We start from the raw sequence: 72,089 nt of genomic DNA, 5'->3' as shown, positions 1-72,089 counted from the left end.
CTTAGAGACTGGACCCTACAACTTATGCAAACAGCTTCTTTTATCTGAGGTTAGAAGGAAACTATGAAAACGGCACTTCTCGGAAAGAAGAGGCCGTTAGTAACAGAAGGAGCTGAGGCGTCAGCTTAGTTACCTCTAGTCTGTGACCAGGGGAGAGGAGGGAGTTGAATGAATTTCATTTCGTGGGCCCGCCACTTGGTCCTTTCTCTCCGGTAAAAAGAAAGCTATCTAAAAGTTTTTAAATATTTATATAAAATTTCTCTTGATATAAAAGTAGGGAAAACAAAAAACAAATTATTATCCAGTATGAATCTAGGCCAAAATAAATTAGAATTATGTATACATGTTTTTAAATTGCTTTGAAAGTAATATTGTATTAAAGTATGTTGAGAATTAAAAACAATTAGATGACATACAAAAACATCGGGAGACTTAGGACCAGGAATGAGGACAAGTTTAATGGAGCAAAGTATCTAACCCAATTTTCATAAGTAATACATCTTTACTTTCCATCCTAGCCTTTAAAAGGTTTTTAACTATCCTTGGTGTGCCACACTCAGTAACACGAAATTTAGAACTTCAGTGGAACGATGTTATCCATTAAGTAGCAAAGTGATCCAATTCTACGATAGTAATTCAGAAATGATATCTTCGAAGATATCAAGGAAGCAACATTTATTTGGACAATAATTTACATAATAGTAACTTAGCTATTAATGTAATGATAATAAAGTGAAAACAAAAATATTAAACATATAACATAAAAATATAGAATGGCGTAATCTCAAAATAATGGTTTTCCAATACAGTTTTGAAGTACCTGTCCGACCCTCCATGCTCAAGGCCAGTTTGTCATTACTTTCATAATAGATTTTTTTTTCTATATAGGTTAATAAGCAGTTGAGGTAATAGCAGTGGTTTCGTTGTGGGTAGTATCTTTCTATCCTTATGGATTTGGACAGTTGATAAGTAGTCCTGGTTAATGAGTATCTATAGAAAAAAAAGGAAAATCTACTGAAAGGCCCAACGCAAGGATACTATGTAGGTTTTTCACTATTATGGTGTATATCAGGAAGAATTGCAGGCTGAAAACAATAATTTTAAACAAAACAATCTTGAAATTCACACTTTAAATGTAGTATAACAATTACAGTTATCATCTGGGTACTAGTTTCCAAAAAAGCTCCTCGGCGAAAACTTCAAGACTCACTGATACGGAATGCTACAAGTTGCAACCTTCTCAGTAGAAGGAGCCGTTCTTATAGAAATATGTTTAATCAAGTCAATGATCAATACAAAAAAAAAAGTTTTGTTTCACCTAAAAACTATATATCACCTCTAAAATCCTGAATGATCTATGCTTAACCTCTAATAATTGGAACAGGACTCAGTCGTTGTAATTGTTTTTAATGTTAAACGCTTTTTTATTGTAATTGTAAATAAAAAATTACAATCAAAATATAAAAAATATATGCCAACACAATTTTTGTTTAATGTTCCATTAACCATCTCATTTCGATCTGTATATTCATTAAACATTGCAGTGATTAATCCTTTTCATGGCTCAAACTCCCGCTCACTTAATTTCGGAATATGATAATGATCAAGTGTAATAATTTAATTTTTTTTGTTTAAATAAACTCAGTATGTATTAAAAATATCACCCACGAATCAATAGTAAATATTTAATTTTACTAATAAGTTAACATAAAGGACCACACAAGATTATTACAAAATTTATCATGATGATAGCTCCTTAAGGTAAGGGGTTTTAGATTGTTGATGTGAGGTGTGTTCTATTTCGTTTGTATGTATGCAGATTGGAGAGTAGCCTTCGTTTTAGAGACTCAAGGGTTTGTGCAGAAATCTTCAAATTGATAATTTATAAGTAAATTGAGATGGTGGTGGATGGACGTGGGACGTCAACCGTGCTTTGCAAAACAATTAAAATGATAATAAATTTCAAAATTCCAAAAAATAAACAAACGGCATTATATTCTAAATTGTAATAGTTGGTAAAAGTAAAAAACTTGAAGATGAAATTGTTAATAGGTTATTGGTAGTAATCTTAATTCATAATGATTATCAAGTATCTCACTCTTCTAGTTTCTTGGCATTTCTGTCTTATCTATCATTTCTCCTCATCTTATCATAACAGCTTTGTACTTGCGAGTATCTATTGACATTTAGCATCGCCACTATCCACATCATTTCACTTTTCTGTTCGTTTCACTAGTATCTGAGTTTGGGGGGCATAATCATGTACAATATAATACGATTGAAGTATAAGATTTTTCATAATGGGCATTGTAAGAATTATTTGTGTGTGAGCATTACACCTCAGGATAATGTATCTGTGCGCAAGAAGTGCCTTTCGGAGAACTCGAATTAGAAAATAATAGAGAATTTTGGCTGTTCGACAGATACTCCTCAGTAGTATATTCCTCAAACATTGATGAAAAAAATGTAAGAGAGAAAAATATTGAGGAATTATTCTTATTTTGTTTCATAAAATAAATTATTGATTTTAAAAATAATATTTATATTGCTAACAAATAAAATAAATATTTAATAGAGAAGAAAATAAAATTGAATCATTACTTGAATTAAAGTGGAGTAGAAGTAAGTATGGAACACAATCGAACATTTTTTAGGTTTAGGATTTTATCATATCAGTGACTAAAAAACTTGAAAACATACTATTAAAAAAAAATTGAACAGTATTCCTCAAACCCATAGTGAAAAATCTGTAATATTTTGCCACAGGTCAAATAGTTTGGCCTGTGTTAAGGAGTCCACGGGCTGTGAGGGGTGGAAACACATGTGAAGGCACATGTTGCCACGCCTCCCAAGACCGAGTAGTTCCAGTATGAATTGGAAGCATTGAGCACAGATGTTCCAGAAGAAAGGCAGAGCATTTCAATCTTAGCAGATTATAAATATTTTATTTATACATAGAAATTCAATCATTAGAGACCCTGTTAAGATTTAATGTATAAAAAAATCTTAGGCATACTGTTGCTAGATTCAATGATTTTTTTTCTCTATAATTTTTTCAGAACTAAAGGAAGAAGCATATCCAAAAAATTAAGAGAACTTGGAGTTAATCCATTCAATAACTAATTAATTAATTTTTAATGAATATATAATCTTTGCTACAAACTGTTCTAATATTTTAAGTAAGACTTCGTAATTTTCAGGTGAAATATTTCCTCCAAAAATGATTTATTGACTAAAATAATGATTTTATTAAACAGTTATAGCGTTTCTTGTTTTTCCTCATAAACATTCCAGCCTTAAAATCAATAAATAATTTTTAAAAGATATATTTCACCTAAAGAGTAATGAACAAACATTTCATAATATATTTGGGTCATTAATCAGAGATTAATTCTACTAGGAAGGTCTTCTATTGGTCTAAGTAATAGGACAGTTCAAATTTTGAAAGATGGAATTTCAGAATTTTATCTGTACTCCATTTGTCTCAATTTTGAAATCTTAACTTTCATTTTTGCTTTTACTGTCAATCCAATTTTAAATGTAAGGGGGCCTTAATTAATGGATAGGAATGAGTAATTTCAAAACACTGTATATATATATATATATATATATATATATGCCTGTATTCATTTTTTATTACTTAAGTTAATAAATGTTTAAATAATACAACAGGAGGGAGAGGTAACCCCCAGTTCGCCTAACGGCGGACCAAATTCTATTTTACGAGTTTTACACCTGCTAATTTAATTGTATTAGTCATTGCTCAAATGGTATTACTCTAATTTACATGTATTCTGTAGTTAAGATTGTATTATTTTTTTTTTTTAAATATTGAGAGAGCGGGAAAAAAAAATTGAAGTAATTATCCCTGCATTTTAATTTAATCATTATTCCACCTTATATATATAATAAAATTCTACACGGTGATCACTATAAACTTTTTTACTTGAAGAAGTTTATCGGGGGGTGCGGTCAGCAAAGAACAGCATAAATAAACAAAACAATATTTATTTATTTTATGCCGACGTTTCGACCTGAGTTTCAGGTCTTCATCAGGGATAGTGGCGTGTAAAGGTGACGGGAAGCAACTCATAAATAAACTTTTTTTTATGTAAGAGAGATATTAATTTTAAATAGTAAGTAACATTAGTTTTTAATGTTATAACTAAATACTGTTCGCTAATTTTATTAATTTCGAAACCATTTATGACATAGTTTAACAGATAGTCCAAATCTTTAATGTTATAATTGATTAGTGTTTGTTGATTTTATTTATTTCAAAACCATTCACGACATAGTCTAACAGATAGTAGAAATGTCTTTTATCTCAAGTTGGCAGTGCAAGAGTGAATCTAGTAGCTCGATCGACTATGGCACTACTAACTGCTATGTAACTACTAACTGAAATGCAAGGACTCACTTTTAAAAATGGTCTAAAACAGATTGATAGGTTACTTTTATTATACTATTTAAATCTTATAAAGAGTTTATTTCAAAAGCGTTGATATCATTGAGTCACTAACATTATATATAGATGAGTTAGTGAAAGTAAAACATGGAAACTATCACTTTTAATTAGAAATTTTTAGTTTATTTTACACCTCAATATTTTATAAAACCTGAAATTGGTTTAATGCAGAAATTCAGTGTAACTAAGGTTAGTAGTTGATAAAGGAGTAGAGAGAAGTATCTCAATCCTCGCCAAGACAAGCAGACATCTATCAATTAGCTGGCTCATCACTTTGGTTGCACATTCTGCAGCCAGCGAGAATTCGATAAGCAGGGAACCGAAGTCTTGTCGCGTTCGGTAGTGACTGACCAATAATATTGGTTTTGTTTGTTTAAATTTATTTATTTGAAATAAATGGCTCTCGCAGCCATTTAAATTGGTCTATTTGTATTTTATAAAACTACAATGTTCGCTTAATACTTAATCAATCATTTTCAACATTATAGTTGTAAAAAAAAGTGATCAAATGCCCAAATTAACAACATTGTATAAATTAAATACTTAAATGTCAATCAAAATGATTGAGGAAAAAAACATTTGGACCATATTAAAGACATTTTATCTTCATCCCACATTCTCATTATTAAAATCGATTTTCATTAATACAACTCGCCGAGGTATTTTTTACAATTTATTAAAAATTCTTTCATAACTATTTATTTTACTAGGTCTTTTCTTTTTCCTCGGAGTTTTATGTATAAAATAAATTATTTACTTCTTTTCGGTTGGCTCTTCAGAACTTAGATCTTTGGCCTTCCGAACCATTCTCTCTACCATATCTACGCCTGCCTATTTTGGGCTACTGCTTTCCAGCTCTTTTGCATCTTTGTTGATTTTGTTTATCTATATCGTTTTTCTCCTCTCACGTGGTCTCTTGCCAACTATAGTGGCATTCGTTGTTGTGTCGAGGCGTCCGTATGATGGATTTCTTTGAGCTACATGGCCTACCCATCTTAACCTCCTTGCCTTCATATTACGAGATATGACTGACCGATCTCTTAAAGCAGTTCACCGTTAGTTCTCCTCTTCCATGCGTTAAGGCTTTGATCCCAAATCCCTCCTGACATTGTACTCAGGACTTTCCTTTCAAATCTCTCGATTCTGCTTTTAGGGTACCTGAAGAATTATTGACGGAGAGAAGAAGGCTCTGTTCGCTTTTGTTACACGCTGGTCTATTTCAGTCCGTTGATGGATATTGATGTTATTGAGGAGCCGAAGTATTTGTAACGGTCTACTTTCGGGAACAATTTACCATCCACGTAGGCCATGTCGTTACAGTAGATTTTTTGGCTTACAATCATATACTTCTATATCTTCATAACTTGCAAGCCGATTTCCTCATTACAATTATATAAAACAATGTTTTTTTTTCCTATTAAAATAAACCCCACTTAAAAACCAGGCAAACACAAGAAAGTTGTTAATAATAAATTAAACACGCACACACACACACATCCGAGGTTGGCTGTCTTCGGTAGGCCTACAACTTGCAGATCACAAGACCGAGGTTCTCCTAGTAACTAGCAGGAAGCAAACTGAGTCCATCACTGTCACTGTTGTTCCCTCCATTATGTTATATGCAGCCCGGATTTGGAAAGAAGCGATGGTTACCAAATCATACAGGAGAAATTGGTTTCAGTGTACCGCAGGGTTTCCTTAAGGACGGTTAGTGCTTTTCAAACTGTTTCCTACGAAGCGGTGTGCGTGGTAGCCCGAATGCCGCCTGTGGAACTCCTTGTTGAAAAAAGAAGCAGGCACTATGGACGACGCTTACACGCTTCCAGAGAGGAAGAGCGAAAAATAACCATCGACAAGTGGCAGCAACGGCAAGTTGTATGGCCGCCAGCATGGTGAGGTGGATTTGTGGAATTAGGGCCTCTGTAGAACGTCATGTACGTCGCAATCTTCAAATTGACAGTGCTGGAGGGAGGCACAGTTGTGGTATTCGCAGATGACGTTGCAGTTGTAGTGGCGGAAAAGTACTTGGAAGAAGTCATCTTCATCGCTAGCCAGGCGTTGCTACGGTCCGAGGTTGGCTGTCCTCAGTAGGCCTAAAACTTGCAGATCACAAGACCGGGGTTCTCCTAGTAAATAGCAAGAAGCAAAGTGAGTCCATCACTGTTACGGTGAGTAGGCACGAAATCCGTTCCTAGTCTTGCTTAAAATACCTAGGGGTCATGGTCGATGCACGTCTCCGCTTTAATGTTCACACGGAGTATATAAACGCCAAATTTGCTAAAGTAGCATCTATTTGTCACACGGACCATCAACGTTGGCACATACCCATAAACTTAAATTCGCATTAATAGACCTAATACTAGGAAAACTGAAAATAAGAAGTAAATAAATACTTCTGTTGTTAGTGCAGAACTGCAATAGCACATGCGACAGCTCTGCGTAGTCCTTTGGAAATTATTTTGCTTCTATTAATTTATAAAATTGGTTACCTATATACAATTAGTACAATACAAGGTGGCCTTGAGGTTTTATAGGCGAATACATAATAAATAATAAGTTTCTTGAAATAACAATTGTAAGATTCAATTTACAGAAAATATAAAATAAGTTAGAAACAAAAAAGAATCTTTACGCCTGGCGAAGCATGATGGATGGGATATAAAGCCCCGTGAAAACCATTATATCTGTTATAACGATGGCTAGAAAAATAAAACGAGGGAGGCGGGACTGGACACAGAAGGCAGGATAATAGCCTCGAGGAGCCAATCAGCGAAGACATCCTTTATGTCCAAGGATTATATAAAGAATGTAAAATGTTCCCTTCATGTCGTTGAACTGATATCGTTCCTATCTCGGTGACCCCTCAGCTTCTGATAGTAGGCCTAGTTTAAATTTAACTGTACGATAGGAATCAAAACTGCTACTAATTCATTCATAAATATTTTTCACGATTATTTAATTAAGAATGCAGGTCTATTTACAGAATAGGTAGTAAAAAAAAATTAAACTACATAATAAAACCGGAGCTATACGTGTCTCTAACCACCCACTCATTGACTTATTGATCTTTATATCTCAAACAACAATGCCTATGAACATATTATTATTGAAGTCTTTCCGGATCATTATATGTGCAATAGAAATGAGTTTCATAAAATTTCTACTTTAAGTGGACTTATTAAAAAAATATTTCTAAAATTTTCATTTACTCTGGATGAGAGAATATTTTCAAGGGTTTCATTTTCCTTGTTGAATTCATGATGATTCAAAGTATATTTTAAGGTCAAGTATAAAAGAAACAGTAATTGAAAACAAAATAAATATAATAGGATAACACGGGTAAATATGAAAAAAAATTAATATACATAGAACAAATGAAGTTATAAAAGAAAAAAAAAATTTAAATCTGAAGCAGTTTGGCAGGAGCTCATGTGAGTGAGCTGATTTATAAAGCGCTGTGAATTTTTTTTTTTTTAATTTTCCATTAGGCTAGTAAAATAAGATTTTTATTATGAAATGAAAATTGGAAAGCACGTTGTTTTGATTACTTGTCCGCAATCAGAAATATGTAAAGTTCCCGAAATTATCGTGTGCGAACCGAATTTTTTGTAGTAACAAGTTATCACTAAAAATCTATCTGAACCAAAATTTTCATATTTTAAGAACTAAAGAACATTAAGTTATGCGTAATGTAATAAAGTAGCCTGAGCTATTTAGAGAGATCAAGTTCCCAAAAAGGGAAAATTTCAGGGAATTTCAAACCACCGGTAAGTTTGAAAATTATATATTTTGCCTTCCCCCCTCTCCTAAAAGTCGCTAAAGTTGGGGCAGCAACGCCCCAAGGCACTCCTAGTAACTTGAGAATATCTCAGCAATTACCATCAGTAATAATGACTATTAAAACCATTAATATTATAATTGTACAAGGCCGAATCAAAATAAGATTACACTTATCGATGGAGATAATAGTCCTCTTCTCATGAGCGTGTTATTAGCTGGTCCCCAGGGCGGTCAGCCCTATAAGGGAACGTTTTGCCCTCCCTCCAGGGCGATTCTTATTAAAGGGTCCCGTCGTAACCACTCATGAGTCTATGAATACTTCTTATTCAGTTGCATTTCTGTAGTTCTACTGTGCCACCAGCTTTCATTCATGAAGGGTAAATAGGATATTGAAAAGAACTATTGTTTTTAAAACCATTCCCATTAAGTACGTGTTCTGTATTCAGAATAGGAGTGGGAAATGAGTAACTACAGTACCGTATTCCAATATCTAATAAATATTGTAATTGTCGAGTTAAATAATGGGACAAGTATTCACAAATTTTCCCATTGACACAGAATAAAGTATATGCTTAAACTAACAACACTTTAAAAATAACTGCAAATTAAAACTGGCCTGAAGTATGTCTTCTACATATTGGGGCTCAATGTCTGTTCTGCACCAACTATTTATTACATTTTGCACCTCGAAATTAGAAATTTTTTAGTTGTTTTTTTTTACATAAATTGATAATTTTTCTTACTGTGCGACGTATAAAACAAGTCAATATTTTTAAAAAAATCATGACTTACGCAGATTTTATTCAGCCACTTCTCTTAATTATTTGTCTACACCTAAGTGCTGTAAACTTACTGTCATTTCATTTAATAAATAAAAATTCAACATAAATTGATGATATTGCCCCTTGCGCGACATCTAAAACAAAAAATTGTCAGCCGATTCTCTTAATGATTTACAAACACCAAAGGGGTGAATATTTGTTGTCTTTTCAATGAATAATCGAAAGTTTTTTTGCTAACAGCCTTTTCAATTTCATTACATAATTTTTTTTTTTTTTTTTTAAATCAGATAGATTTATTTATTGATAGATATTACAATCTGCCACACAGTTGTGGGCAATAGGTAATATTGATGAATGATCTCATACATACTAAAATTAAAAAAAAAATAAAAAAAAAAAAGTAAAAAAAAAAAACTGAAATAAAATAAAATAAAAAAAAAACTCTCTTAAAATATATACAAACAAAAGAAGACAAGTGAACATAATCAGACTATCTGTATGAAAAATAAATAAATAAAATAACATAATGATAAAATAATATATACAATATTTATAGAATCGACCTGAGGATCCCTGAGCCTACTCTATATACCCTACGTGTGAGGGGTAGAGCAGAGCTCAAGAGATCCCAACGCATCCCTCTCGCCGCATCACTGGTAATGAGCCAATGGAGGCTGAGCAAGTGCGCTAAAGTCGCAAACACTCAACTTGAGTGGAGAATCTGACCATTGCCAGAACTCCAATTGTCCATTTTTTATTTTAATAAGTCCCTTGGCCACTGCCGTTTCAACCTTCTAGGTGGGCTGTAGGTTTACATAAATTAATGATCTTACCCGTGCTACCATAAATTTTAGCATGATGTGATATAATTTAACTATGCTACCGTTTATTTTTAGGATTTGATTTTAAACATCATTGACCTCAATAAGCGTGTTGAAACATGGAACTGAAATGATTGGCTTGATCCGTCTAATAGTTATCTAGATAAATATTGGAAAGACTATACAACAGAAAAGAGGTAAATTGATGACAAAACTGAATTTCTATAAACCGTTTTTGAGGTAATTTTGAATATTTTTACAAGGAAGCGTAAAGTGGTTAAATAACGAAGATTGGATCTCAGATATTTGCTAGACAGGCTTGTTTTTTCTAAGAATTAAAAAGCTGAAGCTCACAGAATTAGATTTATTTTTCTGCACGATGGGACAGAACTGTGTTTTATTTAGACCGATAAAAATCAACAAATCGTAAAAATCATGTTCTCAAAAATATATTCGAATTTTGAACTTAAGCTAAAGGACCTACTTCATTTTAAAATTTATTAAAGAGTCAAAATATCTTAGGTTATAATTTTCATTAAAATGCCTCTACTCATTAACAATGAAGAAATGTGTTCACTTGATATTCACTATCTGACACTCCCAAGTGTATTTTTCAATTATAAGAAAATGAAAATAACGACTTAAGTTTGCAGGCCACCATTTCGTTTAATGAACTAATGGACTATGTTAATGTTATTAATCAACTACCCATTTATAAAGGCTGAGTGTGCACGGCTGCCATTTTTTATTTCTTTTATTCTAAGCAATCTGAACGATTGAAGGCTTTTTAGAGGCTGATTGAGTGTACTAGACCATTTTGTTAGCATAACCTTAATACAACTTTCCGCAAATTGATTGAAGGGTCAGGTATCCACCTTCAGAAAAACAAAATAGCGGCCGGCCACACGCAGGCACTACCTACCCTTGAATCTTTCTGGTTGCAGAGAAAAAAGAAAACAAAAATGGTGGTCGTACACATTCAGCCTCCATAAGGTAGGTAGCTGAACCTTCATTAGAATGGCGAAGTAAACAAATAGACGGAATGTAAAGAAAAACGGTAGACCAAAAAATGTCGTGCACCCTACTAATTTCCAACTTTCCTTCAAATTTAACAATTTCGACAAATCATTTTTGAAAAATAGATAGGTGAAAGAAAATATGTTTTTGCAAAAGTAAACAAATAGAATCATCACGCAGCAAATCGCGCAATTTCTGAAAATCATTTCAGAATAGAATTGACGGTACTAGATGTCAAACTGCTTTCATTCCAAGCAATACCCTTAACAACTAGACCTGAACAAAAGACACTGGAAGCATTCCATTAGCATTAGAAAAAGACCGACAATCTAAGAAATAGTTCTTCATGATTGCTACAGCTAAAAATGATACTTCTTAAGTTGTACGCCCTTCATTCTTGACATGCGACATACTTTAATAAGACAGTAAATAGTAGGATAATGTCAATAAAAAATATCAGAGAGGTTCAGATAAGAGGATCCTAAGATATCGTGTTCCTGGTCAAATATTTTTATATGTGACGTAACAATACTTAATATCATTATAAATGTAACAGTAAGGAAGATTTATGTAAAGAGTGAATGAATAATTTATTTGGGATATCCTCTAAGTGGTTAGCAATATTTAAGAAGTAAGAGCACACATTGGGGTGAGAGGGCAAAAAAACATTTAAAGCGGGTGAATTACCAAAGCTTTGTTTTTTGTGAAATCCTGAATTATTTCCAATTTTTACTTTCATTTACTTATCTATGAAATATATAGTAAGTGAATGTATTGCGATCGTAAATTTTTTTAATTCGATTTTTCGACGGGAATGCACGTTTTGAGATCCCCTGAATCTAAACAACCTAGTCCCGCAAAATGGTTTATGAACAGCCTATATCAAATACAAAACGCCTGATATTACATATTTATACAAGGGGTGTGAAATAAACTTTTTCGCTAAAATCGACCAATTGGGAGTGTCTCTTTAGAGAATCGAGTTTTCACATTATTTCGATTTTCTTCAAAACTGCTGTAACGATTTTGATTAAAACCGTTTAAAATTTTTCCCTCGGTGAATCAATAAGCAATTAGGTGGTCTTTAAAATCATACATATTTCATCCTCACTGAAATAGACTAACAGGACTTAAATGTCGAATTAAAAAAAAATCGTTCACTAAAGTACCTTTAATTTTGTGTATTCGAAAAAAATAAACAGTTTTCAATGTTAGCAATGTGATGTGATGATGTGAAATTAAGCATTCTCAAAATACCAGTGTTTTCAAACAAAATAGTTACAAATTGCAAAAATACATTTCTTATTTATTGAAATATCTAAAATAGAATATTTAATGTGGGTATAAGAAATGAAATTTTATTTCTTCTTTGAAGGCGAAATTCATTTGTGACACAGGCCTGAGTTTCACATCGCATTAAATATTTTGTTTTATATATTTTTGATAAACAAGAATTGTATTTTATTAATAGGTAATGTTGTTGGCTGAAAGCACTAATACTTAGAGAAAAGAGAATATCGCATTATTTTTTACCAAGCCGGAGGCAGATCTCATTTCAATCTGAAACAGACCTAATGAATTATGTGGACTTGAAGCTAGTTAAATAAGGAAGTTTTTCATAAAGTGGAAAAACTATACTTCAGTAGAAGACTAGTAAAATAAAATTTCAAATAATTCAGGATTTCATGTAATCAAACATTGTTGTTATTCAAACGTGTGTAACGAAGGTAAGTCTCGAATTTTTTAAAGAGCATTATGTCTATTGTAATTAGTGTTTTAATCATTGCTTCCGATTAAAAAAAAATCTGGGACATCCTGTACCAAGACTAATATTTATGTCTGTAACATTTTTAAAAATTATTACAAGTACATCCAGAAATAAAATCTAGAAAGGCTAAATTGTTGAAATATAAAGTGAACTAAATGCTAGTAGATACCTATTATCTTATAAATGTTTATTACTGTCAGAAATTTGATAGAAATAGTAACGGGCCATTTCTAGATGTTTAAAATATAATAAAAATAAAATTATAAACATTTTACTGCACAACCATCTTTTATCAATCAAATCTCGTGTCCTTATTCAATTACACTCTATCTTTTTTAAAATGAAAATAGATTGACTTACACCACTGTAACTTTTTACCATCCCGTTTGTGGTAGATATAGTATAAACCTCATACAATGCTCACTGGATATGTGTAAAAAAATACAAAATCTAAAGATCATTTCTAAAGTTTTTTGAATAAATAAAACATAGTGTAGAAATGTTTTTAACAATGAAAGCTTAATTAACTACCCATAATTTTATTTATCTACTTCGATTAATTTCTGAATAAACTATTTGTGATCTATAGATCTAATGTACGCTCATTATTTTTATAGATAATAACTTGTAACTTTGAGCCTGTCTTAATATAATTTTTCAAATATTATTTATGCTTGTTTTATAAGTTGTTTAAACTAACATGTTTACTGGAAGAAGCAAAGTAGTTTTAAAAATAATAAATTTATGTTAGATCTTATAGACTTAACTTATTGATAGTAATAGAAAATATTAAAGAAGTAGGTTTGAATATTTTTTTTTTATAATTAAAACTAAGTATTATGGCCGACTTACCTGCCCTAGATCTATAGTAAAGTTGACTTGACTGTATGTCATGCCCCTCGACAGCGGAGGCGACATCCAATAGGACTCGGTACCGTCCACTGCTGCACTTGCAGGGTGGCTCTTTGAAGGCTCACTTGCATCGCAGACATCACAAACCTGGAATATTTATAAGATTAGTAATGTTTATTCATAAACTAATTACCTTTATTTTTAGGTTACATACATTTTAATTCAAGGTTTATTCAGATTTAAGTTTATTGCCATGTTCTTGGGTGATAGATCATTTTAGTAATTTCCATTCTACACATATACAAACGAATTTCTAGTTTTTTTTTTCTGAACAAAGAAAATGCAATGTCTATTAATAAATCTTTTTTATACGTCCTTTATTAAGTCATGATTATTCATTCTGTCTATAAACCTGGAATGTTGGTTTGTGATTCACAGTTATTAAATTAGTATCACCAAATGAAGTCAAATTCAAAATAAAAGAGGGACGACACAACAAATCAGTAAAATTTTGAAACAATCTGGCTCGACTGATCTATCAAGTGATCAAGTGACAATTTATATGTCCCCGATTTGTTTATTCAATTACAAATACAAGGCTTAAGACAATGGCCCCCCACAGGTGTCAGGAATACATTACTTTAGCTTTTGAAAAAAAATTATTCATTTATTATGGAGAGTAGTTAACAGTTTGGAATTTGCTCAAGTTTTTCCCTTATTTTGTTTTTCGCGTATTAGAAATAAAATGAATGTTTTTTTTTTTTTTTTTGTTTATTGTATCTATTAGCAAACTAATTCCTAAGTCAAAAACGTTCGGACAAGAATTCTATTCCCTTCCGCTCTGTTACGACGTGGTGTATTATAAAGAGTTCGGGATTTCGATGCATTGAAAATACCAATAACATACTGTCAAAACCTAAAAATGAGCAGCAAAAATAATTTAAATGTACAATGTGATAACCTAATAATGCAATTATTTTAAATTAAAAAAATGTAATGTAATTAATTATTTTAATTTGCTATTTAATTGATTTGGAGTGACAATGACAAGATTGATTTTAATCCTCGAACTTTGTCGAACAAACTTAACGATTCGCGACCACAAAAGTTAGTAGGACAATAAATAGGACATTACTGATAGTTGATACCGGACTTAGGACATCTTTGGTTCTTTAGCTTCAAATTCCACCAAACCTCAGCAGAAATTTAATGGAAAAGACATTCAAATAACACTGATTTTATTTTGCGAAAAAGTAAACTTTTTAAGGAATTTTCATAACTTTGTAAGTTTTGATTAATTTTGCACAAAATCACATGTTTGACCCTTTCCAGCTAAATTTTGATGTTACCAATATTTATTGATATTATTATTTTTTTACTTATTTAATTTATAGTTTAAAATTTAGGTGAACCAATATGAAATGAATGTGAACCAATATGAATATGAAAAGTTAAATTCAACCTAAAAAAGCAACTTAAGTGGCGAATGTTAAAAAAGTATTAACCAATAGTAACTATGAAAAATTCTCACTAGAATAAGCTTGTTATACATAACTTTGGAGTTATTGTATTTAAGTTAGATTTTCATTCCACCTCTAGCTCATTATTCTTCCGCCGGATTTAGTTATTATTAGTGGGAATTTCAATTTTTTTCAATATTATATTATAATACCTAAGTATAATACTTTAAATAAAAACATCAGTTGATTTAATTAATATGTATACATCTATACAGTTTTAATCAGACTTTTTAAAAACTTTTTTACATCGACTTATTACTTGTTAGTTTTTTTTGGCTAATAGTATATTTATGCATTAATGCAAGATTGAAACACTAAGCTAGAAAACATACTATTATAAATTTTAGGAGAATTTAAAAAAAATAATTTTGCTGGGAAGAATACTTTTAAATACTGTTTTTTGCATATTCCCGTACATATTGTTTCTAATACTTAAATTTGAGATAGTTTTAAAAGCTTAATTACAGTCTTAATAGTAGGAATATAAAATCAATGAATACAATTGGCTACCTCCTAGCTCTTCAATTATGGACACAATTATAAGTTTTTAATCAGAGTAGTTTTTTATGTACCTTTCCATTAATATAGAGAGTATTTAGCGATTTATTCTGATTCGAAGTAAGTTATATAAACCGTCCACGTATTAATATTATAAATTAAACAATAATATTGATGATCATAGCAGGATTTGGGTGTTTTACATTTCGAGTTTTTACTGCAAAATTTTGCATATTTTTGGTTTTTATTGCACAAAAATATGGCCTCTACTGATAACTCACATTTGTCTTCGGCATATAATGGAGACTAAAAGGATGGGTTGGAATTTCAGCTTTATAAACCTTTTAGAGGTTGGTATCCTAGTTATACTAAAAGTATTTTAACTAATTATAATTAACATAACTAGTATGATATAGTTATAGTATCATAACTATATCATAGAATCTTCATTTTATGTTACTAGCTTGAGGAAAAATGGGAAGTATAGTATGAATAGCCAGAATAATTATTTACCTTTAATATCAGTAAGATAGGAATTTATGGAGTTTGCAAAGCAGTACCGGGTGCAGAAAAGTCATCGTACGATGATATTGCAGAATATTGGAGTAACAAGGGAACAAAAACAGGTTTAAATATTTTCCTTTGTGTATTTAGTTTTTATTATTAATTTTATAAATGGAATAAAAAAATATTTTTAAATCAATAATATTTGTGGAAGTATTGATAATATTAAAATTATGTAATAAACTAAATATGGATTTGGAATAAATGCAAATATCAGGTCGTTGGAAGTAATAAACTGTACAAAGCTCAGAATCTGCAGCTGTCAGCGATTTTAGATGGGAATCACATACTTTTCCTGTCAGATGCTGCACGGAACATAATTATCAATGCTATAATTCTTAGTTAGATGTTGATTTGTGATTGTTAACGGTAGTTGATTTGTAAGATGTAACAAGTTGTTGGTTAGATCATTTTATAAACTAAAGTAATCATCAAATCTAAATTCTACTGATAAAAGTAATAATTAAAAAAGAAAAGTGATTGAACTTCATATGAAGGTATCTTGGAATATGTTCCAAAAAAAAAATCCTAACGTCATTCATGTATTGACCAAGCTACCTGTGAGTAGAACGGGTCGAGCCTAACACCAAGCACCCACAAAGCCAAGGGTACATGTGCAGAAATTGACCCCCTCGTGACGTAGCTTGGTTCTTGGTACTGCTGAATAGACTAAGCAGGAAGGGACTACGTAGTCCAAAAGAGGTCCAAACATATGGTTGGGGCTGAATAGGGCTGGTCATGGTCAAGGTTTAGGGATTCGGTTCAATTTAGAATGAACTGGAGACCTTGTGGTAACAGTAAAAAAAAAAAAATCAATTAAAAAAACATTAAAAGAGTAATAGAACACAATTTGGAAATTAATAGTTGTCTACTACAGACTTCTATTATCGCGCTTATACCATGTTATTAAATTTTGTATAAGCTCTTAAATGTAAAAGTGGTATAAGTTAAACCTGGAGTTTTGAGATAAGCAAAACTTACAGGGAAGTTCTTTGAAGTTTTTAGTAAGAAATTACACAAATTTTTTTTTTTTGTAAGCTAATCAGTCACAACCTCATCCAACCGTTTAAAAGCATTTGTTAAAAGGACAGTGCACTCAGTAATAAATTAAATATTTTTTTTAATGAAAATTATTAATCCTGATAATAATAGAATTAATTACCCCACTTTTACTCTCAACGGCTCATATGTGGTGCATCTAGGACTTTTTCTAATACAGTAAGGGTATCAACCGGTGGAAGGCTAGAGAAACGCGCGCGCATATATGCATGTGAACGACTTACCTCAAAAACTAAATATCGTACGGAAATTAAATTACAAACTTAGGACATGCACATTTCATGGATGTTTCAGCAACGTTTTCATTAAAATCGACCAACCGGAAGTGCCATTTTAGAGAATCGACTTTACACTTTATTATGATTTTCTTAGAATTTGGATAATAACTTTTAGGAAATTTTTAAGAAAGTGATAGGATGGGTACTTAAAAACTTTGACCTGCAAACCACCTTCATTAAGACGGTTGGTTGGTTAATAAGGAAATAAGGAACGAGCACATTGGAGAGAGACTGCAATGTAGTTTCAGGCCAGGACGACGAACTCAAGAAATCTGTTGGAGAATCCTGGTACAGAGACAAAGGCATGTACTTTGCCTTTCTCGACTTTAAAGCGACATTTTACACTTTTCCAAAAAAGGAATATGAGAGGAAATCAAAAGATACAAAACATCTAAAAAACCTGCTGGATTTTATAAGTCTATATACAAAGTTCCAAAAGGAATCGTTAAACTGAATTGGTTAAGAGTTTGGCTATTTTAACATAGAAAGAGGGGTCTAATCAGGTGACAATTTAAGACCCTTACTGCATATGGATGAATTAGAAACAAAATGAACTTTCAGAACGTTTCTGGGGCGAAGTACATACTTCCTCCCATTGGTAATTCAGTTTATTCCCTATAGCTCTCATCGCAAACTGTGCAGGACAGTTAAACCAAGCAATGATTGAATTGGATGAAGGGGTCCGTAGAAAAGATATGTTGATTAGCATCGGTAAGGAATTTATATATATTGCAGCGATGTAGGGATAAATGTAAACAAGGACTTAATCTACCTCGGTACAGTTACAGACAGGATTGGTGAAGTGGGTTCAGATATAGCAAAAAAGATAAGTAAGATAATTCATAATTCAGTCCATCAGCAGATTAGATATCACCGGTGCCATTGGGGAGCGAGAAGTAAGCGGAAAAGTGAAGCTTCAAATCTGATCTCTTGCATGGTACTTAAAGTTGGGTAGTAAACGGCTGAGTGAGAGGAAGACAGAATCAATGCAGTCAAATTTCTACCATGAATTGTGGACAAAACAACAATAGGTCGAATCCGGAAAGTAAGGAATTCGAAGAACAGAAAAAGAACTCATGATCACAGCAATGGAAGAATTCCTCAAGTCCTGTCAATTAAAGTGATTTGGAAATATATTCTGTGTGATGGTAGATGATCATCTATGATCTATGGTTCAGATGATCATCTGAACGCCCGAGAAAGTCAATCCTGGAGTATGTCAAACGGAAAACATCTGTTCGCACTGCACAATTATAACTTATCATCCTCCATACGTCCACAAATTATGAGTAGATTGGTAAACTATGCTGAAGTTATCGCTAAGTTTACGATCTTGGAAAAAAAAATATAAATATGAAAACAAGGGAAGGCGTACTGATTTTGTCTAATGATAAATGGGTTCTGTAAAGTTGGACTTGGCTGATTTTGAGGAATCGACGAAAATGGGTAAAAACGTATCTTATAAATCTGCTAACGATACCTTAGTTATGAATTTTTTTTTTAAATATTTATTTATTGCTATTTACAACTGTACATTAGAATACATTTAGTAAATCTGATCTAAGTTAAATTGGAGTGTTACAGGCGTGTAGAGAAACTACCCATTGGTAAACTCTAATGATATTTTACATTAGCTGGTCTCGTGGCCATCTTCTTTTCAGGCGCCTCGGAGGATTGTCAGGAATGGAAGAGGACGCAAGGTTAGAAACTAGGGGGTTTGAGTGGTTAGGGAGTTTATAATGGAAGGAGTAATATCTGGTTCGGGCTAGATCGGTTACATAGGGAAAATTAAAGCCTTTATGTATGATTTTATCTGTATGTATTTATAAAGTAAGGAGCATTGAGGATTATACGCAAGTTATGAATTAGCATATAAATACCTAAAGAAGGTTGGGTCTTTAGCTCTTTAGATCGCCACGTCGGATTTCATCGAAAAAAACAAAAACATTTTTACATTTCTAAAACTAAAAAATGAAAAATAAATAAAAAGGTTTTCAATTGATCTAGGTTTAAAAAGGAAATATTTTCAGAATAATACATACAAACGGATACACAAATATAGCCGCTTAAACTATGATTAGCTGTGGGTCCAAAAAAATTTCATTCTAGAGACATCTTGAAAGAATTCTGGTAGTCTGAAAAATACTACATTTGCTCGAATATCAATCGAGTCAACTTTCCCCACATTTCAAAAATAATTTTCAGAATTTCAGGGGAACTTTGGGGGATAAAAAATGTGCTTAAATTGATTTAAAAAATATTATGATGAAGCAATGAAAATATAATTGTATTTTTTTTCTACTTTAACTCATCTAATTCTATAATAATAATATATTCTGAATGGTTGGGGGTTGGATCCCCTAGCGCTCTGTTCGAAATGTTGTGGGTTCCATTTCCACTAGAGGCAGTTGATATTTAATTCTCGGCAGTCCAACCTTCCACCTTGGTTAGAACGCGGCAGCAACTTGAAGGTAGCCACCGGGTTTTTTAAAAAGGACTGCTAAGCCCACTTCCTGGACTAGTTCCTCCCAACAGATACCAATACCAATAACAAATTTTCAATTCTAAGTACCATTTACGTCAACTATCCTTTTTTTTATTCTACATAACCCTAGTTTTTCTACTACTCTTATTTTATCTCAATTTAAATAAACACATCAGCTCGATCCCGTTTTAACAAGTTTTTTTATTATACTCTTCCTCCCCAGTATGTGAAAATTTTCCTTTATTATTAATACCAACAGTACTTAGTCTAGTATCACATAGCAGCTGACCAATATAGCACCATCAACGGCCAAGAGGCTCCATGAGTTTCAGAGCGGTATACTGAGACGAATAGTGAGACATACTTCACTTCAAAGAGCAAAGAGGGGCCACATACATACGACATTCGAAATACCGACGGTGACAGAATTTGTATCAAGGAAAAACACCAAATTTTTTAAAGCCTTCAGTACTGTACGAACCCATTATTTAAGACACTGACACCGACAGAACGGCCACAAAGGTGACAGACACCCACAAACAGACTCAGATTCGACTGAGTACAAGTATATAAATTATTTGAAACAACGTTCCTGGTGAGCCCCATCACTAATAGACAGACACAAAATACAGATTCCCCCTTCCCAAATAATCAAATCTCCTCAGCTCCCTCTTAAGATGAATTACCAGAATGCAGAAAAAAAAAAAAAAAAAAAAAAAAAAAAAAAAAAAAAAAAAAAAAAAGCAGAAAAAGAGGCTACCTTCAATCCATTTCATCCCACGCACCAATGGGGCTTAAAAGAAAAAAAATATATAGCATCACAAATATGAAATTAAAATGAACTATAAAATGACTTGAAAGCTCGGAGTTTGTAGGAAATCAATTTTTTCTTTATCGAAACCGAATATCAGTTGATCCTATATTTGGGACTCCTAGTTTCTCAGGAACAATTTAATATAAAAAAAGAAGTCCACCTCTATATTCGAAGAAATTCGGTATCCTAAACAATGATTGTGATTGATGGTCTCAAGAATAAGTCGTTTTTTTTTTTTTAAGTATACAAATTTTATGTTTTTTTTTTACATACGAGGTATCACAGCTTGAGATATGTCTTATGTCTCTGTCACGACATTTTATATGGTTGCATTACCTTGATAAAATTCAAGTGGTTACCAATTCATTAAAATATTATATTAATCATAATAAATATGCTGTAGACAATAAACAGATGATGATATTGATTGGCTAACAGTGCATATTAATTTTGGTGAATGTTCCAGGGTGGGCTTAGTGCAGGAATGCAAAACCGGAAGTGAAAAAAGAAAAAGAAGACAACACTTCAGATTTTTTTTTTCCTATTCTGGATATGTGAATACAGAGATCTGCCGAACACGCACTTCTCAAGCATTATAGAAGAACAAATACATAACATAATTATGTTCCGAACAATTATTTATTGTACTGTACATATTTACATTGCATTTATACTATAATATTTAATTTATAAAATTTATGATGAGATACATCTGTATAAAGAGAAAAAAAAACGCTTTAAAATGAGTTTTATAACAATCCAAAAAAAAATTGTTTAAAAGAAAATTAAGTGATTTTAGCTCAAAAAATAATTTATCAATAGTAAGGATATGAGCGATATCTACAGGGGCGGATTAAGCGGTAAGTGGACTAAAAGGCAGATTAGATCTAAGTTAAAGTTATGGAAATTAAAAATAAACAAAAAGAAGTTTTCTATGGTATTTATAATGCCAAAAAAAAAAAAAAAAAACCTAACTGGCTACGTGACATAACTAATTAAGTATGCAAAATCATCTATTGAACTCCATTTATCACGTGAAAAAGAGGAGATTGTTTGTATAAAACGGTATTTAAATTTAAGATATAAAAAGTTATATTTGACATGGGCAATTAGCCTGGAAATAAGATTAAAAACAAGACATCAATATTTAAGGTTGTCTCCTTGAAAATGGCCTGAGGGCCGAAACGTTGTAGAGTTTTTTAAGAATAAAAGTTGAGGGTAATATGGATCAAAATTGTGTATGTTAATAATAAAATAAACCACTCTCAAACAATCATATAATAAATAATGAATCTAATATATCTGAATTAAAAATTAGCTGCTACCTCAAATCTGGAACCATAGTTCAAACAAGGAATTTCCAAATAAACCATTGAGGCTTTCGACCGAAGGTGTGCACCAGCTAAAACTTTTACTGAATATTTTTTTAATTTATAATTTTAATAGTACCTGTAATGATTTCTGTTCTTTTATAAATAAGTAAAAATTTGATATTTTTTGTTTCATTGATCGTATTTCAACGATTGTGCATCGGGGAAAAGTCAGGGAGAAAAAACAACGCTTAGAGACTAGTTTTATGACAAACCATACAAGATTTTTTAAAACAAAATTAAATGATTTTAATTGAACAATAATAAATTATCAATAGTACGGATATTAACGGTATCAACAGGGGCGGATTAGGCGGTAAGCGGACTAAAAGGTAGCTTAGAGAGAGACCCAGAGGTTTTGGTAAGTTTTGGAAATGAAGAAGAGATTTAAAAAAAATCGAAATAATCCATCAAATCTGAAAATAAAATGTTAAATTGATGGTCTCTAAGCTCTCTTTAACTGTTTAATTCAGTAAAGACTTAATAGTGAACAATTATTGTTTTAAAAATTAATTATAGTACTTTATAAAAAAAGTGATTACAGAATTTAAAATATTTACTATGGCATTATGTCCAGCCTCTGTGCCATCTATAGATTGTTTATACGAGAAGAAGATGGTTGGGGGTGCGGTCAAAATAAAACACTAATAAGTCGAAGCCAATTATTTAACCGTGCCAACGTTTCGGCCAGAATTTCTAGCCTTCATCAGGGCCGTAATCTTTCCGCCAAGTGGTAAGATTTTCCTCTCACTCTCTGTATATAGAGAAATTACTTTAATTAGATTAATCTATTTATTTACTTTATTATTTATTTACTCTCTCACTCTCACTAACTTACCTGACTTGGCGATAAGATTTCAAGCTAACAGCCCTGCTGAGGGCTAGAAATTCTGGCCGAAACGTTGACACGATTAAATAAGTTACTTCGACTTATTTGTGTTTTAATTTTACCACACCCCCCAACCATCTTCTCCTCGTATAAGTTATTCACGGTCAACTATCTCTCATGATTATAGATAGTTTAAGTGAACCTGAACTCCAATTTTGGAATAAAAATATCAGAAGCATAGTCAATGTTTCACAGCTAACTCCTTCAATAGAGGCTGGAACTAATGTCTGTAACTGTACCTTAGAGAACATTACTGAGGAAAATGGATAAATAGGAAACGCCCGAATGACAGTGAAATGGAAAACCATTACTACCAGTAAATCACAGTAATCAATGGAGAGACAGCTATTGAGTTATTAGAAAATTTCATCAATAACTAGTAAAGCCCCGGCAATGCTTTCCTATTGCTATATTTGAGGATGTATTTACATCAATTGAAAAATACTGAAACTTTTATATATGAATTAATATACAAATGAAGAGATAAGACAGTAACTATAGTATTATCAAGATTTAACTTCAATACTGTTCCACCAAACTTGTCAGTGGTTTAGGGCTCTATAAACTGCACCAAAGGATGCATTAATTAAACAAATTAAAACCGGAGATATAAAATTAAATGTTTGAACAGTTTTTCTTTATTTGAAACTAGTATTTCGCTCTTATAAGGGCATTCAATTTTGTAAGCGTAGGTTAAAAGAGGAAACATTCAGCTTTCCAACGGTTGTATTATAATAGGAATTAGATAAAATGCAGAGGGATAATAAACGATTATATGAACAATAGTTACCGTAATAAAAAAATAAATCCTCCAAATAAATAAAGGTAAAAAATTAGAAATTTTTTATTTGTTTGAAAAATGGTATTTGAGGGTTTTAGGCGACACTAAAAACGAATATGATATACTTTTTTTGTAAAAAAAATTTTTGTTGACCTTCTAAACTGAAATATTCATTTTTTTATTTTGGTAAATAAAAAATTATTTAATAGAATCAGTAATATTATTTTTCTTATTCTTCAGAAAGAGGTAAATCGATTGGCAAACAACAACCATGAAAAAAAAAAAAATCAGGTCACAGTAGAATCTTCCCGGGAAAATCCTGAATATTAAGCAAAAACCCTACACAGTTGGATGAACGGTACGAACAAACAAATATTGATTTTTATATTGATATTATATTAGATTACAATATGAAGAAGTTGAAACAGAAGCAACTAATATTTTAGAGCTATTACTTAATATAGAAAATGACTAACACCGTAGAAAACAGAAGAGAAAATTGGAAGATTGCTGATTGACCGTCTGTAACAATAAATGGAATATGGTCCAGGTGCGGTCAAATTAAACTCGAATAGTAAATTAAGTACTGTTTTTATTATAGCCAACGTTTCGCCCCACGTTGTAGGGCTTCGTAAAGGCTATAAAAGATACTAAACTTAACATAAGTTCAACAAAAAAATAAGTGGAAAATAACAAGGGTATACAATGAAACGTAAAAATTAAAGGTTATAAACAATTAATGAAAACGGTAATAGTAACAGATAAAGAGAGTACAAATTAAGAGGTGAAAGGGATAAGAATAAAATCAAATGAAAATGAACGAGACAAAATTCATATATGAATGGAATATGGTCCGGGTGCGGTAAAAAAAAAAAACTCAAATAGTATAATTCTACTGAGTTTACATGGATAGAAAAACAAAGAAGAAATAAAGTAAAAATAATGGGATATAATAAATATAAATGATTAAGAAAGACAACATACCAAATGAGTAGGAATACGTATGTAAATTATATAATAGAAAAATTAATAATAAAGTAATTAATATAAGTATATTAAAGCTGGTAACACATGAATATAAATTAAAAAATTAGATATATAAATATAAAAGAAAAAGGAAGGATAGTAAATATAAAAATAATTAAATTAAGTATGGGGTAAGAATTTAGAAAAAAAAGAGAAAAATGTTTTGATAAAAAAAAAGTAGCTAAAATATTTCTTGCACATCTATGTACCGAATACTATCGGGTTAAAAAGAGTAAACAAAATGACTATGCTGTATAAAGTGAAGACAATTTTGAGTTAAATTGACATTGCCAAAATAATTCAGGTATTTGTAAAAAATGAAGACGGAAATTCGCAAAAAAGTGTAAAATACATATATTCTTAATAAATCAATAAAAGTTTAATAGTTTCAAATTATTGATTAATTTTGTTTTCTAGAAACTTTTTTAACGTTTTATAAAAATTTCTTTTGTTGAAGATTCGAATTGTTTTACTGCGTAGGGCAGTAAAATAAGGATATGAACCATATTTCAAAATCAATTTAAAGTTTTTATGAGTTAAGTCTTCTATAAGAAACGGCTTTAGATAGAAGGTCGGGGAAAGACCAGCTAATTATATGTAAAAATTAATGTTTTTATGTTATAATAATTGGGTTATGAGCCAACTAAACCATTGTGAACTTAGTCTAAAATCGTTTTCGTAATTCCAGATGGATAATTAATTCATAATGATTTAAACAAATAACCACAATGACTCATTATTCTGATCTGTAATAATAAATATATGCACACCATATTAAATATTAGATATGTAGGTAAAATAATGACTATATTGATACTTCAGATGGTTCAATCATAAAAATATATAAATGAAATATACTTATAAGCATGTAAAGCAACTATACATCAAAAGATTTTTTTCACTTTTTTCTCTGAAGAAAACGAATTATTCTTAAAATTCAATTTTACAACAGATCTCGAGTCCCGTCCGAAAATCGACTATTGCTAGATACCAATCTCATCATTGTAAATCTAATGTCAAGGCTTTCCGTGCTTCTTAAGTGAGATCATCAATGCAACTGAGATAGCGATAATTTGGCATCTTGCATCCCAGAGTTTTAAGAACCCAACACCTAGTGCACTATTGCATATATTAATTTGGATATTTTAAATATTATTTTATTTTTATCATCTGCGCTATTATACAAATTAAAATATCTACGCAAAATTCTCATTCATCAAAAAGAACTACAAGTTAACTATGATTATCTACTACATTTACATAGTACTTTTAAGAAAGATGATGGGAAGTTTTTGTGAGTCGTAGAGGGTAGGACCATAGATCTTGGTTATACCCGATGCTAGAACCGCTTTAAAGGGAGGACGGATAGGAGAACCATTTTATAGGAATAAAAAAAAAAAATTTTGAGCAGCGTACTTGGAGACCCGAAAAAATTAAAAAAGATTTATTTATACGACAGATTAAAAAATATTTCGAATTTCTTAGTGGTTCAAACATTGTTCCACACGGTTAAGATACTATAAAGAAAAATTTTGTGAGCCTTACAATTTTAGAGCTGATTTACAAAATTAACAATTTTTTTTGTAATTTTAAGCGCAATATATTGTTTTGGACTGCTGAGAATTTTTCCAGTTTGACGGTAATTATAACAAAATGGCAATGTATGCCAAACTGCATACTGAATATTTCGGAGTATTCCAGTGACTGGTGCATCAGCAGATTTTCTCGCAAACTACATACATATAAATTGATAAAAATATATTTAGCAAATACAATCGCTTAGGATAGGTTTGCCAATTTAATGTTACAATTTATTTTGTTTAGGCATGTAGTAAATTGTATTATATACTAATATATAATACAATAATATAATAGTAAATTGACCTTAACAACACAAAGGTCAACAATGAATAAACAGAAACAGATTTTAATGACTTTTGTACTATGGTCGTACCGTAAGTATCGATGTTCGATTAATTTTTCTAATGCTTGACCAAGCTACACATGTTGACCATACTTTATACTATACTTATACCATACTTTTAATACAGATTAAAATTTTGAAATCAATAATATTTCTTCCGTCATTAGAAACGTAGATGCACCCAATGGAAATAATATCAACTATAATATTTCGAAATTCTGTAATATTGAAATAACAATTGGTATTATCATTATTGATATTATCTTCTCATCAATGTCTTGTTTTATTTTTTGAACGATTATCTATTTTTCCGCCCTCATCAAGTGCTTACAAACGCGACTAGTGAAATCATTAAATAATGTAAATCTTTATAATACATGGCCTTTTATCTTGAAAATATTCTTCATGATAGAAGATAGTCAAGTCGGTTGAATAACGTAATCAAATAGTTTCGAAAAAATATTAACTCAATCATTTATTAGTATTATTCCTCAATTTTATCATTAAGATTTTTTCCCTAATCGTATTCAACATATTGAAAAGAAGAATTGCTCATTGTTATATCCATATCTTATTTCTGGTTTTGTTATTTCTATCTAAGCGGTTGAACTATCATCTAATCGTTTTCCGTTTTCCAGCGAAAGATAAAGTGATGTTCGATATTTACACAGTGAAAGAAAATGGAGATAAGAGTTCAAAAACAAAGAATTCGAATAGTTTAAACTGGATAGAACAATCATCATGCAATTATTAATTAATATACTATGATAAACTTGGTCACTGATTTTATGACGAGCAAATTTTACGTAAAGTATTTCATACGATATAAGATAAATCGAAAGAAGCATGTAGGTGGCTACAGATATCAGTGGACTGGGTAGGGAGGATAGATATATCCAATAAATATAATTGATATTATAGGTTTGGTCATAGAAAGAGGAATATAAATCAGGGGATAATGAAACAGTCGCTCGTTTAATGACTTGGAGTGTAAAACCATACAAAGATGAGTCTTGACATTAAGGCCGGTCTTGCCGATTTTCAAGATTTGGTAGGAATATGTATCAATTGGTTGATGGTTGAAACAAGAAATTAACCATATGCGACTTGGAATTTAAACCAAGCTCAACTTTGACACAACCATGTGCGAGTTCGAAATTAAAGCATGTGACAAAAATATGAACTTGCATGAACCTAACTTCCCAACATTGGAACAAAGGGTCTCCCTCCGGAAATAAGGATGCTTAAATGTGCATTTTAATGCTCTTTCAGAGTGTTATCCTTTTGAAACATTTCCACAGCCATTTAAATATCAGGAAATGAAAACAATTAAAAAGTCTTCACAAAATATGTGCTTCCGGTCTACACCAAGTCTCCAAGCTGATAATTGAAATCAGCATCCAACTTCCATGTTCTCTCATCATTAGAAGTTTAAACCCACTGAAGTATTGAGGAAGTAACTATGACTACTTCTACATATAGTATTCAAAATGACTTTCATCAGAAATTGCACTGAGTAATAATTGAAAACTTTTGGTTCTGGAAAACTCCATTATTAGGTTTTACTTCCTTGAAGAGAAATAGTTGTTTTTTAGTACTGAGGTCTATTTTGTTGAAAGATATATAAAAAATCTTTATTTTTTTAACATGAAGGTGAGTTTCGAATTAGGTCCTTCGAGATTGACTTCTGTACTCAGATCTAATCATAAAAGAATTAGAATCTAAATCCATTAAATCTAGTACGAAGATGGACAACGTTATTAGAAAGGGCCACCCATAGCTCAGTGATTAAGACACAGTCTTACCAATTTGATGTATATGCCTGGGACGTTGACTTTTTTCATTGAGTGGCGGTCCCACAAAATGAAGAACTTTGACCCCCAACCATGGTTAGGCAGTATAGGACTCCAATGGGAGTCTTGGCCGAAAAAAAAAAAAAACGTTATTAGATACAGTTTCGATTTTTTAAGGCAGGAGAACACGATAATTCCATAACTAACGGCAAAATACAGACATTTTAAAAATTAGATGATAATTAAATTCAAGTTTTATTATTTTTACACTTAATAATTATTACTTATTTAATTTAAATAATAAAGACTTGAAAAAGTTATGACCTTGAATTTAAATTTAGTGTAATATTTTTCAATTACACATAAATGAATTAGCATTAATATTATTAAAATTAATTTTTTATAAAGAGTAATCAAATAAATTGAATAAACATGCTGTAACTTAAGTAGATAGACTATGTAACAATAATAAACCAAAATAAAAATCTGTACCCCGTTAATCCATCAAGTGTCGAGTTTAGCACTGTGAAAAGAAGTTTGAAAACCTTTGGACCAACAGTAGTACAAGAAGTTGATTTGATCACTCACAATCGCCAGATTTTCACCCAATTAAAGGATACATACTTTTTAGAGGCTGTGTGAGCCCTAGGAGGGCCTTCTGACACCTCAGAGTCTATCCACGGCTAATTTAACAGAATAATCTGCTGAAGCCAGACTTGAAAACTCGGGTCCGGGAAAATAAAAAACAATTTTTGTTTCTTAAATTGTTTTCAAAAAGGAAGGGTTAGGATTTTAAATTTAATTTTTTTTTTCGGATAGTATACTAATAAACTAAAAAAAGGAACTATCGAAGTTTCATTGAATAATTAATCATTATTATTCTTTTGTCATTCATTAATTTTAAACCGATTGATACGTTACTAAAGTAAAGTAATTTTTCGATTGATATTTTCCAAATTTATCATTATTTTTTCCCGTCAGAGCTCTGTATGATTTTATACATACAGTGCTGAAGTTTACCCATTTCCTCACCTAAGAGTAAAATTGGCAAATTTTTCGTTCGGTGACTTCGTCTAGTTAATTGAAATTAAAACTTTAAAATCCAAATTATTTTCAAGTAGAATAGTATAAATATACAAAATTATTCTTTAGAGTACATTGTAAATTTAAAATCTACTGTGCCAAGTTGTAATTTTAAGTATACAAAGAACTTACCTGTCCGTGGATGATGACATTGCTTTCGTCTACGTTGGCGTCCTGGTTGGCACCAATTAGCTTGCAGTATAGGTCTGGACCTTCCTCACCACAGGTATAGGTGGCCTCTACCCTGCTGTTCTCTGCGATGTTGATGTAAGGAGGAGTAAGCACCTTAGCGGCGCAAACCGTCCAAGAGAGCGCCAAGACGAGCGCACAGCCCAGCATCACGGCTCAGACTGGTGTCCGTACCCTCGTCCGCCTTCTTATCGATAATATATCGATAGTGAGCCCTCCTCCAGGCCTACCAACTATAGTCTCTTCTTATGTGAACTATAACTATAGTTAAATACATATGTATACATATAAGTATTATTGTTTGTTATCCCAATTCATAAAAAGTGTAGGAATTATTTTAAATAAATGTATCTTATAATAAAAATACACTAAATGTGTTTGATTGTCATAATTATGTTTCATTAAGAAATATAAGAAATTTTTTTTTTCTCTTTGAAAATAGATTTACCTTCTTATTATAATTTCTTAATAAAATCCTGTGGATATATAACCCTGATTTATCCACCATTAAAACAAGCTTCAAGAAAATGAACATTTTTTATATATTCATGACAAAATTTCGAACAGAAAATAACCGAAGAAGATATTAAAGGTCCCTGAAGAAGATGGATGGACCGTCGGCAAGATTGTTCTACTAATATCAAAATAGTTAAATAAATAAATTATAATAAAAAGATAAATTAATTTTCAGAATTGAAAAAACAGAAAATAAAATAATGACCTGCGAAAAATAAAACACTAAAAAGATAAGTAAAAAAGCTTTAATGCTATTATGTATTAAAAAATCAATTGAATTGAAATAAAAGGAATAAAGATAATTGCAATAAAGATAATATTTCAATACTTATATTGAAATTATTTACAGTAAACGATATATGAAAAATAACACGTTTTTTAATATTTTAATTCATTATATATAAATAATGGGGAACAATCCTTCACTGGCATTGTACTTGTTGTAATGCATTGTATACATTGCATATATTTATTTATGAATAAATAGCGAAAAAAAGAATATAAAAGATTCAGATTAGAATAATATGATCACATATTTAGAAATCAGAAAAGAAGATAAGAGAAGAATCAGGGAATAAACAAGATTTACACCAAAATCAATTATAATATTTAATTAACGTAAAACAAAATTTTAGATCACTATAATAATGAAATAAATGCTAATAAAGATGTTTAAAATATGAAGCAAACTGAAGTAAAGCATAAGTTAACAGTTGGATGTGAGCGCACCACTGAGGACTAGGTCCCTGACCGAGTTCAAGGGACGATACTGATTGTGGATTTTCGGAAACTAGTTTGTGGAAAAAATAGTCTACTTTGAGGTAGTTTGGTCTTAGGTTAGGTAGGATATGTAAGTCCTAGATGGCCAGTCGAACCTGAACAGCCATGATAGATGAAACCTGACAGAGCTCTCTGTACATTGTTTGAACGTACAGCACCTAGACATATCTGATGGATCTGCTCCAGAAAACCCATCAGAGGAAGAGAGATAAATAAGGATAGTGTAGACCATGTATACAATCCCGTATACGAGTCTACTCCATATTTTTTTGTTTGTTTACTCCCTTTCTGAAATACGGAGGCTTATTCTACAGGTTACCACCCTATAACCTATAACCAGAGCGAGAAGGTCGAGTTTTCATTCTATGGGGCCACTACTAAATACAAATCAACCGACCAGGCCAATCGAACAAGCGCCGTTGCAGTTTCGAGGTTGCTAAGGAGACACCTCAACACACTCGCCTACAATGGTCTCTTCCATATGTTAACTCTTTCATTGTTCAGACAATAAATGAGATCTTATCTTGTACTATAAAAATGAAATTTGCTGGCAGCAGTAACCAATAAGGCGAATTAGGGGGGAGAGGACGTTCGTAAATAGGATGTAAACTCCGAACTAATAGATTATCGCTATTATATGTAATGATTAATAAATAATTACTAATTGTAAGGTATTACATTCAGATATTGCTAAAAGAAATGTTTCATTATTTCTATAGACTTGATTGTTTGTTCTCAAGAAAATAAATGACTTCTTCCAAAAAAAAAATTAATAAAAAATATATATATGATATGCAATTAGAAAAAAATACTTCCTCATTCCTAAACGTTTCGGAGTTGAATAAACCTCAAAACTCTAACAGGCGAGGGAGTGGTAAATAAAGGAAATACAAGGAAGGAATGTGCTCAAAAATTATGAATTATAAAGCTTAAAATATGTATAAATTAAAATTCAATGCATCATCAACAGTAAGCGAGTAAGTATAACATTGTACACATTCGGGAATGTGAATTAAAATACTAATGTGGTTGGTGAAACTGATGTTATCACCAAAGAGAAAAAGGAATATTATATTTTTTCATCTCTAAGGATGAAAGAATAATCCTTCAGTTTTTGTTTATTAAAAAACCATAACATTCCAGGAAAGTTAGCACAAGCAAGTCTATTCTTAGGGCTAACGCATTGTACCTACAATCTTCATCGTGAATTATATCGTTTCATTTCAATCACGGGCATAATTTTCTGCTGTTATCACAATTGTTCATATTGTTGCTAGTAGTGGCTAAGATAAATATTTCAATTATAAAAGGAAACACAAAAATCTAAGAAAAGATATTATGAATGAATATGAAAAACCTGAAATTTCAATAAACCAAGTTTTTATAGCAGCAATTTATTTAAATATGATGTGTGATTATATAATATTTCTTAAAAAATGCAAATTTAAAAACCCTGTTTTATTGAAATTAAATGTTTTTTTTTTTAGAAAATTTGCCGAAGAGGAGAATGTGAATTTTAAACTAGAAGAAAGTATCAAATAAGTAGGTACAATATCAAACAACTAAAATGAAGATATTTGACAAACCATAAGTTACAACGCTGAACAACGCAAGTCATTTATGAAATAATGCTTTCCTTTACTCTAAAATATTTAAACAAAGCAACAAATGTTTATAACAAAGCCCAAGTAATGATAATAAGAAAAATATCCTGGATAGTGTAATTATTACTAACTCTTAAAAAACATATGTTTCAGTTTTTGAGAGAAATGGTAAGTAAATATTTTTTTTCTAATCATTGGCTAAAGTGATTTTAGTTTAAATATTTGGTTCTCTCAAATGAAATTTGAGCCTAAAACTGTAAACTCACCCATTTTATTAATTTTCTACAGAGGAATCATCACTCCTTGGTATTTTGGTAAAAATGTAGAGAACTAATTAATATAACAAAGAAGTTCTATTTTTTTAAAGAATTATTTTGTTATAGTTAAGTATATAAAATCTACTATTGCTATTACATGCAAGATCTATGCCATCAGTTTCTTTATCGTTTTTTTTTTTCTCTTTTATAACCGTTAAATACAATGGATCCATTGTATTTAAATATTGGGCATTCAACACTATTTGAATGGAATACAGGAATGAATACAAGACATTGAGACATTGACTCCATCTGTAGGGCGGTTGAAGAAAGACCGCAACCAGCCTACGTTATAGAAGGGTTGGGAAAAACCGACATTACTGACAGATGTGATAGCGTCAGACAAACGTTGGTTCTGTATATTTGGATTTCGCAACGAAATATAGAAATAGAGATCAGTATTAATTAAAAATGTATTTTTAAAAACATAAATAAATTATTTTCCCCAGTCAATTGACAATTATTTAACCTTTCCACGTAACAGGATAGTTACAATTATTTCAAATAAACGTTTAAATAAAAAATAATTGAATTAGATTATGATAACTGTTCTCTAGCAGTGTACAATTCACACAATATCAGCTTCATAAAATGCTGCCCATTTTGTTTTAATGAATTAATGATGACAAGTAAGAAAAAGATTATTTTTGAAATCTTACTCAATTTTTATAATTTAAAGAAAAAATAATTAGGTCATTGTAACGGTAGGGTTGCCATCCTCTCCTATTTCCTGAGACAGCCCCGTGTCGTAGACTCGTCTCATGTACCACTGTCCCCATTACACCAGGCTAGATTTAAAGTTTGGGCTACGATAGGCCTAAGAATTTTTGCCGCCCTCTCTTCATATCACAGTAAGGGGAAATGAATCTCAATAAAACGATCTTTATGATTTTAATCTTATCTCTAAATCACTTGAGAATCAAATTTTTATATTTGGGTGTAAAGTAAAGAATTAATAGAGTGAATTAAATATCCCAAAAAAGTATTGGAAATAAACTTGATCTCTTCGATATATACATATGTGAATTTATGGATTGTTCATTATTAACACATTTATTAAATAGTATACTGAAGACAGTTTTTAAAATAATTCTAATAATAAGTTTACTCCTGTAAGAATATAAAAAACGAGATCAAACTATAAACAAAATTAAAAAGAAAACGAATTAGAAGAAAAATGTTGTCTTTAGTCAGAAGTTGAAAAGTTGGTGGAATGTCAAATGTTTGGGATTTAAAGGAGAGTGAAAAGATGAAGGCGAGAAGGGAGGGCTGAACATCAAGGATCAAACTTTTTTAAACTAGGCATGAACACAGTTGCTTGGATCTGAAAGGGACAAGCATGCCTATGAGTATGGGCCTAGGCAGAGGGAAGCTGCGCCCCTCCCCACCCCCTATATTTTTGGGACACAAGAAAAAGAAGTATTGAACTTATTTGATAGATGATTTCTTTCTGGAAACATGCTATACTTAGGAAGGTAATGACAGGGAAAGATGGTGGCGTCCAAAAAATCATCAGAATTAAGAAGTGCAAAACTGGCTAATATCTTCATTGTCTGAGCCATTGGTTAAATTTAGTTGGTAATGATTTAACTTTAGTTATTTCAGTTTCAATAATTTATTGTGATCATAGGTAATAAAAATTCAAGAAGTAATGATTAAATTTTATGAAGTTGAAATAATATGGAGGGGGTATTTTTTGTAAAGTGGAATTAGATACCTTCCTCTTACCCAACGTTTCAGTGTGTATATATTCATATTGCTTCTATTTTTCGAAATTAAAAAAAAAAAAAACGAGCTACACATTTTATTCTAATGTTCTTTTCTTTTTTGTGCTCTGTTTTAAACTGAGTGCAAGTAGAATTAATAATTGGAACCAGAAAGAGTTCTCAGAAGTTTTTTTGAAAAAAGGTCAAATTTTTAATAGGTTACTAATTGAGGAATTTCCTTTACTACTGAATCATCAAGGAAATTCCCATAATTTATGGTTTTTGTATTTATAGTTAAAAGATTTACAACCAAAATTCTTTGCAAAAAATCTTTGGCAGCTGCTATTAGTGATGCACCAATAAATATGTCACAAATGATGGAGGTTATTTCGACCAAAATATGATTTGATGAAAATTGATCAATTTTTTGGAAACTGGTCTTGGAATAAATGTTTTTATTAGAAGCCTGCTTTCTACAAACTAAACTTAATTAATGTAACAAAAATTCTATATAACGTTAATTTAGATTAATTGTTAGTTTTATTAATACTTGTCATGATTTTAAAATTTAAAAACCTAACTGCAGAATAGCTCCAGTGCATATAGCTTTCTTATTATTAATAATTATGCCCAATTGTGATATTAACTTTTTAGACCCTTTAACATTTATTTATTTTTCAATTAAGGATATGATAATACAAGCTCCTAAGAAAACAATGTCCCCTCTCCGGGTTCTACTAGTTCATGGTGGATAATTTACTTTTAGCAGGGAACAGAAATCATTCTTGCCCAGAAACAATGGACTATAACATGGAATCAACTTTCAGTTTGAATAAGGTACCTCCAGTCGATAAAAATGAAAATTTATAAAACTGCATTAGACAACTGTATGAAGTCAAATCATTCATAAAAACTTGAAATGCATGAAATAATATTTTCTGTCACCATTGTCACTTTTTCTGTCACACAAATGTAATTTTGCTATTACTTATTACCTTAAGTTTAATATTTAATAGTAAAATTAAATTTCCCTCACCCTCATACTGTAAAAAGAGTAAGTGCCCAAGGAAGGTAATGTCTCTTATAATTTTTTGCTCATATGAAAATTATGCATTGTTCGAATGGTTTCTAACATTTAATATTAGAAAAAAATAAATTACCTACATTTCTGATTATAATTATTTTTCTTTGTATGACGACTCCACTTTGATGAAAGAGTTTCAGCACAGAAAGTTGAAATTCGTATTCAGCATCTCAAATACAAATTTGACCTTTTTTCAAAAAAACTTCTGAGAACTCTTTCTGGTTCCAAATTATTAATTCTACTTGCACTCACTTCAAAACAGAGCACAAAAAAGAAAAGAACATTAGAATAAAATGTGTAGCTCGTTTTTTTTTTTTTTTTTTTTTAATTTCGAAAACTAGAAGCAATATGAATAATAAATATTAGTTTTTAAGTCATTAGAAGAACGGAAAAATGCTTCTGAATAAAATTCGAGGAGGCCAAGCCAAATTAGAACCCTGAAAGACATAAATAAATAAATTTTTAGAACTTCTTCAAAAATTCCATCAATATCTCTTCCTGGTTCCCATTTAACTCACAGCGGATGCTGCTGAATGAGACCAGAGGGGAAAGAGATAATGGTGTACAAAAATTTAGTGAATTTACTCTTGTTTTATTTAGTATAGGTTGATGGTTTATAAAAATTTATAGTTTTTGTGAGATGGGAGAAAAAAGATTAATTTTTTTGACTTTTTTAAATATCCGCAAGCTTTGTACTTACAATATACATTACAGGTAACTAATGGTAAAGCTTAAATGAAATATTTAATGTTCTCTAGTTTTCTTAATTTCAAATCTCTGAAATAATATTGAGAACACAGTATACTATTAAGAGGAGACAGCTCAATTTTCTCACTCATAGAGGTCCTACAAACAATGCAAACTTGTGTTAAGTTTAAATTGGTTCAAAAGCTATATGCACTGGAGCTATTCTGCAGTTAGGTTTTTAAATTTTAAAATCATGACAAGTATTAATAAAACTAACAATTAATCTAAATTAACGTTATATAGAATTTTTGTTACATTAATTAAGTTTAGTTTGTAGAAAGCAGGCTTCTAATAAAAACATTTATTCCAAAAAATTGATCAATTTTCATCAAATCATATTTTGGTCGAAATAACCTCCATCTTTTTTGACATATTTATTGGTGCATCACTAGCAACTCAATAGCAGCTGCCATAGATTTTTTGCAAAAAATTTTGGTTGTAAATCTTTTAACTATAAATATAAAAACCATAAATGATGGGAATTTCCATGATGATTCAGTAGTAAAGGAAATTCCTCAATTAGTAACCTATTAAAAGTGATGAAAAGTGGTTGTTTCAATTTTCTTGAATGATTTTGGTGTCCGATCATCAGTAGTTGAGAAATTTCAGAAATGTTTTTGAAGGTGTTTTTAATTCAGTATTTTAATTAATTCATATTATGGTATTACAATTAACTCAAGATAAAGCCATATAACTGCTGTCAAAACAAAAGTTTTTCTTTGTATATCAGAATAACTCCAAATGTTTGAATTGAACTGGACATTTCAATAGGTATAGATTGTGAACAAGATTCTTTGACAAATATTCTAACCATAATTCATTTCTTGTAGCCTTAGTACACCTGAAAGTGTTATAATTTTTATATTGAACAATTGTCAAATGTTGGAAAAAAATTGTAAATATCTTTTGAACAAAAGAATTTTGATAATTATTTTTTGATAATTCTGAATCTAACAATTGATTTCATGGGCTTGTATATATATCCCTATAACTTATTTCTGTTAAACCAGATACTCATAACAAGCGCTTTAGAAAAACACTTAGATCAAATAATATTTCTTCTTCAGATGAATGCTTCTGTTTCTTCGGCCCATTTTAGTTACCCATTAATATTTAGGTTTGACTTTATGGTGTCCACATGGAATCACAGATTTATCAACATGTAGATCCAGTACTATCAACCATTTAAGAAAAGCCCACTGCAAGCATGTAAATAAATTTAAGTCGAAGACTTTTTTTTTTCAATTTGTTATTTCTTTTTCAAAGACTTGATTTTTTTTTGGAAATATTATTTTCATAATAATGTGTTTCTGCTAATAATATAAATTAATGAGCAGCTTTTTAGATATTTAAGTAGCAGATAGCAAGCCACCATACTAGTCTAATTCTAAGCTATTTCAGTTATTCTAGAAACATATCATTCTTTGTAATACTTGTTTTATTCTTGAAGCAGCGCAAACTAGTTAATCACAGTGGTTCTTTTCTTTCAAGTTTTAGTGTTGTTTTCAGAAGTCCAGTTTCTACTATTATTATCCATTTATTTTTAGTTGTAGTTGATAGTAGAAAGAAGTACCTTCTTTTCCTTTATGGATAACTTCTCTATACTAGACCTTTGTTTACTTTGATTGATTGAAATCTCCTTCAAGACTAACTTATTTGATAATTAAAACCATCTAAGACAAACTTTAGCTAGATTAATACTCACAAAACTATTTTATTCTGAATTGAGAAAGTGCATCAAATTGTAGATTTCTAAGCTCTAGAAAGGTATGGCCTGTATTTTGAGAAGTAAGGCTGAAAGTTTTTTTTTTTCAATTTTAAGCCAAACAAAACATCCAAACATTTTTACACCAAAGTAATTACAAACTAGAAGTTATGTAAAGTTGAATAAGCTTTAAAATGATAGACCATGTGACTGGTTATTCAGTTCCAAAACCAACCAATCCATACAAATTTTTAATTTTGTTATCAGTTTGTTATTGTATTATCACAAGCTAAAAGAATTTCTTACAAAACTGCTTAAATAAGACTATTTTATTGTTTTTTTGAAGACATTTTTTTACCTCATGATTATATAATAAGAAAAATGTTGACTAAAAAAATGTTTAATTTGGAAATGGACTTGACTCGTTAGGAATTTTTATTTTTGCATCAACCCACTAAATCATGAGAAAATATACACTGTAAGTGAATTAGGATTTATTTATTGATTTATTCCAGATCTACTTTTAAGTGAACAATCAAAACTATTAAAATTCATTAAACATTTATATAAATATATATTTCTGGATCTTGAGAATCAGTTCATCAATAAAAAAACTATATTGAGGCGACATTTCGTAAGTCAACTGTTTGCATAGTCATGCCCTACAATGAAAAAAACAGTTTTTAGTTATTTATTTATTATATTAAAACAGTTATTCATATTTAGTGTTGTCAATTATGTCTTATTTGTTTATGTGATCCAGAATAATAAATATAAATAAACTAAATAAAAAACTGAACTGTTGGAAATAACAGTTCCATTTTGGATAAACCAAAACAAACCCACAATTACCTTCCTTCATTTCACCCCTATTCAGTTCTGGCACAAACCTTCAGTTATTTGTACCACAGCTATATAGAACACACTGTAATAAATAAATGTTAGTTATGTTTTTATTAAGTAATCTCTAAATTGTAAAAGTTATTAGTCTTAAATTATACTCTCTACATTGTAGTTTTTAAATAATTAGTTAAAGAAATTATTTTTTTTGTTCTAAATACTGTTGTTTTTTTTCATTGTCTAGCATGACTATGGAAATAGTTTTGCTGTGAATTGTCATCTCAATATAGTTGTCTTATTGACTGATCCTTAAGATCCATAGAAATACATATTAATAAAAGTCAAGAAAAAAGTTATATATATATGTAAAAATATTATATAATTTTTTTTAATAATTCACTAACAATATTAATTAAAGCAACATGAGGAATGTGTTTTATTCTCGTAAAAAAGTATTTTCAGATATATTAAATAAAATAATTGTAACACCATATAATGTATCACTTAAAATATAAATGTAATTTAATAATAATATTAATGTGATATAAATTGTTGAATTTTTAGTTTTATCGATGAGACTAATGCCTCGAAACATTAACAATTACATCAGTGAGTTAGTTTTAGTTCATAAAGAAAATAATTATAGAAGTTAGGATGTCATTAATTTCAATTGAAATATGTATATATTCAATGAGTTCCAACAAAATTGAATAAGAATGAATTAAACTTAATATTTTACTATAAACTCACTCATTATAGTTTAAATTCTAAATCTGCATATGTTAACCATAATTTCAAATCAGAATAATGGAATATCAATATCTCATCGTATTAAAAATGACTAATTAACAAATTAATCTTTATACTTAATAATCAATTATTATTATTCTTTCTTTCAGTTTATTAGAAACTAATTGATGAGAAACACTATACGAAATATAGTTATAATTATTTTATTCTAGTTATAATTATTATCGTTACCTAAACTCATTCATACTAAGGCCAAAACTCAAAAAAATTAATTTTTAAATTATTCAAAAATTATTATTTTCACTAAGATGATGAAACTGAATTTTAATTCATATTGATTTTTAATTTTAAGGCGATAAAATACAAATATTTGTATAAAAATTTATTGGTGTCAAAAGACATACATAAGAGAGTCCAGCTATCTCATTCATTTCATTAAAATACATAGTCCTCAGATAACAAAATCTGAGCAGTTGGTAAAAAATACAATATCTACCCTAAAAAGCTTCAGCAACAATGCCCAGATAAATGGGCACCAATATAATTACGTCTGATAAAGAATATCGATGTTTAGTGGGACCTCTTTTTCGATTTCTTTTCATCTTCTTCTGAAGAGCTCGAGCCTGCCCGCTTTCTGAAAGTTAAAAAACTCATTTCCTGTTTCATTTCACGCTAAGATAAAAAGCTTTTTATTTGCTTTTAATTTATTTAACATTGTAACATAATCAGGTAATGACCATTTCAAAAGGAGAAACTAAATATCTACTGTTTGATTTGAGTGAATATATTAAGTATGCTATCATTTTCAATACTAATTTAATAGGCTTTAGTCCATTGACAAAATAATATATTATCGATAAAATATCAAAATACCTTTAAATAATTAAGTTTTTTTTTTTTTAAACAAAACAGCCAAGATTTTTCAACATGCTAAAATTCAAATCACCAAATATAATTAAAAATTAATAAAAAAATTCATGCAGTTAATAGAAAGTAAAATAAAATATTGCTGAACTAATCTAAATAGTCTAATATTACCTAAAATATTGCTGAACTAATCTAAATAGTCTAATATTACCTAAAATATTGCTGAACTAATGGTCAAAACCTGATTTTTAAAATTGTATTAAGACTTAAGAGCATGCAATTAATGCATCATTAATAAAACAATTTTATAACTTAATCATACTGCAATTATGAAGGGATTAATTAAAGAGACAGTTATGGAACTGATTGACCTTAAACTATCTAACTATAAGGCATGAATAAAACAATATTTTGTACATGTCTCCAGAGCAAACAATCAGTTTTAAAACTCAGAGGATCTTCCTGAAGTAAAAAATATAAGTTTAAATGCAATGTAGACTTTTCTTTAAACATGCAATGAATTAACAAACTGCATGCAAATTCAACAAACAGAAATTCAATATTTTCCACCAGCTAAAATTTATGATCTGTATGTTAATTAACGAGGGAACAGAAATTAAATTTTACTAATTGATTAAGAGAAAAAGATCATAAATTTTGAAGCTTGTAGGGAAGGAATGTTTAGCCAGTACCACAGAACTTTAAGAGTCAGGAGCTGTTTCAATGTGGAGCCAGCCCAAGAGTGTTGCTGCATAAAATAAATCCCAACCAATAGAATAACTAGAACTTCTTCTTGTGGTTGATTACATAAGGGTGTCAAGCACAATAAGCAAAAATACATAAATAAATTTTGAACTCAGATATTTCTTAGAGTATAACTGAAAGATCCCCCCTCCTAAAAAAAGGCTTAAGGGTGGTTTCTATGGGACAGATACCTGTCGCGCATGCACTGATAGTTGATAGTATTAGCAACTATCAAGACCATCCTGTTGCACAACAAATTTCAGTTGACACAATCATAATGAAAGTGACAAGCTTTCACTATCACCGTGGAAGCACCCCTCTAATATACCAGTAGATAAGAAACCAGAATTGTATCAGCTATTTCTATTTCAGAACGAGGCATTTTACAGAAGCACCAGAAAAAAATATTGAGAAAGAAAAATCTCAGCATTTCTACATTTATGAATAAATGATAAAATAAAGACAAATATAATGACAAAAGCTTTTATTACTTCTTTTTTATTTATTTGTTTCATTGTTTTGGTAAAAAAGCAACTATTGCATTTCTCAATAATGTATGAGAGCAGATAGTTAAGAAATGTATCCAAAGTTTTAGCTAACATTTCTGAGTTCATTAATTCCCTCCCCCTTGATTCCAAATTTCATGTTTTTCTACACCATGCATTAATTTTTTTTTTAAACATGAAATGGCTACCATCCTATGGACATCTATCGACAACTGATTGAAGTATATAACTGTTCACAAATGGTGCAGGGAGTTTATAAGGAGTTATATGGTCATTCAAGAAGCACAATGGAACAGAAGACTTCTGACGAGAAAATCAAAAGGGTTGTTTCTGCACCAAAAATGAAGAGAAAGAAGAGGTCAGTGGCTATTTCAACAGATTGGAAGTAGATTTTTTTCATACAACCCTACAAATGCTGGAGCTGTATACTGCAATATTTGGATCAAAATGACAATTGCATTGATAAATAGAACAATATTTTAGCTTTCAAATGATGTATTTAGTTTTGACAATAAAACATAGCTGTCTGTATTTAAAAAAAAAATAATAAAACCTTATTGTATTATCTGTCCTTTTAGAATATTAGATGATTAACACATCAGGCAGAAATTAGTTTTCTCTATTTTCCATTCATACTCTGTTTAGTGTTCCAATTATATAAAAGCTTTTTGAAATTCAAAACAGTGGGCCTTATATTCTTTCAGTTTATAACTATACTATAAACAGAAAGACTATAAACAATAAATGCAGGACATAAGGATGGTTACTCTTAGTTGTCAGGGAAATAACAAATGAACGAACGCATGGTTATGTTTATTCAAAAGATCTATGTCAATTTCTATTTCTTTGTATATTTATGACATGAACCATATATAAAAATGTTACGTTTATACTGATAAATGTTATAGAAAATAATGGATGATATCTTTATAAAACACTTTGACATAAATAAATAAATCTCTTATAATGGGGGTTGATTTATAATAAATTGACCAAGCACAATGATGATAGTCATAAAAAATATCACATTTTTAAGTATTTTTAGGCATATAAAATACACAAAAGAATACAATGCCATCCCCATCTAATTACTATCCAATATAGTTTAAAAATTTGCATTAATACACTGACGATTCAAATATACTTTTAGAAACAATGCAAAAACAATCTTATTTTAAGAAAAGTCCAGTCTATTAATTACTACGGGATTATTTCAATTTTATTAAACACGGGTTTACTTAGTTATTATCAATTCAATCCCTGAACAATAACACATGTTCATCAATCTTCCATAAAATATAGAAGAATCAAATGCTACATGTAAGAGTCACAAAATTCAACATTTTTACAAAGTAAACATCAATTTTCATTCAATATTTGTGAGCAATAAACAATTCTTGCTATAACTAGGTATAGCTTAGTAACCTAAAGTTTACTTAAAGCTACAATCACTATAATAAATTACTTTTAAAAAAAATCAATTAAAGTGCCTTTTGTGACTTCATTTTAAAAACAAATTCTCTCAAGAAATTTTGACAAAGGCACGATATCGTGTAAAAAAAAATTTTTTTTTGAGATAGTTTACTTATTGAGAATTTAGTGACTTAACAAAGTATGAAAAAAAAAATCCATTTTCTTATTAGAAAGGAAATTTAATTCCGATTAAATGCGGGAATGTTAAAAAAAAACATTAAAAAAAAAATTGATCACAGAAGTTTGTTATAAAAATATTTATATAAATCTGTCCAATGCTATTATATAGAAAACAACCTAATATATAAAAAATATATTTAATAACAGAATGGTTAATGGAATTGGATAAAAAAATTAAATTATAAATGAACATGTAAATTTTTAAAAGAAAAACTCATAATTTTGGGATAATTAAAGGACGGCTTTTGTGATAATACCTGGAAACCAGAAATATGATTTTAAAGCTCTCAATTCCATGGAAATAAACTTCAAAATTCAAATATAGTTAGACCATTAACGTTTTCACACACATCTGATAAAAAGCATATTAAAGACTAATGAAAGAAAAAATTAAATAGAAGTAATAACTAAGTGATGGACAGACTCCATATAATAACAACAAATAGGACATTACTCTGATAAAGGTTTCAAACTTTTAATAAGCTCGATTTCAGTTCCATACTCAAGATGTCTTAGCTTCACATACAAACAGCAAACTGTTAGTCACCGACAAAGAAAATGAATGTGACAATGTGAATGAACAATTATTATGGCACATATTAATAAATAAACTTGCACAAACATTAATTTACCAAATATAATTCATTTTTTGACGAATTCATCAGCATAAAATAAATAGAACCATAACAAAATAGTTTTTGGATTAATGCCGAAAAATAGGAAGACCAAATTTGTTTACTTCATGATTTTTATCAATAATTAAATGACATACTGAACAGAGATAAATGCAAAGGCTTGGAATAATTTAGAAACAAAAATTGATAATAGAATCTAAACTTTTTAAAAAAGCATGACCAAATCTCTCAGTAAAAAAAAAAATATTATTAAGGAGTAAATATTCAGAAGAAAAATTGATTTTTTAAAAACACAATAGAACAATAATGAAATACTTAAAGATACAACCTGAGATCGGAAGTTTCCTAGGAATCATAAACATAATAATTATGAATAAAAAACTTTCAATCCTCACGTACATTAAAGCCATCTCTTCAAATTCACGATGTTGGGCAAGAGTATAGCAAAATAATACCACTGTAATACCACTTTCCAAAGATTAAAGCATAAATGATGTAAAGAATTCTATTAGAAATTTTGTTATACAATAGGAAAACACAACAAAAAAATCAAAATTAGTATAATCAGAAATCTATTCCTGATTATAAAAGTTAAATTAATTGGGATCTTATTTAAATTTAGATTCATGAAAAGTCTGATATTCTAAACCGAAAAGAGAAACTAATCATATCTCATTACATTTTCTTAGCATAGAATCATCATAAATTCTAATAGCATAAAAAATAAATAATTGTTCATTCTTCAACACAGTGACAGTTTGACAACTTTTTTTTAATACGAATCGCATTGATAGTACAAATTAAATAAATAATTTAAACGCAAGCTCAGATTTAACAAAATTTTTAAATTAATGACCAATAAATAAATTAATATTAAAATCGAGGGTATTCAAAAATATTTCAGTCACTGAATGAAGAAACAGTAAAACAAATAAGTGAAAATAGCAGAAAGAGATGGTATACTGACAGAATAAAACATATTAAGCTAAATAATTTAAACTAAAACAATAATACGGGGATCAACTGGGGAGGCTTAATAATATATACATTATTCAATAAGGGAGGAGGATATGGATGCCTCACGGCCTAGTAGTATATATATAAAGAGCAATGGCAGTGCCTCCAATGAGGAGAGCCCCAAGACCAAGACTTAACGGCTGTAACAGAGACCTCTTAACTCTGCGCCACTTTTCATATTTTTCCTGCTTCCTCTTCATTTCAGCGACCATTTCTGCTGTCTTCTTTTGTGTATCGTTTCTCTTCCTTTCCCTAACTCCTTCCGATCTGTAATAAAAAATAAAATAAAAAAAGAATGAAATGTTCGAGTTATACTTTATAAATAAAACAAATCTTTTAGAAGTATACAGAAAAATTAAGAGCAACAGTTAACAAATACTATTAGGCTGTATCTTTAGTAGAGCAGTTATAGTCAGGGAGGCTATGTTATTGAACCTAAGATGTAATTTCCTGTCAACAAACCCTGTAATCTATATATAGAGGATTAGAGGATCAAATAAACCAGTCTTCTTTCTGTAGCATTGGTGAGTGTTATTTCTCAGTCCCCTTTTCTTTTTTTATTGAGTTTTAAACCTGCCTACCCGTAAGTAAGGAATAGTTAGACATAAAAGTAAGAATAGATATTGTGGAAAAGATTTTGGCAGATTATTCATCAATGGCCTTTAAGCTTAATCAAAGGAATATTTATGACTAGGGATGGGATTTATATGTTTATCAATTTCAAATTTTTTTAAATATTTAACATCTAAGGTGATTTGTATTAAAAAAATGCTAGAAATTAATATGACAACCATTTTTCCAAGAAAAAATATTTGGCCTACTTTACTCAAGGCATCTTTAGGTTTTTGTATTTTATAGATTTAGACTTATTTTATACAAACAGAATTATTTTTTTCTTATTTGAAAAAAAAAAAAAAGAATTATTGGTATATTTTCTTTTCCTCTCGAGCCCCTGGGGCGCCTGGCACAAGGTAGGCTTGATCACGTGTCAAATATTTTTTGACCTAGTATTAGTATTAGGACAATGTTCATTGAAATGGGTGATACCGTGTGCGCAGTTTCGCCTAGTGAGATTATCAAACAGACCCCCATGTAAGAATAGTTCACTCAACAAATTATGCAACAATACAAGTACAAAAAAAGGCAGTTTACGATATTACATTATGATATCAATATCAGTAGCCTAAAGAAAACTTACGCGTCTGGTTCATAAGATACTTGGTGGTTGACTGGTTCAGAAGGAAGTGGACGGTCTGGAGGCCTTGAGGAGTTCAGAGATTCACCTCTGGGCGGTGGTAAAGGTGGCGGTTCTTCATCTGATTCTGAGCTACTTATTCTCTGCGTGTTTTGATTTTCATCATCTTCAATAACTTCATTCTGAAAATAAAATTTACTATGCAATTATGGATTTTAAAAAAAATCTTGATGTGGTAATATTAATGTTTTTATTATTAACATTTAACATTTTTATTACTTAACTAATTTAAAGTGTACCATTAATAGCTAAAGAGTTATGAAAGATCCATAAACAAATCTAAAAATATTACAGTAGTACCCTATTTACTAGACTAAGGACAACTGACTTACAGAACCGATCCAGGAAAACTAGTGATCTTCATCATCAGAAACTGATTCCTAGTTTTCTTAATTCCCAAAATTTCCTTCACCACAAATCTCTCTTAAAAAGTATTTGGTGACATTAACCTTGAATGTAAGACTTGTTCAGGGAGTACTTGATCACAAGATTCCACCGTTTATAAGACAGCTGCAGAAGTGAATCCTTATAACTAAACCCACATCATAAAATTTACACTATAATGAGATAAGACCTATAAAGTCATAAGGTACTACTCATGAATTAGCGGCCGGGTTACCAGAAGCTGCCAAAGCATTCTGCATGAATTTAAACAACAGCAAATTAAGTTCAGAGCTCAAGTTTGTAAACAACTATCTAAATTGATTTCATTTCATGGCTTTTTCCAATTTTAACCACTTTTTAAATGTTGATCGATTTAACTAATTTTTCTCCTCTTACCCTTTTAAATGGATGTTTTAAAGGTGATATAAAATTGGTAAATTGGGGTTTAGCAAGGGCGGATTGCCTTCTATTATTTTTTGTGCTGTGATCTCTTGTGAGATAGTGACATGCCGTACATCAACCAATATACTAGCAATAAGCATCTGTTTTAAAGTAAGATATGTAAGGCTTCCAAGGAGGGCAGGATCCAAGCCATTTTCCAATTTTAGCCCCCCTTTTTTTTAATGGAGCTCTATTTCAATAATATTCTAACTCTCCTCTTTCCATTTTAAAGAAATATTTCAGAGGTGATATAAGACCGTTAATAAATTGGAGTTTAGTAGGGTGGGTAGACCGGGAAGGACTAGATCAAATAGAAGGAAAAATTTACTATGTGTTAGTCACAGCAAGTAATGGGATTTTTTAATTGGAGTACCAACATTCAATTTAAGGTGAATAACATCCAGCTTTGGTCATTCAAAAAATGAACTGCAACAGAACAATTATAGGCTGCCAAGGCAAAATAGAAGTTCTTTCAAAGATTTTAGTTCTTTCCCCCAAAAATAATAAATGTACAAAATGGTTTTGAACAGTATGCCTCAAAAAAGTAATTTCAGGTATACCATGTGAATTACTCATAAATACTTATAATAAATTGGTGAAATTAATTGTAATTACTTAACACTTTTACTGCGGTGACCCTCTGCATGACCACTTAAAAGCAAGATTTTTTTTCTATTTTCTTTTCTTTTAATTTAAATAAGCATTATGTAATAGGGGTATTCAAAATGATGGGTTAAATGTAAAATGTTTTATCATGTTAAATGTTATAAGTATAGGATTGTGAGTACCCCTATTTAAAGTCATGTTAAATATTAAATGCATAAGAGCTCCTTGCGGATTTTCATGAGCAACTTGTTTTATAATCTTTCCTTCCAAAACTTCTTGTTATTGTTCACTTCTGAGTTTTGATTAAAATAATTTATTACAACCTGCCTAAATTGAGTGAAAATTGGAAGTTGTGTGAAAGTTTGACCACTGAGTGCCTTGTTGATCTTTTAACTAGTGAGGAAGAAAATCAGAATGAGCTTATGGACAACTATGGGCATTACATCATTGTTAATGTCATCCATTGCTTTATTAGTTTTAAAAACATCCAAAACAATACTAAGACAATCAAAACACAAACTAAGAGTAAGTAACCTAATATGACAAACAAAATAGTGACGAGCTCAGCTGGTATGTTGCGTGACGTCATTCTCTGTTTAACGGACCTATTAACAGACTCTCAACCATGTTATAAACTAACAAAATCAAAACACAAACTAAAAGTAAGTAACCTAACATCATGATAAACAAAATGGTGACGAGCTCAGCTGGTCTGTTGCGTGACATCATTCTCCGTTTAACAGACCTAGTAACAGACTCTCAACCATGTTGTATACTAACACAATCAAAACACAAACTAAAAGTAAGTCACCTAACATGATAAACAAAATGGTGACGAGCTCAGCTGGTCTGTTGCATGACGTCATTCTCCATTTAACAGACCTAATAACAGACTCCCAACTATGTTATATGTTATATTGTTTTAACATGGTAAAAGCAGAAAATATTTCTCCATTTAACATGAGTTTTTCCACTTAACACGCTTAAACATGATAAATTAAAGATCATGAATACCCCTAATGTATAAAATTTAATACATAGCTAAATAAAGTTTAAATACCTGTTTTTTTAACCCATGTATGCCACTGAATCTATGTATGCAATCAACTAATACATGAATGTTTTTTAACTGAATTACTGAATAAGGACTCTAGAAATTTATTATATATCACCATATTTTCTATAAAACATTTAGACAATATGAACTAATCCAAAACAATGTGTAAAAAAATAATTTTTTTAAATACAAAAACCTTTTGAACATGTAAAAAATGTTGTTGGAAGTGTGTAAAATAAAAGAATATATAATTAAATCAAGTTATAAACTTAAAAAAATAAATTTGAAAGAGTGTAAAAATCCTTAAAGGCGGCAGGACCCAGAATGATTGTAGCTGGTGGAAGCTAGGACAGTATTATTAAACACGGTTTAGGACAATCTAAGGTGAAAGGGAGGTGCTATAGCTCTTCCCACCATTTCAAACGCAAGCTCTAGCTTTTCTAAAAATTACCTCTGTTGATGACACATACTTGTTATAGCAATGTCATAATGTCATGGTTTTATACCACCATGGTTTGATGATAATATGTCACCAACCACAGTCAAAGTGTTAATACTTATGTATTTTAGGATAAATTAGTTTTTATTTTATTTAATAATTATCTTGTTTAAATAAATAAATGAATATTTTTAGTTTTTTTATTTATTTTCCAACAACCAATTTAAAAGAAATTTTAACATCCATGGGTTATATTGGAATTTAGTAAGAAGAAAACTAAAGTTTATTTTGGAAAATCTTGCGATTAATCTTGATGTTAGAGTTATTATGTCGAACCTGGAAAAAAGGACAGTATTTAAATTTAAAAAAATTAAGCAAAAATCTATTAAATTAATTAGTTATTAAATTATATCTAAAATTTATTCACAACCAAATGAACAATGAATATAAAAATTAAGATAATAAATAAATTACATGTTTAGCATGTCTATATTGTTGCAGATTCACTTATTTTCTTCCACACAGTTCCAAAACCACTTCATGTTTTTCGTGGTTATTATAGAAAAGTTTGTTTTTACTTGTTCTTTAATCCTTATTAATAGAATACAGATATGATAAAAATCACAAATAACTTTTCCATATTGATTGCTTTCAATGATTGTAATTACATGAATTGTGTGTGCACTGGATATATTATGTGGAGATAAAAAACATACTTTATTGACACACCAACATGAATTCAATTTGAGTATTATTTTTCTTAGAGATTATAAATTAGATTATCATTTAAGAAATTGAAATATATGTGATGACAAGAAAAATACAATTAAATCACTAACACAATGAAAGTACAAATATATATATGTCGCTCCAGTATAAGAGTTATTTATGACCTAATATAAAATTGCTCAAAAAATGATCATTAATTTTTTGACTGATTGCGAGACCAAATAATTGGTTAGTGACACTTTACTTTTGTTTTAAGCAAATATTATTCATCAACTAACTTTTAATTTTTACCAAAATACACTAATGTCACTGATTAATTATAACTTTTATTTAACAATCATAGGAAATTTTTTTTTTTTTTTTTTTATCCCTTATTGGTTGTAAGATACCTCTTATGTGACAACAGTACCTAATGTATAAAACTGTAACGACAGTGAATGCTATCATGACCGTAACTATCAAATAGTTACACCATGGTAGTAGCTAACACTTGCTCCAATAATGGAAAACTATAGTTCACTGTCAAGGCTTATACACATGATAGTTAATGTGGCAGTTGCTTCAATGACATAACTCGTACCATCAACCACCATGCTTGAGTTAGTGTGACAATACAATCATGACTGTAACAATCATACAGTTACAGTTATAACAATTCTCCAAGAGGGGACAAACTAGCAGGAATTTGTTGGGTAAAACAGGTATTTTTGATATCAGAATAATCGGCAGCACTTCTTATTAGTGAAGTATCAGTAACAGAGGAATTGACATCTCCTGTTATATATCACTGCCTTACACATCACTAAATAAATAATTATTTGAATCTCATATATGTGTAAAATAAAGAAAAGTAATTTCTAACAAAAACCTTATCCATACAACCAGCTACAACCTAGTAAAAGTCAAGTATAAAGAGCAAGCGACTGATAAGGGTTAGTAAAAAAAAAACTTATATTTTGAATCGGACAAAAAATTAATTTTCAAATTCAATCCCTACATACTACTATTAATAATCTGAAAAATAATATTCACAAACCTACAAACAAAAATATACGTTTTTTTAAAAAAAAGTGAATCAAATAAAGAAAAAAAACAGAAAATTTTCACCAGTTTCATTCATTTCTATAGCAAAACTAATGGTTTGATATAAGAAAAAAAAAAAGAAAAAGGAAATTATTATCAAAGGAATAGGAAATATTGTTGAGCCACATACAGGTCACAGAAAAAGCACACTCCATTATAGTAATCATTAGGCATAACAATGAAATAATAATACCAAAATACTAATTACATCATTCGGAGAATCCCAATCAATCCTGTTAATACCCTCAATGATGGCAAGATAAGAAAATCTGAGTTGATCAGGGGTTTGTATGAGACCCATTCGGTATTTTCTCATTTCCATCAGCAGATCCCTAACGTTCACACTGTTGTTACCATTCTTTTTCATCTAAAAACAAAATGATATAAAAATAAAGTAATACACTAATAAATAAGTAATATTAATAAGTAATAATACAAGAACATCTCACCAATACGAGTGATGTATCAACAAGGCAAAAAGTACCAGAACGCCCAATGCCAGCAGAGCAATGAACAACTGGTGGTCCAACATCTGATGAAAGAGCTCCACTCCGCCTCACAGCACACAAGAACCTTAGGAAAGCAGTTGGGCTTTGAGGAACTCCAAAATCAGGCCATGTTGTATAATGGAATTGAAGGATCTCTCTCTGCTCACCACTATCAATATCCTTCAATCTAATAATAACAAATAATTATATAACAAATTATTCTAGGAACAATGAACATATCATTTAATTCAACCGTCAAACTATAAATAAATAATAAAAAAAGTATTGAAAAATTATTTAGATTTTCTTGATTATATTTATAATTGATATATCAATACAGGGGTTTTCTTTTTCAGGTATCCATAGTTCTTCTTGAACTCATCAAAACAAAAAAATATAAGCAAATCTTTTAATAATTTTCCTGCCTGGTAACATACGAAAAAATGGTTTTAGTAAATAGTATGTGGGAATATTATATAATCTCGACTAAGTCCCCAGATGTGTCAACAATTCAATTTTTTTTACTCTCTAACTGGCTATTTTTGATATAGCCATATTGACGTATTTTAGGTTACTAATCTATCCTAGCCAGAGGGGGGAGATTGAAAACAATACATAACATTGTATTAATTAAATTTTTCTATAGATTCCCTAGCCTAATTTTGATTCCAATAGTAGTTAAAATAAGTAAAAACTCTTTTGAGCATATCTGTGCTGAACATATATTCAGAAAAATATCATAAAAACAAGTTACAATCTTCAAATAAATATTGTGAGACTACATTGCGATTTATTAGTATAATTTTTTTCCAATTATAGGAGCAAGGAACATACAACAATTTTGTACTAAATAAATGCAAATGCAAGTAGTAGTTTGAAGTAATGATATAATTGTTTCTGAATAAAGAGGAAGATAGTTCAAATGAAGTCAATGGGAAGAAAGTTTTTTTTTTTGTGCCCTTGACAACACAATTTCTAAGGGATGTGATAATAAAACAGCTGAAAAAAAACATATGATTGGGGTATAGAACATCACTTAGTCCTAGACACTTAAGCTGAATCTATCAAAGAAGGAAGACCTTGTGCTATAAATTCCTATCTAGGTACCATACCTAGACAAACTTGTATCAGTAATGAACAAAAACATTTACAATTTTAAAAATCTACTTATTCCAGCTCTTAGGTAATATAACTTGTCTTATACATCCATAATCTAATTAATTATTAAGACACATATTTTTTTTAAAAATAATTTATATCACCTTTCTTTCAATTTGTTTTGAAGAATCTAATTGAAATAATTCAAATATGAATTTCTTTCTCATCAATTTATGAACATTGAACAAATATTTTAATAAATAAAAATAAAAACAAATCAACTATACAAAATCAGTAATTTGTATAGAAATTTATAACCTGAAGACAAAACATAGGTCATTTATAAACTTTTTGAGAATATACTAGTTAAGAAATCGACTTCAGATTTTAATTTACACATGCTTACAATGGTTTTGAGTACTACTGAAGATTAAAACCACCACCTTTCATCAATTACATATAGTCTAATGATTTTTTTCGAGTATAAGAAATTTATCTTCTGATATTTTTGAGTATAGAAATAATGTTATAAATACTACTACAGATTTCATCAACATAGGAATTATTTATTAGGTTTTTCAGTGTGATAATTTAAAATGTACTACAGTATTTCATTGTATTGAGCATGTGTAAACAAAAATTGAATTAACAGCCCCAAAATCAATGAATTTGGTATTAGTAATAAAAAAAAGACATTATGGCCAAACATCAACTGAAATTCAACAACAAATCCCTAAAACAACCTCCTAAATACGGAAGATTAGGTGTAGTTAATAAAGGCATAGATTGACAAATTTTCTATCAAATATCTATGTAATATTTTTAGACTTTGCTTATTTTTATTTACTCATTTATACTTAGATAACTAGTTCAAGACATTTACAATTTGTTTTTCATAATTTATTTTAATTCTTGACTTAAGGTACATAAAGCTAACATTTTAGCATCTATTTAAACAATAAAATAATTAATACAGAATTAAGTATGATTTTCGTAGAAAAAATAATTTTGTCCAGATGTGCTTTTTATGTTTCTAAAAATTTCGAGGAAGAACATTTTTGTACAAATATCTTCTCTGATATCAAAAGTTCTACACAATCATAACTCAATTCAAAGGCGTTTTCACGTTGAATCCAACCATGTGAAACAATTTGAGCAGAGGAGTTCATGGTAAGAAATTATAACAAGATTAACTAAAAAAAATAAATTAAGATTTCAGATACCATATTACATATTTTAAAATTACAGATTTATGCTATGGCAAGAAGTGATCTAAAAATGTCATAGCATAAAATAAAAATTAGTATTGCGTTGCATATTGGGTATCATGAAAGTTTTTTTTCTCAAGAAATGATGAGTATTATTGTTCAGAACTCAGAAGTTATCACTATAAATCATTATAATTAAAAACATTTCACTATAGGAGAATAGTGTATTTACAAATTAGGGATGATAGAAACAACAAAACATTTTTATATCTGGTCTTACTAAGTTACTAAAAGTTATCAAAGAAGCTAATTAAATTCACTAAGTTGTAATAGGGAGAATTTAATAATGTATAGTATATTATTAGAGTGGATTTCCTCAATAATTGTGTCATTTTTATTTTTTCCTTTCACTTTTTTCGCCTATTAAAGATAGTAACATACTAGATAAGTTTTTGTGAAAACTACTTCGTTATCAATGTTTTGAGACTCTTCTCTCCATCTTCAGGATGAGAACCATTTGGAATAATTCATCATCTTATAAATAAAATTTTTTTTTCAGCAAGCAATGCCGGTGAAATCTAAAAGAAAATTGTTCATATTATAATAGGAAAGAAGGAGCTTAGAGGAGATTAACAATCCCAGCAGTGTCAGTCTGATTGAGTAAGCTCCTATTATCTCACAGTCTTCAATCACAATATTAAAAAAATTTCATGTAAGAATTGACTTAGGAAAAAGCTGTTATATTCTAATTATTATTATTCTGGCACTAATATTAAGCTACGAAAGGGAACACATAATAATCATTAATACAATTTTAATATATTCTTTCATTCCAGGAGTTTCCATTCTGTCAGCCAGTACCAAGGCTGCCACAATTTTTTTTTACCAGTGCTTTGTAATCTTTAATAAATAAAAAAAATTCAAATAGCTATATAGCTGTTTATCGTATGATAAAAACAGTAAAGTTTAGTAGTTAAATTAATTATTTATTAAATCAATCGGTAATCATCACATATTTGTTAATAATTATTATGTATTAGTCATTAATAAAGGTCTACATTACAATAATAAATCAAATAGTACAATGCATTGTATATTTGCTAATAATGGTCCGATTTCAATGATCTTTTGGGAAAGTGGGTCTAAACACTTCATATATTCATTATATCTTCTTAAATGGCCAAAATATGGGCATACAAAACCTCCATTAGCCACAATATTGAAATGAAATGGAAAAAGGTAATGAATAGTTTTCAGGATCTTCTTAGGGTAATCTGAGACTATGGCGTCAAGCTGAAAAAAAACTGGCTCAGTAATATCGGAGACTTGCCACCGACAGATTTTTTTTTTAATTCAGTTTTTAGATTCTACGAATCTTAAAATGTAAAAATTTTGAAAAGATTTTAATTTTTTTTCTTAGTCAATTACAATGGATCATAATTAACAACAAAAAAATATTTTGTATTTCCGATCACACAACTTTTTCTCTTGAATGCAAAGTCAAATACTAAATTGGTTTGCTATATCTCCCCAATAATGGTCTGATTAAAATACTGATATGGGAAGTAAGACCTCTTGGTCTTAAAACCCTTTTCTTTTTTTTTCCTCAGGATTTATTTTGTATATAAAAATTTGGTGCAGTGTCCACATCACACAACTTTCACTTATCATTCTGGATAGCAAAGGTTTTGAACAAATTCATTTTATAGAGCACACTCCAACGTATCCGATTTTTCATTCTGCTGTATCTATTTCTCTATTTTGTAGGACTTTGATGTAGATTGTATACATAAGCATGCACACATATACAAATATGCACATGCGTCCACACACACAAACTATTTTATGTGACTTAGTTGTTTGGACTCAGGGGACCTCAAAGCGCGTATTTGGTTGAAAACTTCAAATTCACGATTTTACACAAATTGCAATAGTTCCCCATACTATGTGTTCCATTTATAGGTAAGTGAAAGTAAAAAGTTAAAAAGCTTTGAGGAGAAAAATTTGGGCAAGTTTCATCAAAAACATTAAAGCTTTATTGGCACTAGTGTATAGAAAAACATATCAATATAAACTATATTAAATAATATATATAAAGCAACAAAATTAGTCCACTCATTCAAGAGATAATTGAGGAACAGACAGACTGATCGATGGTATGGACCGTTAGTAGCCAAGGTAGTTAAAGCTTCAACTTGAGTTTCAAATCTGACCTGGGGAGTCAACTTTTATTTCTTTGGCCTTCCCCATGGTTAGAATAGGGTTCTACCCTGAAGATAACCTCCCCTTCCCTGCCCTCCCCGTATGTTAGAAATGACCCTTGTTATCTACAAACAGAAATGGACTCAGGTAAAACAGATTTATTGAAAACTGCACATCTGAAATTTGATCTGATTACAAAACTACAAGGAAAGTAGGTACGGACAGTAATTACAGCTATTGAGCCTTGTTTTCTGAACTTTAATTTACAAATTATTTGGAATAAAAATGAACCTAACTAAATTAATTTTTATCTTCTTCAATTACTATAAATATTTAATATTTTTAATTACAGTTTGTAATTGTTTGGTGAAATTTTAAGATACAATCTTTCTTCTGTAGTATAGCTGTAATTTGCTTTTGATGTTATTGAAACAATTAGTTGCCTGAATTATTGAGAACTATCCTTAGAAACCTAACAATAATACCAGCATAACAACTTATTTGAACCATGCATAGTTGCAATAAAATATATTTCATATCATTATTGTTTTGAGTCATTTTTTTTTTAAAGCATGAAATGTTAATATGATATCGGAACTTTTACCAGAAACCAAAATATTTTCAATATTTTATTAGCAGTTAAATTCAATAACAATCAAAATTCTAATTGCACAAAAATTTTCGAAACAATCAACAGTTGATAAAATGTTTTTCACACAAGCGGACTTTTCGCAGTACTAGTAAGCAGATGACTTTCATTTCCTATTGATATCCCTTTAAGAGAAGTTGCTCTATAAATGCATTTTACCAGTGCCAAATCAAATTGACATTATATATAACTTATGGATAAACTCATAAATGACAAATTACCACAATGTTACAAATATTTAAGAAAAGGGATGACATTGAACTTAATTATCTTCTTCAAAATTAAACATTATGTTTTAATATCTAAAATGAATCACAATCATAAAGTAGCACAATGAAATCCAGTGATTTCTCCAATCCACAGAGAAATGTACTGTAAGGTTACCAATAGAATATATTCACAATAACCTTTTAAAGCTTATAAATAATTGAAAATTGAATGTTATGATGATATTTTTATTAACAGAATACACCATTGCATTTCAAAATGATTAACTACCATAAAAAAGAATTAGTACCCATAAAAAAAATCCTCAAAATTTCATTTATTCCAATATGAAAAAGTTAAAAATATGCACTTATATAATTTAAACCATAAAAAACAAAACAAAAAAAAAAACATATATTTTAATAGATTTGTTAGAAATACTAAATTAAATACCCTGAATTTATTGAAATATTACAGTATATTTATTCAACTATCACTTAATAATTAATAAATGGTAATTATTTATGAAAAGTAAAAATCATAATTTAATAAACTTATTAAAAGAATAATTAACAGTTTTTTTATTTCTTTTTTTAAAAATCATATCATACATTTAGTTAATAACAACTATCATGTGTATAATATTTTACTGGATATTATAACTGAAATACATCAAAAAAGGGATTTCACGAAAAAATAAAATGTAAGTACTACTTATAGGTTAAAGTATACAAGGGACTGATAAGGATTTAATCTAACAATGATTAAAGTGAATGAAATTTTAAAAAGGATGGACGAGGAGAGCACCACGAAGTACAGAAAGCATTAGATAAATCTAATAATAGTTCTACCTTAATACTCTTGTAGTATAATAGGAATATTCTTTTTCTGAAATGAAATCCACTTGTAATCCAACATCAGTTAATATCAAAGTATCATCACCCCCATTAAGACTCCCTAAAGGCCAATACTGATGGCACTTTTCCTGTAAAGTAAATGTCAAAGAGAAATCATAAAACAGAAAGAACCCTGCTTAAATGAGTAATAAAATAATTAAAGATTGTTAGATATAAATTATAACATATATATTTATAATACCTGATGTTTTTCTATAATTCGGTTTAACATAATTATTGCCTTGCTGTTTTGTTCCCATACCATAAGCCAAAAGTGGCCGGTAGTGAGTTGAAGAGGTCCCTGAGTTAAAATATACCGCCTCTGGGCCATATCCAACTAAAAAAGAATATTCATGCAGCATAAAATGAAATGAATTTATCAGATTAATGAAACATATAAATGCTATTTTAAAAAAAACCAATAATAATAATATGCAACAATAAAAAAATTATACCTTTATTAGGTTGGCATTAATATAATCGCATTTGCCTTTCGACAAAACAATGCGACTATGATCATATGGACTAACATCTCTGTACCGATTAAGATTTTTGTTTCTATTCTTAACAGCAGCTAAAGTGGTGAAATCGTTTTTAGAGCTATCCGCTCTAATTTCCTAAAAAATAAATAAACTGAAAACAACTATCAATGATAGTATCACTAAATACTTAGGAAGTGTATAAAACAAATAAAATCCACAAATGAGTGCTGGAAGTTAAAATACTCATATTAAGAGCACCATCAAGTTGAAAAAGCTAAAAAATATAACAATCACATCCTAAATTAATCACATCACACAAAGTAAAAATGAATACATTATTAAAAATAACGCATATTGTTCAAAATAACAAAGTTTTAAAAATTATGACTAATAATTGAACAATAGAACCAAATGAATATTTCCTTATCATACCTGATAGAATTGCGCCCATCCCTTCTTGGAATCAATTTCCTTGAATTCAATTTCGACATTGCTAAGAGGATTGTCTGTGCCCATTTATAACTCACAAAAAAATAAAAATTATTTTACAGAGGGGCGTAATTATTTAAGTCAAAAACATAAACTCCCAATAAACCCAACCAAACCTATACAGGTTGCAAACACACTCACGCACACTGACAAACCAATGGAAGAAGGGATGACTGTATGAGAGCTTAAGTCCCAGTTTTATTTGAAGACGTGGAAATTTATTTTATAAGAACTGTTTACACATATTTTTTTATATCAACACAAATCACAATCATCGAAGTTAGGTAAATATTTACTTGTGTATATATGAAACATGTTTTGTATTAAAATTGTTAACCTTTTTTTGAAAACAACAACCTTACCACAACGCCTCATCAGTTAAGGTTAACTGAGTGGAGTGGGTTTACTCGTTTTCTGGTTTGAAGCTTCTCTCTCGTGGTTTTGAGTGTTGTTTATTTTTCGTGTTAATTTTTCGTTGTATCTGCTAGAGTAAGATATAATTTTAAGATTATAAATAGGTAGGCGCATGAAACTACTGCCATGTTACATTCTCTGACCGGGAATTTCATAAGTTATCTTTGAAGTGTATAGAATGACAAAGTTCCCTTAATAATTCCATGTGAACTTTCTAAACCAACGTTCTTTATGGTTGTATGAGGTATGTAGTTTGGTAATGATTTATAGTTCATTAACTTGTATCCTGTAGTAGGAAACTTATTCTTAGTTTGGAATTTTTTTTGAAGGCCCGCCTCTTATAACCCTAAACCTCCACGATATTTCTGTATGCTCCTTGAATGGTATTTTTTTTGTTCTTTTTGAAATACTAATATAATTTTTTTTTAAAACTTTAAGCTTTGGATATTTAAGATGATAGTTCATGTCAATGTATTGTTTTATTAACTCTTGGTTCATAATCTTTTATCAATTAGGCCAGGTAGGCAGTTATTTTAAAATCATTTCAAAATTTGTTTATGTACTTTCTAAGTTTATTTTAACTTTATTATATTTTAGGTTGAGTTAAATATTTGGTGTTGATGTGTGTAAAATAAGTTGCGGGTCAGACTTTTAAGTACTGGTATTAATGTATATTTTCTTTTCATAGTCGGCTTTAAGATATTTCTGCATGCATTGTTGACTTACTTTGATCTAATACATTTAAACTGAACATGAATATTTAACTGTTTATTTTAGAATGGCTGGCGCAAGTCAAACTGGCCTGGCTACTGGTTCTGAGGGTTTGATATGTTTTGTGTGTGATATTGGTGTGGTAGGACGATATTATGCCTTAGCCACATGTCGAACTCAAACCACCAAAGTGAGGTTGATAGAGAAGTTGGGGCAGCTTGTTGGTGAAGAGTAAGTGTTTGTTCAAGATCAGTAATTATATACCTACATGGCGACTGTGATGGGAATCTTATAGGAATAAGAATTTTAGTATAGTAAATCTGTTATCAAGGTTTTTTTTTAATAATTTGAGCAACACAGATTTTTATTGACTTATTTCATTATCACTGACTGCAGTGTTGCTCGTTAAATTATTTATATTCTATCCTGATATTATCTAATGAGATATTATTATTATTAACCCATCAATAATAAATTTAAATTATTTATAATAACAATCAGTTGTGATGTTCAAAGTTATTTTAGTTTATGAGTGAAGTTGAAAGTTCTATTTAGTCATGTTGTTATAAATTTAATTTGTTTTTTAACAAAATAAACTTTTCTTATTTTTTTCTTCAATAAAATAAACTTCTGATTGCCTACTGAGGTAGCAAATTTAGATTTTAAAGTCAATTAGTTAAGGTTATTAGTGCATTAATGAATTACATGCAGAAACCTTAAGTACACTTGCTTGTGAAGGTAACTTTTTTACTTCAAAACTACTTCCCAAAGAAGTTTAGATAGATAGTTGAAGAAATAAAGTAAATAAAAAAAAAAAAAAGCAAATAAACTCAAAAGGACAGGTAGTTGATTTTTAGACATGTTGTTTGGTTTGATTTGGAATTGAAAATCTAGATTTGAGACTGGAAGTTTGTTTTATTCATGAAAACCTCTGAAGCTTTGGATAATTTTTTAATCCATGTTTGACTCCTTGGAAACTATCTGCTGCATGATAAACGTTATTAACATTGGTAAATTTACTAAGGCTTATTAATTAGTCCTTATTGAGGTTTATACATTCACTAGTACCCAAATATAATTTTTTGAAAGACAACTTTTTTCTAGTTAATTACCATTTATGCTAATATTATGGAAACTACTGTTTCTACAAAGATCAATATAAACTAGTAGAAAGTGAATTTAAAAAGCTTCATTATGATCACTAATAGTCATGAGTACGTCTAATATTTCCTAGGTTATGAAACTTTTATCAAGATGATTCACTTATAAGGTACACCTTAGCAGCAAAAGTAGGATAATCAAGATGATTCATTTATGAGGTACACCCTAGTGACAAAAGTAGTATAATTTAATTGTTCACCTCTGAACTGTATATTTTTCTGATTTTTGTGCAATATAGATTTAATTCATACATAATATGTTGTATTTTATAAATATGTTTTGTAAATACAGTGTTTTAATCTTTAATGCAGTCATCTCATGAACTATGTATCTTACTATTAGGAGTTGAATATTAGTTAAGTAAGTAAAATATGATATTAGGTAATTTTATCACTCTAGAGAAGTTGTAATTAATATTCTCATAGAATTTTGACATTATTTTACATTTGTTGAAAATGGGTCGTCTCGAGAAAAGTTTCATATTTGAAGAACTATTAGACCTACAGACATCCATTAGTACTCAAAAGTAAATTACTTTTAAGTTGGTTACACTAATGTTAGTGATGTCAGTGATCTTCGTAGGAATAGCAGTTTACATGATATTTGTTAAAATAATATCACAAAATGATATTTTTATCTTTGTTTGTTTATATGCTCTTTTGTATAAAAAACTGTATCTCAGGTATAATTAAACCTACAGAGCTCAATAAAGGCTCAAATTTACTGTACTTTGAAAATTTTATGTATAAGGGTTTTGAGTGTGGTTGATAGTTTTAGGAAATGAGAATATGATGAAAATTTTAGGGTTTTCTGTATTAAAATAAACTTCTGATTGTCTGCTGAGGTTGCTAATTTAGATTTTAAAGTCAATTTAAACTAAAAAATTCTTCAAAAAATTAGAACTACCCAACATTTTGCATTTTGAAAGTGCTTCATATCATGAACTACGAAGCAGACTCTGTTGTGTAAAATTTATTTGATATTTGGTTTTAAGAACTACTTTTTTATGATTACTTGCTGTATTTGTAATTTATGTACATTTAGTTGTAAGTAGTAACCACATGTAGCATTCTTTGGTTTGAATATTATTCTTGTTCTTTAATATGTACATAACTTGTGCTTTTAAAATAATTAGTTAACAGAACAAGTTCTAGTGATGAGAACTCATCAAAACTCACTTATATTACAATGCTACAAGTTTAGTATAGGCCCAACATTGATTGTAAATGATATGTTGAGGGGTTTGTTACTCCTTTTGAGTGAATGTAGCTATTGGAAATTGATAGCTATAATCTAATTTAAGAAGTAGTAATAATATTTTAGGAATTTTTAATTCCCTCCACCAGAATGTCCTGGTAGCCCTACTTATCTGACTTTTCAGACAGTTCTAGCGAGTAGGTTGGTCGATGTACGACATGTCACAATCTCACAAGAGGAGATCATAACACAAAAAAAGGCAATCCTTCCCCGCCAGACCCGCCCCGCTAATACCCTCCGGGAGCAGCGACGGTCCTTTATCACTTTTGAAATATTAGCTTAAAACGGAAAAAGGAAACTTTAAGATAGTTAAATCGAGAAATATTTAAAAAGCGCCTGAAATTGAAAAACAGCATTGCTGGAGCTTGTTTTGTAATCTAGTACTGATTTAGAAGATTAAAAATATGTTTTTAATTAGTAATGGAATGTTACCTGTTGATTGGAGTCTTAAATATGTTGGTTAACTTAATGGATTCTGAAACATTTTAGAAGTAAATATGCTAAATTTAAAGCTGTGGTTTTGGGAAATAGAATATTTTGAAGCTGATCATAAATAAATATTTTTAAAATTATGAGCTCATACCATAATTTTTTTCTCTATTCTTAATGATATCACTTTTAAACTATTTCGTAACATCGTAATAGGTAGGAATTTGAGCTATTAAGTGCTTTAATTTTTATTTAGAGATGTTGGTTTTTGTTTTTAGGTATATGGTAGTGATCTCAGAAGATGATATCATATGTCGTGGATGTGCTACCATGATTAATTCATTGGATAGGTTAGAAAAAGAGCTTGGCTCTTTAAGGTCTATGGTTCTTCGATACTTAGAAAAGAAATATGAAATGGAAGAAGGGGAGTTAGTAAATACTAGATCAAATCCACCATTGCCAATAAAGGATCAAGTTCGACGTAAGTATTTATGTAAATTTCTGGTAGTTATAAAGAAACTCATTGATATTTCTTTGATACTTTTAAAATACTGTATGTGAATGTAATTCATATAATTTATGTTATTTGGTATTGTTAATCAGCTTTTATACAGCTGATTGTTGCCAAAGTGATAGTCTATTTATTCTGCTATGAAATAAAAGTTAAAATTTTTAACGCACGTAATCAGTCAACAAGCATCCATTCACTTAATTTAAGCATCTTGCTACCAAGCTGTTCCAATATGCCCGTCCACCTTGACCTTTGTAACTTGAATTCCTTAAAGAGGGACAAGACCTATTGATTCGGTTGGTATCGTTATAGCACTTGGTGATAAGTCAGTCATCTGTTTTAGGAATTCTTAATTGTTGTTTTTGGTGGTTTCATGATAATTTAGTTATTTAATTAGCTACATTGTAGTCTTGTCTTTCTGCTTTCAATTAAGGAAATCCTTGCACTTTTTTTTTTTGCTCAACAGCTTCTTACTACCAACTCTTGTATAACTTTACTGGAGCAAAGTCAGTTATTCATATTATTTTTTCTTTACACTTGCAAAACTGTATCATGGATGGTGTCTATGCACAATTTTTATGGTTTTTGATACCTTATTTCATTTTTCTACTATTGATTAATTTTTTTCTCAATTTTTACCAGCGAAAGTGCAATGCATTGGAGTTTTGGTAATCAATGCCTGCTGTAATCTGAACCATTTTTTAAAAAATTGTTTAAGACCACAATTTTTGCATTATCAAATGTAAATATTATGGTTCTTCCATGGTGTTTTTTCTTTGATAATTGTGGGATATATGCTATTAAATTCATCAATACACTTATCAGTTATGTGAATTGATTACAATAATAACTCTGATAATAGTTATTATTAGAAGTAGTAATTTACTTAATCTAATTCTAATAATACTTAATCTAATTACTTAATCTAAATACTTCGATTAAAAAGAAGAAGGTTACTGGCATTTCATAAATCATTTTCAACAACCTAATTTTCACATCAGCATGTTTTTAATAAAAATGAAATTGTTTCTAATGTACATACAATTAAAAGAAACGAACAATATGCATGTCATCACATTTTTTTATTATCTAAGTGGATCTTATTTGAATCATTTTTGATTAAAATGATATTGGATACTTGATTCTTACTTAAATGTTTTACACATGTATATTATGTACATGAGTTTTTTTGTTTTATTTTTTTGCATTTTCACTAATCTGGGTGTTTGGTGATTCAGCCTGGCTTTTGCAATCATTTGTTCAGATTACCAATACTTTACTGCAAATGTTTTTCTAAAACTGGATAATTCATTTTATATTTAATTAGTTTATACTTATTAAATATTCAATAGGTGATCGAGCAGGTGTGTTTGGTTAACCAGTATTCTCAACTAATAAGTGGTTTTAATTCAAATTCAATTTAGCAGGATTGAATTTTATTTTGTAGTAGACCCATCTACAAATGTTTGTATACTGTTTAATTTTTAATCTGTTAATATTAGAAGATTTTCCATTTGTTAAAAATTGTTAAATACTTTGTCCTTGATGCCTATTTATAATAATAGAAGTTACTTTATTATGATTTAGAAGTTACTTTATTATGATTTAGAAGTTACTTTATTATGATTTTGTTGTTCTTTTCATTTTGCTCTAAGGCCCTCCTGTTGTTGCTCATATTCTAAAGGGACTTGTTTTGTAATAAATATAAAGTTTATTGTTGTACGTCTATCCTTCCTGCCCTAGTTGAAAAAACTTGTAAAAATAATTAATAAACTGGTAGTTATTAAAATATTAACTAAAACAGAGCTTAGTATATCTTATAGTAAGAATGTGCTAAAAAAGAAATATTTTACTTAAGTTAAAATATAATATATAAGGAATTAATATGATTTCCTTATAATTCCACCAGATTCATGTGTTAAGCAAGCAAAATATTGATCCGGCTACAGTACTTTCCTCCAGTAGTAGTAAAGAAAGTAAAAACTGAAAAAAAAAATATATATATAATTATAAGTAATTAGTATTTTTTCAAATTTAATATGCTTCTTAAAAAAGAAAATATATTTAAAAATAAATTATATTGAATTATCAATATTGTTAAAAAGAAGTAATGTGAGCATTAGTTACTTATGCTTCAAGGTCTATTGTTTATATATTATCTTCAGTATGTGTATACATAATTAAATCTTTTAGAATCATTTGTATATAGTTAAATATTTGAAGTGGATCTATTTAACATAAAAGTGGGCCAATAAAAAATAAATAAATACTTTGTGAGAAAAAAAAAAAAAGTAATGTTTTTAGACTATGAATCTTGTGTCCAGATTTAATATAGTCTGTTATTCCATAGAAATCTATAAATAATGTATTCTGTTAATGATTGTCTATGAAAGTTGAAGTATTTAAGTTTAATGTCTTACTTATCCTTTGATTATTATTATTATTATTATTATTTTTAAATATACATTTCTGATTGGTTTACTTTTATTTTTTTCAGCTAGAGACTCAAATCCAAATGATTTCCAGGTAAATATGTTTTATGTCAATATTTATTCTTCTTTGTTTAACATTGATGTTCTGGTTAATATAATATGTATTAATATTATAATAGTAATATTATTTTCCAGATGATATTATATCCATATCTTTAAAAATTAGGCATTCAGCTAACCTAACATGAACTGTACAATAAGGTTGTCTGATTTTAAAAGGTGTTTTGAACTGGGGACAATTCCGAGATCTCAAAACAAAAGAAGATATTTTTGCTCATAAATATTTTTTATTTGAATATACACATACCAATAACTCCTCAGAACTTAGCTGTGGTTATGAAAAAACTTTTTTGTTTTATTTAAGTCACAATTTTATATGTAAATTAGATGAATTTATACATTCCTAGTAAACATATGAGATGAATGTAGGAGTATCCTATTTAAATTTGTTGAAATCTAAAAATAAAAAAAAATAAAATATCTATTTCTAATCTTAAATTGCTAGTAATGAGAATTGATTAACAATTTACTATTGTATTAATGTACTTAGTGTTGTATGTCAATCAATGCTTTTAAGACAGCACAGGAGGATTGTAGATTGCTTTATTATTTTAGTGCAGTATACTATTTCAACATTGAAGGCTAAAGTGAAATTATCGTCAGAAATGATTAAGGCATAGTAACCGTGAAGCTGTTCACACTGACTGAATAATGTTAACCTAAAATTAAATATAGTCAATCCACTTGCAGATAAACAATAACTTTGACACATATCAGTTTAGTTTAGGTTTCTGAACTGGGTAAATAGAATTACACTCTGGATTAGTAAAAAAATTGTCCTTATTGCAGTACATGAACTATTCTTGTGGTTTCACAAAGTATGATTTGATTTTATGATCAGAAAGTACAAACTAAAATTATTAAAACTGAAAGTACATGCTAAATATTTTAAATTACAAATGATTTAATTTCATAAGCTGTGGCTAATTGTACAAATCTTGGGAATGTACGAAAGCTTTCATTTATTTTTGGTACAATTTTTAGTTCATTTGTAATATCGAAGTATGAGTTAACCGTGTTTAAAGTTATTAATATTGTTGTCTATTATGTTTTTGTTATTAATTAATTCGGTTGTTTTGTCTAAAAATGTTAGATATTTGTTGTTCGGTAAAATTTAAGATTGGGTCATTAGGCAGAACATTCATCAAAGAAAAACACAAAATTATATCAAATAATTATATAAAAAATAAACATATAAACAACTTTAGTTTTGAAACTGAGGTAATAACATATTACAACTACCAGAAATATCTAACTCTTGATGTAAAGCTCATAGAAAATAATTTCTATCATTCGTAATAGTGTAAAGTGGAGCTAGAAACCTTCATTGTAACAAATATATTGAAACTTCAAAACCAAAAAATAATTTATAATTAAAGACATTTATACACATTGATGATAATTGAAGCTGTCACATAACCTAATGTTAGACAGCAGAGAGCATGTGCCACTTATTGTACTGCTTTACAAGTTATGATTATATATTTTGCTTGTACTTTCGATCGCTCAACTTGTAATATGTACTTTGTTATTGTGAATTAAAATTGTACCTAGTACAAGCTACAAGACATAGCTTTTTTCCTTATCTGTTCCTATCCCATCCAGCCCACTTGAATTTGACATGCTTGATGAAAATTATTATATCAGTTTTACCTAATGGGTCACCTGATCTGAAGGTTGGTCCTCCATATCCATCTTTCATTTATGTATATGAAAATTTTAAATAAACTGCTCTGGTTGTGGCTTGCACCCTATATTAGAATGGGGCAGATATGGCTTTTATACTTAGTTCAAACATATTCTTTGTTAACAATAAGAACACAATAAACTACCTTTTAGAGTATGTTTGAACTAACTGTTATCGTAAATCTAAGTACTTGTTTGGGGGGATTTAAAGTACACTTTATGGTTCCAACTAATCTCAATTTAAAGCATTAATAGTCATGTTTTATAAAATATTGTGGTGCTGAACTGTATTGTCTTATTTTTTTAATTATATTGAAATAAATTAATTTTTAATTTATTAATGTTTGAACAAGATTGCCTGAATTTTTATTTAGATAAGAAAATTTTTTAAATGTTAGTTAATATTATTGTATTAAATGAATGGGGTTTTGATAAAGCAATTTTTATTTCAGGCTAGAAAAAGAAAAGCTATGATGGGAGGTGGTGACAATATTCCCGACGATGTAAGAAATGCTGGAAAAGACACATCCTGGCTACAGTGTGATAAGTGTAAATATACAACTAATTACAGTTCATTTATGGCCCATCATGCAAGAGTTCACAACAAAAAGAAGGAGACCTCTCAGACACAGGGGACACTTAATCAAAGTGTTAATCAGAATCAATCAACTCAACAGATTCAGCAAACAACACAACAAATTGGACAGCAACAGATTTTAGTTCAAAACCAGCAGGCCCAACCTGTCCATGACGTATCAAAGCACATTAGTTTAGCACAGATAAAGCAAAATGGTGATGATAAATCGGCAATCGTCCAGATTCATAGAATATCTGATAATGATTCAGAAACTATTACTCCAGATATTGCAGAAGGCCAATCAAAAGATATTGTTGATGGTCCAGAAACTGTAGAAATGATTGCTGCCGAAATCGGTCAAGATTTTGGTGATGGGACAGAGAAAGGTCAAATGCTTGCTATGGTAGAAGTAGAAAAACAAATGACATTACAAGCTGTAGAAGGAGAAGATGGTAATAATACACTGTGTATGGTTGATGAAAATGGTATCATAGTTCAAAAGGTTGAGCAAGCAGAAGATGGAACATTGTATGTACAAATGCCTGAGGGAGCGGACTCAACCAAGCAAGTTTTATCAGTTGCTGATGATGGTAGTGTACAAATGGTAGAAGTGCTGTGGGATGATATGGTTTCCCCGGATGAAACTGAAGGTCATAGTATGGTAACATTTTGAGTGTAAGTTGCAAGCAATATGGAAACTGTTAATTGACAACCTGATTCCTGGATAATTCTCTGGAATGTTTTATCAATTTTTTTGCTGTTGTAAAAAATTTATAAGACTCATTCAAGGTTTTAGGCTGTTTCAAATATATAATAGAAGAGATTTCATATTTGTTGATTTTTAAAGTATGAAATATATCTTGAATTATCTTCTATTGATGTTGAATTAATAATGTGAATGTATCGAGCATGTTTCTGACATTTTTCTCTGATCTTTAATGAACTCTATGGTTCTGATAGTAAATATTTGGCCCCCAAAACCAAATAAAAGACTCATTAAATTTGTTGTATGTTATTGAAGACTATGTGTTATTTATTTCTTGTGTCATTTACCAAAGTATAGAGTTAATTTATTGGCTACATAATTTATAAACTACCATGCTTATCTTCCTTTTTTTTCAGTAATAATATGATGGTGTATTCATTTTTTTTCCCTTTTTGTTATCTTTACAATGTGCTAATTTATGTATGTGCTCTTGAACTGTGTTTTTTTTTCTTCTCTCACATCAAAATCAGTTTTTAATTATTTTTGTTCTCAAAATTCTGAAATTATTCTTCAATGGTAACTGTTAGTTTTTGCTTCAGCTGAAAAAAAAAAAAATAATGAAAAAAATATATATATATTTAAATGTATTTATGTAGTGAATTATATATATATTTTTTGATTGTATTAAGACATTTCAGGCTCTCTGTGAACTTGGTTGTCTTAAAATTGTGTTTAAATTAATAAAAGTCTGTACAGTTTTTTGGCTTTAAATTGTAAATATTTATAGTTAGTAAAATTATAGGTTTTAGTTTTTAAAATAAATGTGTATTATTCATTTTACAATTATGTATATATTTTTGTAATATTGATCAACTTATATTGTTTTTCTACTTTGTGACTACTTCAGTTGTTTCTATAAAAAGTATTTAACAAAATTTTAAATGTTTATCTCTTATTTTTGACTCAGGATTCAACAAACTGTTACTTAAACAAAAAATGGAGAATAAAGTGTATACACACCTTATCTGTTATTACATTTGATGTAATAGTAATAAAAAAAAATCATAATTTTACTTAAAGTTATTATTCTTATAGTTTAGTTGGTTTATACTCCCTCAATTTCAGAATAAGGTTGGTGTATGTTTGTATTTTAACTCAGGTATAATAATATTAAAATAAGTATCATTGTAAATGAAAAAAAAAAAAAAATTAAAAAGAGAGGGGCCAGGTTGCAGTGATTAAGGTTTAATTTAGATGATTATTAATAACTGATACCTCCCTAGTACATTTCATTTTAATATTTTTTTTTTTTTGTGAAGCTGATGAATATGAGACTTATTAGTTTCACAAAATGTGGTAGATTAATGGATTATTTGACTGTAAGTTTTGCTTTGGATGTGTTGTAGCGTAATGCACAGTACATCACCGATTTGAAGCAAAGTTTTATTGGTGAATCTACATTAAAAATCAGTTTAGTGTCAGCAGTCATGCTGTGAGGTTCTATTGGGCACAGCTGCTTCAATAGGATAAACAGATAAGATTTTTATTTAAATTTAACAATTTTATTATTATTTTATAAGTTGATTTAGTTTATTAAATACGAAAGGGAAGTTAATATTTTTAATTTAATTTTGTTTTGTTTTGTCTTATTCCTTTATTATGTAAGTTGTATAGATATTTATTTATTTATCTTTTTTAAATGTCGGTTACTAGTGATGGGAGGGGGAAGTCCCATTTACACCCAATGTCAATCGGGAAATTACATAAATCGTGCCCAGAAATATACAATAATATTTTAAGTATTAATAAAATAGGTAGGAACCGAGTTAAAGCAGAGACCCAACAAAAAGAACAAGCTAACGCTTTAGTAATGCCCGAAAACTTAATGTTTATATACCTAGTTTTACTTTTAAAAAAAGGAGTTATTAGGGATGTTGACTTAGAATTAAAAGAACCGGAATTACTTGATAATTTAAAAACTATATTCTGACACTCAAAAAATTATTAATGTAAGATGTTTTAAAAAAAAAGAATTATAAATAAAGAAAACAATACTGTTGAGTTAAAACCTACTAGATCAGTATTAATTACGTTCAGATAGTACAAGAGGCGGGAAGAAAAAAAAAGACAGTTATTTCACCCCAATTTTTGATTACTTTAATGAAAACTATGTATAATTGCTAGTCAAAATTGATGAGTCTGCCAAGTATAGGTAGGGGGAATAAAAAATTGCAGCTGTTTCAAAACCTTAAAAAACCTTAATTTTTCATTCGGAACTATATCTTAAAAACTACTAACAATACCAGAAAATAGAGCTATTTACGTCCAATAGTTCTCAAGATTTTAAAAAGCAACATTTCTTAAAAATATACTGAAAGATTAATAGTTAATTTATTTTGAGAAATCTGTTTCTCAGGAACTATGTGATGTATAGATGTCTTTTAGCACTCAAATTAAAGCCAGTTTAATGTACTAAAAAGTATTTTCCGACCTTTGTCTTTGTAGGAATAGTAGTTTTCTAAATGCTAAAATAAATTGATTTATAGTTGTTCTGACAATAATTTTGATTTATGAATAGCTTTATTTCAGAAACCGTAGAACATACAGATGTCTGCCAGCACTCAAATTAAAGCTAGTTAAATTTACTATAAAATAGTTTATAACATTTATCTTTGTAGGAGTAGTAGTTTTTATGATATTTGACAAAATATATTCATAAATTGTTGATTTCTGGTTGTTCGAAAATAAGACGTACATATGTCTACCAGCACTCAAAATAAAGTAAATATAACTTACAAAGTAATTTATGACAAGTATTCCTGTAGAGGTAGTTTTTATGATATTCACATATTAATATAAATTTGGCACATCAAAATTTGCCCGAACAACTAGAAATCAATTTATTTTACCAAATGTCATGGAAACTACTCTATGAATATAAAGGTCATAGACTATTTTACAGTCCATTAAACTAGCTTTAATTTAAGTGCTAATAGACATCTGTATGTCAAATGGTTTTTGAGATATAGATCTTTTTCAAAATAAATTCACTAACTACTGATGTTTTAGTACATTCTGTACAACATTTTTATGAAATGTTGCTTTTTAAAAAGCTATATCTTGAGAACTATTTACATAAA

The 72,089-nt window shown here is 29.5% G+C and overlaps 3 protein-coding genes across 9 annotated transcripts in view; 1 reads left to right on the top strand and 2 right to left on the bottom strand.

Annotated features, from left to right (window-relative positions):
• The window catches only part of LanA (laminin subunit alpha), a 105,486-nt gene extending 75,553 nt beyond the window's left edge, over positions 1 to 29,933 (bottom strand). Inside the window, exons 1-2 of the mRNA XM_014433930.2 lie at positions 29,705 to 29,933; positions 13,489 to 13,635 (exon numbers count right to left, since the gene is read on the bottom strand). Of these exons, the coding sequence (XP_014289416.1) occupies positions 13,489 to 13,635; positions 29,705 to 29,911 (354 nt within the window). The 5' untranslated portion in view covers positions 29,912 to 29,933. The remainder of the gene's footprint in view (positions 1 to 13,488; positions 13,636 to 29,704) is intronic.
• Positions 29,934 to 40,177: 10,244 nt separating this feature from the next.
• LOC106689074 (tyrosine-protein phosphatase non-receptor type 2) lies at positions 40,178 to 59,028 on the bottom strand. 2 transcript variants are annotated; one of them, XM_014433857.2, is made up of 9 exons: positions 58,889 to 59,028; positions 58,430 to 58,591; positions 58,177 to 58,311; positions 57,930 to 58,063; positions 51,676 to 51,901; positions 51,435 to 51,593; positions 46,431 to 46,609; positions 45,386 to 45,499; positions 40,178 to 40,444 (listed from the first exon to the last, which is right to left on the bottom strand). In XM_014433857.2, the coding sequence occupies exons 1-9, from the start codon at positions 58,970 to 58,972 to the stop codon at positions 40,381 to 40,383; spliced, it is 1,257 nt and encodes a 418-aa protein (XP_014289343.1). In that variant the 5' UTR covers positions 58,973 to 59,028; the 3' UTR covers positions 40,178 to 40,380. The 2 variants fall into 2 exon arrangements, with proteins under 2 accessions (XP_014289343.1, XP_014289334.1); XM_014433848.3 differs by lacking the exon at positions 40,178 to 40,444 and having other exon boundaries at positions 42,735 to 45,499.
• Positions 52,741 to 69,263, top strand: LOC106689087 (uncharacterized). 6 transcript variants are annotated; one of them, XM_014433890.3, is made up of 6 exons: positions 52,741 to 52,897; positions 54,580 to 54,680; positions 60,137 to 60,301; positions 63,196 to 63,398; positions 65,926 to 65,954; positions 68,119 to 69,263. In XM_014433890.3, the coding sequence occupies exons 3-6, from the start codon at positions 60,138 to 60,140 to the stop codon at positions 68,914 to 68,916; spliced, it is 1,194 nt and encodes a 397-aa protein (XP_014289376.1). In that variant the 5' UTR covers positions 52,741 to 52,897; positions 54,580 to 54,680; position 60,137; the 3' UTR covers positions 68,917 to 69,263. The 6 variants fall into 6 exon arrangements, with proteins under 6 accessions (XP_014289376.1, XP_014289369.1, XP_014289385.1 ...); XM_014433883.3 differs by having other exon boundaries at positions 54,580 to 54,732; XM_014433899.1 differs by lacking the exon at positions 52,741 to 52,897 and adding an exon at positions 53,829 to 53,982 and having other exon boundaries at positions 54,580 to 54,732.
• Positions 69,264 to 72,089: the final 2,826 nt, after the last annotated feature.

Source organism: Halyomorpha halys, unplaced genomic scaffold, assembly GCF_000696795.3.
Source record: "Halyomorpha halys isolate HHAL.00 unplaced genomic scaffold, Hhal_1.1 Scaffold45.1, whole genome shotgun sequence".
In the NCBI taxonomy this organism is placed as follows: Eukaryota; Metazoa; Arthropoda; class Insecta; order Hemiptera; family Pentatomidae; genus Halyomorpha; species Halyomorpha halys.
The sequence above is the reverse complement of the archived record's forward strand: the minus strand, read 5'-3'. Positions and strand labels throughout refer to the sequence as shown.

Bases quoted from the DNA above. Each gene is read 5' to 3' on its own strand.
- LOC106689074 (XM_014433848.3), bottom strand. From the start codon at position 58,972: ATGGGCACAGACAATCCTCTTAGCAATGTCGAAATTGAATTCAAGGAA. The intron at 58,312-58,429 runs GTATAATTTTTT...ATTCTTTTTTAG, and splicing joins TTAATGCCAACCTAATAAAG to TTGGATATGGCCCAGAGGCG. The intron at 58,064-58,176 runs GTATTATAAATA...TTTACTTTACAG, and splicing joins GAATTATAGAAAAACATCAG to GAAAAGTGCCATCAGTATTG.
- LOC106689087 (XM_014433868.2), top strand. The intron at 60,302-63,195 runs GTAAGTGTTTGT...TTTTGTTTTTAG, and splicing joins GGGCAGCTTGTTGGTGAAGA to GTATATGGTAGTGATCTCAG. The intron at 63,399-65,925 runs GTAAGTATTTAT...TATTTTTTTCAG, and splicing joins AATAAAGGATCAAGTTCGAC to CTAGAGACTCAAATCCAAAT.